The 70,501-nt window shown below is 37.2% G+C and overlaps 8 protein-coding genes and 2 long non-coding RNA genes across 18 annotated transcripts; 6 read left to right on the top strand and 4 right to left on the bottom strand.

Moving 5' to 3' along the window:
* The first annotated feature begins 1,784 nt into the window (after positions 1–1,784).
* Positions 1,785–5,655, top strand: LOC118644404 (zinc finger BED domain-containing protein 1-like). Its single transcript, XM_036282921.1, has 3 exons — positions 1,785–2,143; positions 2,377–2,425; positions 2,501–5,655. Exons 1-3 carry the CDS (start codon positions 1,823–1,825, stop codon positions 4,066–4,068), a joined length of 1,938 nt encoding a protein of 645 aa, XP_036138814.1. The 5' UTR covers positions 1,785–1,822; the 3' UTR covers positions 4,069–5,655.
* Positions 5,656–24,395: 18,740 nt separating this feature from the next.
* On the top strand, positions 24,396–27,879 carry LOC118644369. The gene is made up of 2 exons (XR_004962184.1): positions 24,396–25,073; positions 26,609–27,879. It is a non-coding gene; the product is annotated as an uncharacterized LOC118644369 (long non-coding RNA).
* A 121-nt stretch (positions 27,880–28,000) lies between these two features.
* LOC105833627 lies at positions 28,001–32,425 on the bottom strand. 4 transcript variants are annotated; one of them, XR_004962183.1, is made up of 6 exons: positions 29,558–30,519; positions 29,385–29,495; positions 29,126–29,227; positions 28,756–29,008; positions 28,483–28,642; positions 28,001–28,398 (listed from the first exon to the last, which is right to left on the bottom strand). XR_004962183.1 is itself a non-coding variant. In XM_036282797.1 (6 exons), exons 2-6 carry the CDS (start codon positions 29,622–29,624, stop codon positions 28,621–28,623), a joined length of 555 nt encoding a protein of 184 aa, XP_036138690.1. In that variant the 5' UTR covers positions 29,625–29,671; positions 31,630–32,425; the 3' UTR covers positions 28,001–28,620. The 4 variants fall into 4 exon arrangements, 3 of the variants coding, with proteins under 3 accessions (XP_036138690.1, XP_036138689.1, XP_036138688.1); XM_036282797.1 differs by adding an exon at positions 31,630–32,425 and having other exon boundaries at positions 28,001–28,642; positions 29,558–29,671; XM_036282796.1 differs by adding an exon at positions 31,266–31,584 and having other exon boundaries at positions 28,001–28,642; positions 29,558–29,953.
* An 80-nt stretch (positions 32,426–32,505) lies between these two features.
* Positions 32,506–38,871, bottom strand: LOC118644365. 4 transcript variants are annotated; one of them, XR_004962180.1, is made up of 3 exons: positions 37,802–38,871; positions 32,908–37,622; positions 32,506–32,748 (listed from the first exon to the last, which is right to left on the bottom strand). XR_004962180.1 is itself a non-coding variant. In XM_036282788.1 (3 exons), exon 3 carries the CDS (start codon positions 35,252–35,254, stop codon positions 33,731–33,733), a length of 1,524 nt encoding a protein of 507 aa, XP_036138681.1. In that variant the 5' UTR covers positions 35,255–37,064; positions 37,537–37,622; positions 37,802–38,871; the 3' UTR covers positions 32,506–33,730. The 4 variants fall into 4 exon arrangements, 3 of the variants coding, with proteins under 3 accessions (XP_036138681.1, XP_036138682.1, XP_036138680.1); XM_036282788.1 differs by having other exon boundaries at positions 32,506–37,064; positions 37,537–37,622; XM_036282789.1 differs by having other exon boundaries at positions 32,506–35,302; positions 37,537–37,622.
* Positions 38,872–39,520: 649 nt separating this feature from the next.
* Positions 39,521–57,125, top strand: LOC105828429 (putative nuclease HARBI1). Of its 3 annotated transcripts, XR_004962181.1 has the most exons (6): positions 39,526–39,722; positions 40,193–40,328; positions 40,492–40,636; positions 40,783–40,977; positions 41,177–41,396; positions 56,309–56,401. XR_004962181.1 is itself a non-coding variant. In XM_036282792.1 (5 exons), exons 1-5 carry the CDS (start codon positions 39,604–39,606, stop codon positions 56,485–56,487), a joined length of 774 nt encoding a protein of 257 aa, XP_036138685.1. In that variant the 5' UTR covers positions 39,521–39,603; the 3' UTR covers positions 56,488–57,125. The 3 variants fall into 3 exon arrangements, 2 of the variants coding, with proteins under 2 accessions (XP_036138685.1, XP_036138686.1); XM_036282792.1 differs by lacking the exon at positions 41,177–41,396 and having other exon boundaries at positions 39,521–39,722; positions 56,309–57,125; XM_036282793.1 differs by lacking the exon at positions 56,309–56,401 and having other exon boundaries at positions 41,177–42,033.
* On the bottom strand, positions 42,486–47,546 carry LOC118644366 (probable serine/threonine-protein kinase DDB_G0275165). The gene is made up of 6 exons (XM_036282790.1): positions 46,131–47,546; positions 45,932–45,982; positions 45,690–45,822; positions 45,304–45,475; positions 45,016–45,223; positions 42,486–44,903 (listed from the first exon to the last, which is right to left on the bottom strand). The coding sequence occupies exons 1-4, from the start codon at positions 47,084–47,086 to the stop codon at positions 45,305–45,307; spliced, it is 1,311 nt and encodes a 436-aa protein (XP_036138683.1). The 5' UTR covers positions 47,087–47,546; the 3' UTR covers positions 42,486–44,903; positions 45,016–45,223; position 45,304.
* LOC118644364 lies at positions 48,241–50,763 on the top strand. Its single transcript, XM_036282785.1, has 2 exons — positions 48,241–49,606; positions 49,669–50,763. Exons 1-2 carry the CDS (start codon positions 48,510–48,512, stop codon positions 50,585–50,587), a joined length of 2,016 nt encoding a protein of 671 aa, XP_036138678.1. The 5' UTR covers positions 48,241–48,509; the 3' UTR covers positions 50,588–50,763.
* Positions 51,856–55,334, top strand: LOC118644367. The gene is made up of 6 exons (XM_036282791.1): positions 51,856–52,520; positions 52,669–52,719; positions 52,829–52,961; positions 53,172–53,343; positions 53,424–53,631; positions 53,744–55,334. Exons 1-5 carry the CDS (start codon positions 52,087–52,089, stop codon positions 53,600–53,602), a joined length of 969 nt encoding a protein of 322 aa, XP_036138684.1. The 5' UTR covers positions 51,856–52,086; the 3' UTR covers positions 53,603–53,631; positions 53,744–55,334.
* Positions 57,126–57,330: 205 nt separating the features above from the next.
* LOC105840585 lies at positions 57,331–63,906 on the bottom strand. Its single transcript, XR_004962182.1, has 8 exons — positions 63,806–63,906; positions 63,589–63,719; positions 63,366–63,446; positions 62,737–63,093; positions 58,123–58,209; positions 57,744–57,788; positions 57,589–57,660; positions 57,331–57,455 (listed from the first exon to the last, which is right to left on the bottom strand). It is a non-coding gene; the product is annotated as an uncharacterized LOC105840585 (long non-coding RNA).
* Positions 63,907–64,088: 182 nt separating this feature from the next.
* Positions 64,089–65,434, top strand: LOC118644368 (52 kDa repressor of the inhibitor of the protein kinase-like). Its single transcript, XM_036282798.1, has 3 exons — positions 64,089–64,153; positions 64,736–64,951; positions 65,047–65,434. The coding sequence occupies exons 1-3, from the start codon at positions 64,089–64,091 to the stop codon at positions 65,102–65,104; spliced, it is 339 nt and encodes a 112-aa protein (XP_036138691.1). The 3' UTR covers positions 65,105–65,434.
* The last annotated feature ends 5,067 nt before the right edge of the window (positions 65,435–70,501 follow it).

Below are 70,501 nucleotides of genomic sequence, written 5' to 3'. Positions count from 1 at the left end.
ACGATACGCAAGATTATTACAACCTGGCTGGAATTCAACTCACATACTTTTCTTTAGTTTTAGGTCACGGTCGCCAGCTCTTTTAACCATCTAAGAGCAAAGAACAGGATGCCCATGTGCTGGATCGCCGCTGGAACATCCGTCGTTACGCCAAGGACCACGCCCGTGCTATGATGAGTATCCATTTTGAGGTTATGTACTCCTGCGCTGCGGTGGATTCCCCGTTGCGTGTGAATCTGCTTTAACTCACTAATTCCTTTCTTTTCCTTTTCAGGTGCTGCCCGCTTCCCACTGGAACACGTCTGGATCGCCGCAATCTCCCAGGATTATCACCAGGTAAGTACAAATTTTTCGGTTATGTATCACCCTCGTCCCAGTTCTAATGAGATGCTTTATTTTCAGGTCGCCCAGGATACGTTATCAGGAATGGACTCGCACTCACAGGAAGGTAAGTAACTTAGAGATCAATTGTAACAATAACAAAATCAATGTTTGTGTTTATTCACTATCACAATTAAATCTCTGTTCACAGGACCCGATCGCGACGCTTATTCCCAATCGCGTAAACGAATCTGTGATATACTCAATGAGCCTACTCGTATTCAGCTCGTGTGGATATGAATACATTTAACATGACGCGCACGGAACTCTCGCTCGCAATCGCACAATCGATGTACGCAATGTTATTCGCTATCGACGGTTTACGCGCGAAACTCTGCGAAGTATCTCGTGAGGTTTGTGCCTCATGACGGTTGTCGAGACGCGAAAGCTCTCGAAGTTAGTGATGGGCGATGTTTCTTCGATTAATCGGTAATCGACGTTTTTCTTTACAATTAATCGATTTTTTAATCGATGTTATGTATTTCGATTAATTGTTATATCGATGTTATGTATTTCGATTAATCGGTAATCGACGTTTTTCTTTACAATTAATCGATTTTTTAATCGATGTTATGTATTTCGATTAATTGTTATATCAATGTTATGTATTTCGATTAATTGTTTTATCGATGTCAAGAGTCACATAATCGATTTTAAAAGCCTTGTGTCCACGATCCGAGAACTTGGTCCAAGTTGGACACCATATAAAAACTACTAGAAATTACTGCAAATGTAAGGCCCGGTTCCACAACTTACGGTTAAATTAACTGGCCGATTATTCCGTTGGAATTGACCAATCGTAATTGATAAATCTCAAGTTTAACCAATCACGTTCATGGATCTGGTAGTTTATCTCCTGGATAATTTTAACTGCAAGATAACTAGACGTGAAGAAATCGGGCATAAAAAGGAACAGGCCATATGTAAACTAGATAGCCTTTAAGGTACCTTTTCACTCTGATGCTTGACGCTCATTTTCAGCGTCAAAAGACATCACGTGACTAAAAATGGCGAATGGGACCCATTCGTCATTTTTAGTCACGTGTGATCTTTTGACGCTGTAAATGAGCGTCAAGCGTCAGAGTGAAAAGGTACCTTTACGTTATACCAGAAAAGTTTCTCTCTCAAAGAAAATATACTAAGGTTATACTGTGATATTATTGTGCAGTCGGTCAACAAAGTTCGGCTTCCATTGTTAAAAAATAAAACATTATCCGTATATAACATTTTTGTTAGCGCGTTTTGAATACGGGTCTAAATTTATAACGTTACTTTTATATTTAGATCGTAATCTATTTTTTATCGAGCAAGTGTTGGATACCAAAAGTAAGTTTTTCTTTGGATATATTTACAATTTATAAAATTTTATTAAACTAAGGATTTAAATAATAAACGTACATAAATTTTAATTGTAAGTTTGATAAGCAATATTACTGCAATAATGAAGAATGCAAAGGAGAAGAGCGATGTGTGGAAACACTTCAAAAAAGAAAGCTCAACCTCTGCTCGGTGTATACTTTGTATGAAAGTATTGAAGCATGGAGGTAATACTACAAATTTACACAACCACTACAAGAAGGTACACAAAATGCATGTAGGAACAGAGCCAACGTCACCGAAACAATCAAAAATGTCTTCAGAAAACAAGGAGAACACAATAGAATTAAATGAAGAAGACGAAGAGATAGAGATCCAAAGTGAAATTCCTGCGACGACTTCACTCTCACGTCAGAGCTTAAAATTTACACCAGGTATAAACCAGGTAAAATAATTTCATATATACATATTGTCTCGAACACATATTCTTATTAGCATAGATTATATTCCTTCTTTTTTTTTAATTTTATTATAAAGTAATTTTAAAAAATTAGAAAAAATTAAAGAATTTTTGAACAATAACACAATTGTAGAGTCAACACTTCATAGCACTCTATTGTGATTTAGAATATTATTTCTTAGTACTTGTATGTGATTCAGAAGGCTATTTTTTTACAGAAAGAGACTAAAATTACGGAATCTTTTTCACGCATAAATTCTTTTATGGGTTAGTAAGGTATTATATATAAAATAAGTAAAATTTAAGTCACACATGTTATATTTTTTGTTTATGTTTTTATAGAGGGAGGTTCTTCAGCAAATAAACTCACTAATTGTATTTTGTTCATGATTACAATCGAAAATCTACCCTTATCTCTTGTGGATAGTAAAAGCTTTAGGCGTCTTATAAATACAGCGGCACCAATGTATAAGATTCCTAGCAGAAGGACCATAACTCGCCTCATAGATGCTAAGTATGATATTTTAAAAGAAAGTTTTAAAGAACATCTAAAACTCGGGTCTACATTTACGTTAACGTGCGACATTTGGACGGACGTGAGTAACCAAAGTTACATTGGTGTAACAATACACTATTTACGACACGAATTGGTTCTATCAAACGCAATGATAGGTGTTTTCCCTCTGACGCAAAATCACACTGCCAACTATATTAAAGACACAATGATATCTATATTAGAGTCATTTAATATAGATGTAACAAGTATAGCTGCCATTGTAACTGATAGCGCTGCCAATATGACGAAGGCAATCATAGATGGATTTGGTCTTTCAAAACATCTACCTTGTATTGCCCATCTTTTATCCCATTTAGTTCCAGATGCTATCAAATTGAACCCTCCAATCGATAAAATTATTACCAGAGTAAAATCTATTGTAACCGTAACAAAGCGGAGCGTTGTGGCATCTGACGAATTAAAACGTTTGCAAATACGTGATGGAAAAACTGAGAATACGGCATTAAAATTTAAACAGGATGTGCCAACGCGTTGGAATTCAACGTATCATATGATTAAACGGTTTCTAGAATTGAAAGATTATGTTTATTCCGTACTCATGACATGCCCAACAGCTTCGACAGCACTTACGCGCGATGAAATCAAGATTTTAGAAGATATCGTACAAGTTTTAGGCCCGATTGAATTTGTTACAAATGAAATAAGCGGTGATTCATATCCAACAAGCAGTTTAGTAATTCCGTTAATTCACTGCATGGAAGCCACCATAAAAAACTGTATTACTAAAACTCTTGAAGGCAATGCATTCAAAGACAGCATTTTATTTGAAATTCAACGACGTTTCAAAGAAATTGAATCGTATCAGATATTCGCAGTATCAACTATTCTAGACCCGCGATATAAAAAAATGCATTTTAAATCTATAAGAGCAGCTTCCGTTGCTATATCACATATTAATCGCAAATTAAAAACTATTTCTACTAATAATAACACAGAGTCTAATGTAATCGAACATGTAGAACCACGAACTAACAGCAAATTAAATGAATTTAACGTTTGGAATATTCACCAAAGTTTAGTAGAGTCATGTGCATCATCTGTTGATGAGCCTGGTGGCATGAATCTTGAATTGCGGCAATATTTGAATCAGCCTATAATTCCACGTGAGCAAGATGTATTTAAGTTTTGGCAAACTCTTAGACCTGCGTATCCGACACTTTTTGTAATGGCAATAAGTTACTTATCTATTGTTGCGACTTCGGTACCCTCTGAACGTATGTTTTCTAAAGCTGGTATTATTAAATCAGACTTGCGAAGCAGACTGAGCGGAAAACGACTAAATAGTCTACTTTTTCTAGGTTCACTTAGTGAAGAGATTTGGGGATTAGACTAAGAAAATATTAACTATGTCTTATCTTTTCCTGTGTTCGCATTTTGTGCAATTTCTGTTGTTTATATATTATTTATATATAATGTTTAAAAAATGTTTTTTAATAAAACTTTTATATAGCGTTTGTCATATTAAATATAATAAAAAATATATATTAAAAATTGGTCATTAATATATACCTCTCTTATGTTTTCTCCTTACTGCCATGTGTTACTAATATGCAATAATTATACTTATTTACAGTGAGCTATTTTCATTATTCATATAATTATAAGTATTTTTATTACATAATTATGATGTAGATTTTCTAATTTATATATAATTTAAATGGTTTTATATTTCAGAGATATTTCGGGCATAACAATAATGCATATCCAGAGTAAAGATTCTTCAATAATAAAGTCAACGTAATAAATTAAAATTATTTTATATAAATTAGATTTCTTTAAATGTTTACACATAGTAACTTTTAAATTAATTAGTAATAATCGATTTTTTCTTGATGTTTATGGAAAATAATCGATTGTTATTTTATACTATTGCAAATTAATCGATTGTCTACGATCGATCATTTAAAGAGTCGATTATTTAGCAATCGATTATTTTTTTTAACATCGCCCATCTCTACTCGAAGTCTTCCGCTCGTTCGTTTTATACTCGGCGTCGTCTCCCTTCCGCCAGTCCGTTCGCCAATCAGCGATGGCGTCGGTCGCCGCCGCTTGGGATCTCCAGATACCCCCACCGCTCGCGCTGCATCCACTCAGCGTGTAGCGTGATTCCGCGCTGCGTGTACTGGGCTATCCCCTCTTCATCGGTATCCGCCAATGGTCGAAGAATGCGTTTGGATGGCGAGAGATGCTCCGAGTTGTTCCTTCCGGTCCTCACGCTTTTATTTTCGCTTACAGGGAATTTTGATGTATTGCACTTAAAAGTGCAAAACGTCAGGAAAGTGTATCACTCTATGAAATAAACAATTATTGCCTGGTAAAGCTATTAAATATATTTTTGACTATGTTACTGCCACGTATAAATAAAAAGCATATGATAGTAGGAAAAAAATCTATAAACGCATTAAACAAATTAAAAACAGAAACACAGAGTAGTGCACGAGTTCCCGGCGCATGTTTGGCATTTTCTATTCATTTAACATGCAAATATAATTATAAAAGAGTAAACTTATCATGTATATTGAATGTATATTGAACTAAAAATTAAGTAATACATATATATTTAACGTCTTTTTGTATTTTTCTTAAGATTGGATATAAGTATCTCACGAATGGCGTTAAGAAAACTAACCTATAGTTTATTATAATAAAAAGCTTGCTTATTAAAAATATTTTTACAACTTATACTAATGGATATATATATATTTTTATTACATGTGAACTTAGCCTAATTACTTGGTATAGTGTAGACTGTAGACTATGCTAATGAGTATGTATATATTATTATAATTCTATGGGCTTATTACTACGCGTTTTTGTGTAGATTGTGTGCCTGTATGTAATTGATTGTGTCGCGACGTAAGCTAGCGACTTACTTTAATGAAAATAAAAATAAGAATAAAATAAAAACATAAAGAGGTTATGTAACATGTGAATGTGTTTTTGTTGTATGTTTAGGTGTCGCGGTGTTGTCGCTGTCCGCTCTTCTTGTCGAGTGAGTCCCAGATGCGCACAGTAATAAACGGACACAGCAAGCTGAGTGAAACGGACACAGTAACGAACGGACACAGACCAAACGGACACAGTAATAAACGGACACAGTAACAAACGGACACAGTGTGAAACGGACACAGTAACAAACGGACACAGACCAAATGCGCACAGAGCGAAACAGGCACAGTGCGAAACGGACACAGACCAAATGCGCACAGAGCGAAACGGACACAGACCAAATGCGCACAGAGCGAAACGGACACAGACCAAATGCGCACACTGCACATGCGCACGGACCAAATGCATACACGGAAAGTCGCAAACCCATGTGATACAGTGAATGCTTTGCACACACACACACACACACACACACACACACACACGGGGGTGCAAGGGGGCCTTTGGCCCCCCTCTCGCACCCACCCCGTCCAAGTCGCTAACCTATGTGGACTTTACTCTGCTTGCAATGTACATGGATTGCATTTGGTCCGTGCGCACGTGCAGTGTGCGCATGTGCAGTGTGCGCATTTGGTCCGTGTGCATTTTGGTCCGTGCGCATTTGGTCTGTGTTCGTTTCGCTCTGTGCGCATTTGGTCTGTGTCCGTTTCGCTCTGTGCGCATTTGGTCTGTGTCCGTTTGTTACTGTGTCCGTTTCGCTCTGTGCGCATTTGGTCTGTGTCCGTTTGTTACTGTGTCCGTTTGTTACTGTGTCCGTTTGTTACTGTGTCCGTTTATTACTGTGTCCGTTTGGTCTGTGTCCGTTTGTTACTGTGTCCGTTTCACTCAGCTTGCTGTGTCCGTTTATTACTGTGCGCATCTGGGACGCTCCCTTCTTGTTCACGGGCTCGGCTGATCTCTGGAGTGTAACGCTGATGACGCTTTTTCCTTTTATGGTCCTTCTCTCAGTCTTCGTGGCCTGGTACTTTTTTGCATCAGTTTTAGCCCTTCTTTGGATGCCCGATGTGGATGGTGTCGGCTCAAAATGCGCCCCTAGAGCCGGTCGCAAGGTCCGATACAACTCGAGGTCCGGCCTTGGTCTGCTTCGAACGACCAATGGTGACCGCAGGGCCAGAAGTAGAGGTCTGCGTTGCTCGAGTGACCGTTCCGCGTCCAGTGGTCTGCGTAGCCCTGGTGACGGGGGATGGGGAGGAGGACCTCTAGGTTGGAGATGTGGATCCTTTGGCTTCTCCAGGAAGAACGCAATTCTTATCAGTCTCCACGGAATGTCAGTCTTCTTCGTTGGTAGGTTCTCAGACCCCAAGGGCTTCTGCGGATGGCTGATGTCCGGCCGCACCGGATTGGTCCGAAGACCGCGGTGGCCGAGTAGGCGACAGTGGGGCAGGATGCTGGTTGTGTCTCCCGGAGGAGATCTTGGAAATACCCGGAGCTCATTCGTGCCGAAAATCAGGACGCCGAGGCCCGGAAGTATTTCTTACCAAAAAGGAAGCTACTTAATACAGGCTCTCTCGAGCTCACTGTACGTGTAGGAAGCTTAGCTTGATCTTTGGTCGTGGGTGGTCTCCTTATGTAAACCAGGAGCTGTGATTTTACTTCCGAGTTGAGGCGCCGCGCTTTCGCCTAGTGGCGGCCGCGCGCACTACTCGCGGTCGCCGGGGCCGCTGACCCGGCCGCGGACGCAGCGTGCGCGCGCGCGCGCGCGTCATGGTGTGGCATGCCGGCACATATTATTATTATTATTAATTATTATTAACCTTATACTTAAAATCGCATTAACCGTTGAAATTTGCATGCGATTTCTAATTTTAGATTTCACCAAGTTCACTTGCCTGAACGTTCGTTCCACATCAGCATTTGACCATGGCAAAGATAGAAGCTAGTTTTAATGCAAATTTAGCTAGTTCCAAAAGGATTATTATCACTTGCATCTCTATAAGCATTTACTTCCGTCCAAAATAATATAATATTTGATGTATTATTCCATTTGATAAAATTTATATTATGATATTCATTAATTATTTTTCCCAATATGTCAGAATTAGATTCAAACTGTTTCAAAATAGACGTTATATCTTCCTTTACGGGACATAGAATCTTATTTACAGAAAATAAATAGATTTTCTGTAATATATTATAATTATCAGCTAATCTGAAAATAATAATTAAATAATTTTTTATAAATCATTATTGTGAATATTGATATACTGATATTAATAATATTCCTTAAAAAGTACTTTAAAATAAGTAAAAATATTGGGTAAAAGAAATAAAGAAACTTGATCCGAAAAAGCAAATTCACATTTTGGCAGAAAGATAAAAGACAAAAAAGCAATCAGCCAATTAGAATTGATAACATTGAGTGCTTTCCATTTAGTGACACAAGTTGACACAAGTATCGTTCTATCTTTGTTACACATTAAACATAAAAAAAGGTAGAACGATGCTTGTGTCGACTTGTGTTACTAAATGGAAAGCACCCATTAATTATAGAAGCAAAAGAGCAGAATGTATACTGCATGGCATTGAATCGTTCCATTCCCTTAGCGAGTTCATGTAAAATGTATATGTTACATATCCTGTTGAACTTTCCAGGCAACCAGCTGATGTCGAAATGACGTAAATTTACGTGATTTTTGTCACTAATTGGTGACTATGATCTAAAACTGACGTTATTTTAAACGTCTCAACAATCACGTCAGTATATACGTATACATAATTATACATTATATATGACGTAACTATTGGTCTTTGGAGTGATGTCAGTTGGAAAAAGTAAATAAGACGTCATAATGATGTTATTTAAATGACGTTATTTAAATAACATGGTTGTTAAAAAATTGTGTATATTTATGTATTATGCGTAAATATTTCGTACATTCAGACGTCAAGTTACTACAAGTTTTATGTTTCTGACATCTATTGAACTGATCTATAACAAATATATATTCATTAGCATCAAGTGTTCATGGATCATTACGAAGTGCTAGGTTGCGTACGATCTTCGAAGTCAAGCAACGTCGACGGCGGTTCAGAGTTGGATGGGTGACCGCGAAAGTTAGGCAATCCCAGATGTGACCATGGTGTGCTGGGTAACGATGCTTGTTGAGAAACAACGTAAATTTTTTTTTACATTATTATTGTTTGAATACTGATTTATGTTTATTCAAAGTATTACACTCTTAATAAGGTAAAATAAAAACAGTTTGTCTCAAAGTAAAAGATAGCTGTATATGCGATAAGCAAGGACTCTAGTTCGGTCGGGCGTAAGCGGAAGAAGTAAAGTTGGTAACAGTGTCCGCTCGAAGCGCCTCCTCCAAGATGTCGCCATCCAGATTAAATGAAAGTTCCTAGATAAGAGTCACGAGCGCCCTTATATCCTTGACAATTATAATTATGTTATTTCGATATTTTCACAATGCAAGTATACTACATATATAGGACATATGTCCCCGAAATATTGTCTAAAATGTCAAAATAACGGCGACTTTTACTACCTGGGATAGTCATAAAAATGACATAAGTAAACTGTTGTGAGGGTTTGCTCGTTTTGGGAATTCTTTCCCGTCGGTAGTTGGGATTCGTCCTGCCTTAAGGGTTAGGACCCAAAGGGTGAAGGTTCGGCTCGGTGTATGAGAGAAAAGAAGACGCTTTTTACTTGCTTGTTCGTTGTCTTTATTTCTTTCTCTTGCGCTTACAGTCAGCTGTGTTGATGTCACATAACATTCGCGATAAGGTTTACGGTATGCGACGATGCTCGGTCGCTGTTATGATACTCTCCGCTCGGTCACGGCGTGGTCGCGTTTATATATTATGATATCTGGCGCAATTTCGGGAGCCAGTGACCGGGCGTCTGTAGCTTCCGCGAGGCTAAGCGTTTCGACATCGGAACGCGGTAGCCTTGCGATTTGATTTTGCAGCGTAGGGCTTATTTCTAGGGCGATACAAACTGCTTCCGAACGCGCTGTTGTAATCTCACGGAAGTTACTCGGGACTTCCGTGAGCGCGGCGGATTCTTGTGCATCTTTCGAAAGATGCGTGTCGCAATTATAATAGATATGGTTGTAATCGGCTTACAACAAAACGTTATTAACCTGACGTCATTTTTGACGAGACAAACTCACGTCGTCATTACGTCAATTCGACGTCATAAACTGACGTCGAACGGGTCAAAAACTGACGTTATATTCACATCATTTCGACGTCAGCTGGTCGCTGATTGGCTGCTTTTAGCTTTTATATTAAGGTATAAATTTGCCCTAACAGTTACTTTATTAGTCTCAATGGTTCAATTTTACATCTATTGTCTAATTATGTCTAACATTTTTAAAATAATTACATAAATAATAAAAACTGTATACTTTTTTAGAATAATTTTTACCTTTGTTTGAGTTGTTTAATAAGGACGACAACAAAATTCGTATATCTCATCCGAATATTTTTTTTAGTCCCTTCACTTATTATATTTTCTTTTTTATATTGTGTTATTTCATTTTCAAATCTATCACCTAAGTAACACGTTCTATCAATTGTCATCCGACTAATAGGAAGCGAGATATTTGCGAAAAACCGATTTTCGTGACATTTGACCTTAAATAACTTTCGAAGCGAACACGATATCGATAGGGACTTTTCGCACGTTATTAATAATGCTTCCATAAAGGTGTGCGCAAAAATTTAGCTCAATGGGACTTTTTCAGAGGTGAAATGCTAAAATGACTGGACTATAATGATTGTAGTTCTGATAGAATCGGTTTAAGAAATAGCAACAAAGCATAATTAATTTTATCATTGTACATTTGATATAAATGTTCAGCCGTATAACATTTTTCAGAGTTTCTAACTATATTAAAATGTGTTTTCAACTGGGCAGCGATCATGAAAATCTTTATCACTTTTCATTGGTAGGTAAATGAAAAGTGAAATGTGAAAAAGGGAAAAATGAAAAGTAGTATTTCTATTATACAAATTATTGATATAAAAATGTAACTACAATATATAAAATGTAATGAATAATATATTAATAAGTATCAAGCAACCAAAATGTATAGTTATAACGTAATATAATAATATAACACAGAGATGAACAGAAATTCTTAAAGAAGTCATTTTAATGAATATTTGGAGAAGTAGAAAAATAAATACATAAAAAATTCTTGAGGAATTAGCCACAATGAGTTCACATTGAAATATTCCTTAAAAGTTCATTGTAATAAATACCTCGCGATTTATTATTTGAAACATTTAGAGTATTCATAGAGAAGTCATTTTAAAGAATACTTGGCGAAGTAAAAAAATGAATACATAAAGAATTTTTGAGGAATTAGCCACAATAAGTTTACATTGAAGTATTTCTTAAGAGTTCATTGCAATGAATATCTCGCGATTTATTATTTGGAATACTTTGAGTATTTATCAGAAATTACTCGAGTATTTGGATAATCTCAATTACATTTTTATAATTATATATCGCTTAATAAATGCTAATTTATACTTTTATATACAAAATGCGTTATATATAATTAACAAAACAACCAATATACAACTTAAGAGCGTGCTGATCTGCAACGACAGAGTATCGCGTTCCGCATGATGCAACATTTATTCTCGTTTGTGTTAACTATACATATGTTTCATCCTTCTGACAACATCTATTGTAATAATCTATAACAAATATGTATGCATAAACAAGAAGTGTTCACGGATCATCACGGGGCGTTAGGATGCGTACGGTCTTCGAAGTCAAGCAACGTTGGCGATGGTTAACACTTGGATGGGTGACCGTTTTTTCAGGTACAGAAATTAAACATGCTTTAACAAGTACGACTATGGCTTGGCTGAAACATATAATCTACCTCTTACAAAATTAATCAAAATTTTTTATTTTTTAAATTTTTCTGAGAAACGACCCAATATTATAAAAATCGGAACATTTATCAGAAATCTTGAAAATTAATTTTTTAATTGCGTTTGAGATATCTACTTGGAGAAGTCCTAATGAATACTTTAAGAAGTTCTGAGGAATTCCATCAAGTAATTCTATATAAATACTTTAAGAAATTCTGAGGAATTTTAACAAGTAATTCTATATGAATACTTTAAGAAGTCCTGAGGAATTCGAATCATAGTGCATGTAACTTCCTACGTTATTCTTAAAGTATTCTTCTATGAATTCCTCAGGACTGTTCAAAAAGGAAGACTACTTTATAAATTCTTTAAGAAGACACTGTGTTATCTGGGTATAATACAATTAAATACAACAAATAATTGTAAAGTTAGGTTAGTTTAGGTTAACCGTCAGCATGAATTCTTCAAACGTGAAATATTTCATGTAAACTTTCGATTTGTTTGAAAATAGTGTCAATTTTCATGGAAATTTATAATTCGCACATACTTGACCGGAAGTGAACGTTTTTTTAAATAATTGCTATATGTAATCGTTTGTATTTCGTATGAAGAGGTTTGAAGTGCAATTAAAAAGGTTTGTGAGTCATTCGTTTATTTGTAATTAATTATTTTTTCACCCGACACTTAGCCAGAATATATTAATTGAATAAAGTTATTATACGGAATCGTTTGAAGTTTATACGTAGAGTTATGAGGTTTGTTCTTGGTAGCTGTACTACTGTACTAGTGCAATAAGTTAGAATGAGAAAAAATATATTTGTCCCATTCTAACTTATTGCACCAGTGCAGCAGTGTAGCGATGAAGAACAGGCCTTTGAAGTTTGATTAAAAAGGTTTGTGAGTGATTTAAACACATTTTATTTAATTCGTTAAAGTTGGCCAAAATTTGGTCAGGTTCGTCAAAATAGACAAAATTCCATACCCAAATAGCACTGGATGTTCCAAGGATGTCCATTTTAAGTCCAATTCAGGTCCGCATGTCCCTGGACATAAAATGGACATTCATAGGATGTCCATTATTGGAATTAAAACGGATGTTCTATTCAGAACATCCTATACTGGATATCTGATTTATGTCCGCATTTGGATCTTACTTTTATATAATTTATCTTTATTATTTTTATTATATAATCTAAAAGAAGTATTGTAAATTATATATATATATATATATATATATTATTTACAATATTTCTAATTGTCGCGGATCGAGCGTCGATCGCCGGCTTTTGTCTGCCCGCAAGCGATCAGCTGTTTCGCGAGCCGGAGCACCCGACTCGAGCGGAGCGGAGCACGATACGAGTGCGTGCGTGATCCGCGCAGCCCGAGTCTTTCGAAGTGCGCACCGAACCGCGGCTCCTTACAGCGTCAGGCAAGATCGGCCAATCCGGGGAGGCGAGGGTTTCACGCCGTCGTGACGTGACTGGGAGGATCGAGCGCCGGGAAAGCGCAGAATAGAGGATCAGATTTCTTTGACCTGACGTAAAACACGGTCGATCGTTTTTCGATAAGTGCGAGCGTTTTCGCGGTGTTTGATCCGCGATCACGGTTTTCGAGCGAAAGAGTGATGCATTAGAGTGTGACTAGCAATCCCGTCGCGATCGGATATCCACCGCAAGCGCGGAACCATCGTGAGGGACAGTTGGCGATGTGCGACGGATAACCCATCAAACGCATGGGATCCTCGCGCGCCAATTCTTACGCATCTCGGATTGTGAAAGCTCAAAGACAAATAAAGACAGTTGGTGACCAAAGAACAGTGACTTTCAAATATCGCTCACCCATCACGCTTCTTGAGGCTCCGATCGGAGCCGAGATCCACCTCCGCTCTCCTGTTTCCTTTCCGAACAAGGGAAAACTCACAAAGTGAAATCGCAAACAAAATGGTCGCAAATCAAAATTTATAAATTAACATTAATTTATAAATAATAATAAATTATATTATTTTTAATTTTCAAAATGTTTATTTTAATTGTTCTACTTTTAGATATAATATGAAATAATATGAAATAATACGTATTATTTTTTTATTTATTATTAATTATTGGTATTTTTTAAATGTTTGTTATAATATATTATTGTTTCTTTTTCGTTTTTTATCGTTTCGTTTTTTATTTTCGTTTCTTTTTTTTTATTATAGTTTCTTTTTCTTTTTTTTTCGTTTTTTTGTTTCTTTTTCCGAACAAAAGGACACAATAATTGGTCTGAGTCAAGCGCTGTCTCTGTCTAACCAGTAGCATAATGGGCGCTAGACAGAAAAAAAATTGACCCGGACCATGTCTCTTCTTTGTCTTTCTGCTGGACACTTTTCAAGTTTTTTGCAGAAAATGCGCAGTACATGCTCTATGTCGATGATTTTTACAAAATATGGATTAACTCACTATTGCAGCAAGCCCTTTAATTGAAAAAGGCCCAAAAGAAATAATCAAACCATAACAGGTCCAAAATTTGGTTTATTTCGGACTTTCTATGAATGTCCGAAATTGTGACAAACGTATATCCCATGGACGTCCATTAAAGGACTTTCTATGAACCCAGACAGTACACGGATATCTTAACAACATTCATAAGATGTCCTTAACGGATATTGAAGATATCCACAGGACATCCGTTTTACGTCCTTTGGACATTCTAGGGACGTCCATGAGATATTGGTTTATGAAACTGGTGAACATGCTATATTCATAAAATATGTCTGATGGACGTTCTATGGACGTCCTATGGACGTGATAAAAAGCGGCATTCAAAATTAAATTTTACATTAAATAAAAGGGTAAAAATGAAATAAAATATATAAATATAAACATTTATTTAACAAATTATATTATTCTTTCGATAGATTATGCATTAAACAATTTTAATTAAATAAGTATCATACGTATAATATTAATTAAACAATCAGCTTAAAATATTTTGTAATTATCACACACATATATATAGTATGTATCCATTGTTTAACGACTACCGTGGAACAAATATTCTTCATATTGCAGACAATGACTGCAGCATGCGAGTGATCTCGTCTAGGCAACAAATGATTGTGACTCGTCAACTATAACAGAAATTAAATTTTATGTTTATACACACACACACACACACACACACACACACACACACACACACACACACACACACACACACACACATATATATATATGGTGACACAAAATCATTAATCGCCACACCAAGTGCCTAACAGCCGCGCGACCTGGCTGACACTGTAAGAAAAAAGCTAGCGCCTAGCAACCGCGCAATCCGGCGACACTGTAAAAATTATGACAGTAAGGAAAGAGAAGTGCGCGCGGACGCCACCAGAGGCCATCTTATCTCAGGAGTAAGATGACGACTTCCAGGCATTATAAGGAGCGCGAAAAGACGGACGAGCCACTCTTTGCGTTACTCGCCTCGAGTCTGCTTTTCGTTACGAAGCCGATATACCTGTCTCTCGTATAATATTACAACGGTCACGCTGGCGACCAGGGAAACGCCGTGGAAACCCGCGACAGCGGAAATCTTACCACTCAAGCGCACCAGGCCCCCGAGGGGTGACCTCCTTTTGGACACGTAACGATTGGACACCGCTCGATTGGACACGCACGATTGGACACGCACGATTGGACACGGCTCGATTGGACACCGCACGATTGGACACCACACGATTGGACACCGCACGATTGGACACCGCACAATTGGACACCGCATTATTGGACACCGCACGATTGGACACCGCATTATTGGACACCGCACGATTGGACACCGCATTATTGGACACCGCATTATTGGACACCGCACGATTGGACACAGCACGATTGGACACCGCATTATTGGACACCACAGTCTTCTAGTGAATAACATTTATATATCATATGACAGATTATCTAAGCTTAGAAATATCTGGCAGAAAAAAGCTTCGATTTGCCAGAAAAAAAATTGAATTTTAAATATCTATATACGTATTTTTAGGAGCATCTCGTTTTGCGTGGAAAGTTTCAAACCTATGTGGTGCAGAAAATGCTCGCACGCACACACACACACACACACACACACGGGGGGGTGCAAGGGGGGCCTTCGGCCCCCCCTCCCGCACCCACCCCGTCCAAGTCGCTAACCCATGCAAACTGTATTAGAAATCTGCATGCACACACGTAAATGTGTGTGTGGGTCCAATTGTACGGTGTCCAATAATGCGGTGTCCAATAATGCGGTGTCCAATAATGCGGTGTCCAATAATGCGGTGTCCAATCGTGCGGTGTCCAATAATGCGGTGTCCAATAATGCGGTGTCCAATCGTGCGGTGTCCAATCGTGCAGTGTCCAATAATGCGGTGTCCAATCGTGCGGTGTCCAATCGTGCGGTGTCCAATCGTGCGGTGTCCAATCGTGCGTGTCCAATCGTGCGTGTCCAATCGAGCGGTGTCCAATCGTTACGTGTCCAAACGGGATACTCCCCCCCCGAGGGTGTTATTGGCTGCCGACGACCAGAGGATCTGGCGTTATACATCGCCAAGGTACTTGCTGCCGGACCTGTTGGAAAGCCTCGCCAAGGAAACCACGACGCAGGGTACACAGACCGAGGAGGAAGTTGCCTTGGAAGCGAGAGCTACACAGACAAAGCGGACCAATACCAGGGACCACGGTACCCAGTACGAAGGTAGCGCGAACGATAGTGCAGAGCAGCCGAAGGATCCTAAGGAAAGCGGCCAATCCCGCGGCAAACCAAAGGACAACTATCACGGAAAAAAACGCGCCTCCAAGAAGAAGAAGAGCAAAAAACGCTCTTCCAAAGAAGGAAAGAAAAGGAGGAAACTCAGGTTCCATAGATAACATCTACGCTGTCGTTAGATCTTAAGAACAACGAAGGCAGAGTGCGAGTAACGAAGACCTTTCCACCAATAGCGTGGAAGCCGCGCCAGGCCTAAGGCTTTACACAACGGCCCTTGTCAAGGCCAACGAATTAACACAAGCATAAAACTCTTTTGTACAGCCATATAAGTTAAAATAAATTATATATATTTAAAGGAACACCTGCATACTTTTCTCCGAGACCGACTTATTCCTCTGCGAGCGAACTACAAGACCGCCACAGCTGGTGATTAAAAGACCCCGACGTGATTAAAGGAATGTGGCGAAACCGGAGGACACAACGTTGAACCCCTTTGTAATGGACGACCGAGAGGGAAGCCAGACGGGAAGGATATCGATAAGGCTACCGTCATTTTGGCCCGAGGAACCTGAACTATGGTTCGCCCAGTTAGAGGGGCAATTCGCCCTGTGCAATATTAACAGACGAGGAAAAATACGCTTACGCACTATCCAAGATAGAGCCCAAACAAGCACGAGAAGTAAAGAATATCCTCACGCGGCCGCCGGAGAGAGACAAGTACGGGGTTTTAAAGAAAGCCCTGATACAATGGCTAACCGACTCCCACGAAAACAAGATGCGGCAACTATTGGAGCGGGAAGAAATCGGAGACAGGAAGCCATCTCAATTTCTAAGGTATCTCAGCTCCCTAGCAGAATCAACGGTATCCCAGGACTTGCTACGAACTCTATGGTTAGGTCGACTACCACCACAGATGCAGGCCATATTAGCACCGCGAACAGCAGACGAGTTGGAGGAGGTTGCAGAGCAAGCAGACAGGATCCACGAATTAGGACAGAGAGCCATGGTCTTAGCAGTTTTCACTCCGCAGGGACGCAGCACTAGCGGGGAAGCCAACCACGAGATCGAAACCCTGCGGCAGGAAATCGCCGCACTCACCACGCAAGTAACAAGAATAGCTAGGTCAATGCAAAAGTACCACCCCCACAACAGAAGCCGTTCCCGGAGCAGAACACCCAGAAAGAAGTATGCTATTACCACAGGCGCTTTGGCGACGAAGCCAAGAATGCACGCAGCCGTGCACCTACACACAAAAAACGAAGAGGGCAGTCACTAATGGCGGGAGATGGCCACAAAAACGCTGCTTGTACGTCACGGACCACACCACAAAAACGCAGTACTTGGTAGACACTGGATTGGACGTAAGCATCTACCCCGCACAAAGATACAGAGGAAGGAAGCTACCAGGAGAACTCCAACTCTACGCCGCAAACGGGACCGTCATACCAACCTACGGCACGGTCACGATGTAACCGGACTTAGGATTACGACGTTCACGTGGAGGTTTATAATAGCCGAAACTACGCAGCCAATACTCGGAGCGGATTTCTGCTCGCACTGCCACCTCCTACCGGACATGAGAAACGGAGAGCTAATCGACGGCAAGATAGGGCTTAGAGCTAAAAGATACAAGGCAAACACAGGAGCCGTATTAGTAAAAACATTAATCCAGGGCACCAAATACTACCCCATTATGGCAGAATTCCCCAGCATAACAAGACCTAGCGGACCAAACATAAGACACAACATTACATACAGACAACACCAGGGCCGCTGGAAGCAAATAAGCTCAAGAGACTGGCGCCGGACAAATTGAGGATAGCCAAGGCAGAATTCGAGTTGTTACTAATTGTAAGAGAAAGCATAATACAACAATCGAAAAGCCCTTGGGCATCACCTCTGCATATGGTACCAAAAAACGAAGGTACATGGAGACTGTGTGGAGATTACAGAAGATTGAATGCCACGTACAGACAGGTACTCCATCCCCCACCTAGAGGATTTCACGCACACACTGCGAGGAAAAGAGATCTTCTCAACATTGGATCTAGTAAAAGCGTATCATCAAATCCAGATCAACCCAGACGATGTACCCAAAACGGCAATAACAACCCCATTCGGCCTATTCGAATCTAAATATATGCTATGGTCTAAAGAATGCAGCTCAGACCTTCCAGCGTTTTATAAATGAAGTACTACTACGCGGGCTGGACTGTTGCTACGCATATATAAACAACATATTGATAGCGTCACGAACCCCGGAACACAAGAAACACCTGCGGCAAATATTCGCAAGGCTAATAGAATACGGAGTCAGAGTAAAGTCAGCCAAGTGCGTTCTCGGAGCCACGGAAATAAAGTTTCTGGGATACTTAGTTACAGCCACAGAGACCAAACCACCAGAAGAGAAAGTGCAGGCAATAAGAAACTTTCCACGTCCGACAACAATGAAGCAACTAAAAGACGATTCCTGGGAATGATCAACTTTTATAAGAGATTCATACCAGAAATATCGATGAAACAAGCAGTCCTCAGCGACATACTAAAGGGACCAAAAGCGAAAGGAAAAACTCCCGTACTGTGGAACTACGAAAGAGACCGAGCATTCGAAGCATGCAAAAAAAGTCTACGGAGTTAGCACATCTAGACACGACAGCAGAACTGCGACTAGTGACCGACGCGTCCAATACAGCAATAGGGGCAGTGTTGCAGCAGCAAATACAAAAAAACTGGCAGCCGCTAGCTTTTATGAACAAAAAGCTGAGCAACGCGCAAAAGAAATACAGCCCATACGATCGAGAACTACTAGCGATCTACACGGCAACCAAGTACTTTCGACACATGCTTGAAGGCAGGCAATTCGAAATATACACCGACCACAAACCGATCGTATACGCCTTTACACAAGACCCTTTACGCATTTCCCCAAGGCAGGCAACGCAATTGGAATACATCGGCCAGTTCACAACGGAGCTACGCTACATAAAGGAGAAGATAACACAGTAGCAGACACGCTGTCAAGGGTGGAAGAGATTCAAGGTCCATTAAACTTTGAGGAAATGGCAGCGCAGCAAGAGAGTGACGAGGAATTATTAGTCACCTTGAAAAAAACAAGTGGACTGAAACTCACAAGAATCAACATCCCCGGTTCAACGAGGACATTATACTGCGACACAAGCACACATATCCAGAGGCCGTTCGTACCAAAAAAATTCAGACGTCGGATATTCCGAACACTGCATGAACTGGCATATCCAGGAGCAAAAGCCACAACGAAAATGATAACAGAAAGATACGTGTGGCCGAACGTTAGGAAGGACACAGTGCAATGGACAAGAGCATGCGTACAATGCCAAAAGTCGAAAATATCAAGACACAACAAACCACCAATAGGGAAGTTCGACAATCCAACGGGCAGATTCGAACATATGCACACAGACATCGTGGGATTACTACCAATGTCAGAGGGACAACGATATTACCTAACGATAATAGACAGAGCAACACAATGGCCAGAAGTGATACCACTAAAAGAAATCACGGCAGAGAAAATAGCACAGATGCTATACGACCAGTGGATAACACGTTTCGGCACACCGAAAAAGATCATAACCGACCAAGGCCGGCAATTTGAGGCAAACTTATTCAAACAGTTAACTCAGATTACAGGTACCGAACATATCAGAACGACAGCATATCACCCAGCATCGAACGGTGGAGAGACTCCATAGACAACTCAAAGCCGCAATTATGAGCCACGAGACGCAGAAATGGACAAGGATCATTCCGACCATTCTAATAGGAATACGAGCCGCCTGGAAAGAGGACTTGAAAGCGACGCCAGCAGAGCTCGTATATGGAGAGCCAATAAGACTGCCAGGAGAATTCTTAGGGCAGGAGCGGCGGAAGGCACCCAGTGACTCTGAATACCTGGATTTACTCCAGAAGACAATGGAGAAAATACGCCCACAAGTAAAGAGGCATGAACAGAGAACAATATTCACCTTCAAGGACCTTGCAACAACGCCGAAAGTATTCATCAGGCAAGGAGTAGTATCAAGCAAACTCCAACCACTTTACGAGGGTTCCTACAAGGTACTACAAAGAGACAAAAAAATGTTCAAGGTAGAAATACAAGGAAAAGCAATAAACGTATCCACGGAAAGACAAAAGAGAAGGCAATCACACACAAGAGATCGATAGGACAAGAAAGGAAAAACCATCAAGACCAACGGTAAGGTTTCAAGGAAAATAGGACCATATCACAACCAGGGGGGTCCTGTGGCGACACAAAACCATTAATTGCTACACCAAGCACCTAACAGCCGCGCAATTCGGTTGACACTGTAAGGAAAAAGCTGGCGCCTAACAGCCGCGCGACCCGGCTGACACTGTAAGAAAAAAGCTAGCGCCTAGCAACCGCGCAACCCGGCGAACACTGTAAGAATTATGACAGTAAGGAAAGAGAAGTGCGCGCGGACGCTACCAGAGGCCATCTTATCTTAGGAATAAGATGACGACTTCCAGGCATTATAAGGAACGTGAAAAGACAAACGAGCCACTCTTTGCGTTACTCGCCTCGAGTCTGCTTTTCGTTACGAAGACTATACCTGTCTCTCGTATAATATTATAACGGTCACGCTGGCGGCCAGGGAAACGCCGTGGAAACCCGCGACAGCGGAAATCTTACCACTCAAGCGCACCAGGCCCCCGAGGGTGTTATTGGCTGCCGACGACCAGAGGATCTGGCGTTATACATCGCCAAGGTACTTGCTGCCGGACCTGTTGGGAAGCCTTGCCAAGGAAACCACGACGCAGGGTACACAGACCGAGGAGGAAGTTGCCATGGAAGCGAGAGCTACACAGACAGAGCGGACTAATACTAGGGACCACGGTACCCAGTACGAAGGTAGCACGAACGATAGTGCAGAGCAGCCGAAGGATCCTAAGGAATGCCATTCCTAAGGAAGGCCAATCCCGCGACAAACCAAAGGATAACTATCACGGAAAAGAACGCGCTTTTAAGAAGAAGGAAAGAAAAGGAGGAAAGCAGTCACTCAGGTTCCATAGATAACATCTATGCTGTCGTTAGACCCGAAGAACAACGAAGGCAGAGTGCGAGTAACGAAGACCTTTCCACCAATAGCGTGGAAGCCGCGCCAGGCCTTATATATATATATATTGCTTCCATTGCTTCCTTTCGATCGTCTCGACAATTATATGAAAAATATAATAGTAAAATAATCCACAATTAGAAGTATAGATAATATACGTAATATAGATGTTTAAAAGGTCTAATACTGTGACATTGTGTGGGATATTTGTCCGTATTTTTTATTAAGGCCTGGTCTACAATAGCTGGAGTAAGCATGGAGTAAGAAGTAAGAATAAGGTAATTTCCTTCTGCGCTGTGATTGACTGAGTGTTAAGAAAGACAGGAATAGGAGTAAGAGGAAATGAAAATAATTTATTTTGCTTACGCCCTTACAGCTTTCTTACACTGGATTAACTCTTTTACGCCTAGTCTTACTTCTTACTCCAGGCTTACTCCAGCTATTGTAGACCAGGCCAAACAGCTGCTTCATCATTATTTTTAAATGCATTCTTATTTTTTTAATATATCTTCAAATTCTTTATCATTGTTGAGTTGTTCGCCATTAAGAATCTACTAATATGTTGATTCATTTATTATTGTCTATTTATTTTTTTCACATGTCATACGTAATACATTTTAACATACAAAAATTAAAGCCATTGAAGATCGAATTGCCGACTGGCTTTGTCGTGGGGGCGACCACATAAAAGCAACTAGAATAGCTGAAACTAAAAGACGTCAACGACAACGAAATGTCGAACAAGAATAAAACACAATTATCTTGAAACTTTTAAGATACATGTGATATAATGATAATATGATATACTATAATACGATAAAATAATATATTATCTGACAAATATATACATTGCTATCATTTTTATAAATAGAAACATGTATTTCAATTTTTTTAATTTGTTATATTTGAAATGTAATAAATTCAGTAAATGATAAAAGTTTTGTTATCTAAAATATGGATTAGTTCATTATATTGTTAACTGCTAACAATTTTATAATTAACAATCAATTAATATATATCTTGCTCTATAATTAATTGTTTATAACAAAAATTGTTAGTAGTTAATATATAGTAATGAACTAATCCGTATTTCAGATAATAAATTTTTATCATCTGCTCTTACCTATTTTATATTAATAAAACCTATAAACCTATAATAATAACCTATAATATAATAATAAAAACCTATAATAATAAAACCTATAAATAAGATATCTTTGGATATTACTAATTGATGCCATTTAGATGCCTTTTTGTAAACTTATTGGATGACAATTATTATATTTATTTTATAACTTTAAACGGATATCTTTCAGTCATAGCAATTTGATAACTTTACGTTCACGTATTGGCAACTGATAAAAATTTACCATATGCTGGCAATTTGATAACCATTATAAGTATTCTCATAGTTAGCATTCAGACATAAATAAGTCATCATGCAAGCGGACATAAGTGATACCATTTGTAATGCAAAAAGGCATCTTTTTAGCCACTAAAAGAGTCATCCAAATCTTTTTTTGGTTACCTTTTTTATGTCTTTTTGATAACATATTGCTATCTGGGATGGAGGTAAACCTCCAATGAAGCTCCATGGAAGTTTACTGGATCTTTAATGGACGTTTATCTAACTTCCGCCATGGAGGTAAATCTTTAATGGAGCCATGGGTTTACTAGACCTCTAGTGGACGTCTATTTGACTTCCACTATGAACATAGACGTCCCATAGATCTATGGAGGTTTAATGGACGTCCATTGGACATCCACTGGATGCCAATTTCTATGTGGGTCGCGATTAGAATTTTTCGCTCAAAAGTAATTTTGGTTTAAGAAACATCGTAGTTATTAGGTTTGTTCGCGTTGCTTAAAATCCCCAAAATTTTTTACACTTTAAACGAGATAAATATATATTCGAGCACTGGAGAAAGAGAAAGCGAAGATGTCGAGTGCGAAAAGGGCAAGTAACGCGAACAAGCCCATTGTCATCGTCGTCGTCGTCGCCCGTCGCTTAGGACGAATGATAGGGATTTGTACTGCCCAGGTAGCAAGCTCACGTCATTTTGACATCCCAAAATGGTCATTTACTGACTATTCTTGACGTCACAAAATGACGCCCTTATGACGTTAAAATGAGGATCGAATGTCACAAATTCCTGACGTCATGAAATGTACCGTATTTTGACGTCATAGAATGACGTGAACAATATGTTGTCAAAAAGATCTCTAAAAGATATCCTGTTTCTGAAAATGATAACATAAAGAGACTTCTAAAAGATAACATATAATGTCAGAATGTTAACCAATGCGTCGTTTTTTGAGAACAAAAAAATATCATGAAACTAATATCTAAAAGATTTCTTAAATCGGATATCTTTAAACTGCAACTAGAGATAAAAAATAAAATAAAAATTTTATTTTTTTTTATTATTCTTATCAACAGTACATACTAAATTTGGGACATATTTTTATTAATTAATTAAATTTAAATTATATTATTTTATTTTATTCTTACTTGCCGCTTAGGTAGGTTTTGAACCCGGGACCTTAGGATTACAAACCTTGTACTCTATCTGCTACGCCAGTTTGAATCGTCGATATGGGTACTTGTTATTGTCTACATATACCTATATGTTATAAACTGTCGCAATTATATTATTTTTTATAAAAGCAATTAAATTTTGCAAAACATTAAAAATAAATAGCATTAACTTATTTACTTATTAATTTCATTGTTAAATTTAACTTTTTCCATAACCTTTATAATTTGATGGAAATTGCGATCTATTTAGCACTAAGACTTTGAAGCGTTCAAATGGTTAATTTGACCATTTTGAAATTATTTCCAAGATATCTAAATGTTTTCTTAAAAAAGTTCTCTTAAAATTGAATATAATATGCTTATATAATATATGCCTTACGCCTTAAATTTCATTGTATAGACACCGCTTTAGACCGTGTCTAAAATACGTCTTAATGACGTCTTTATGTCCCGATTTTGGATGTGTGCTGTCTGGGAAAATAATCGTCAGATCATGACTGAAATATGACTTCGAAATGACGTCATCATGACGTTAATTTTAGGTCATGTAAAAAAATGGTCATTTTGACGACATATAACCAAAAAAGACCATTTTGAAACGTCAAAATGACGTGGGCTTGCTACCTGGGTGTTGTATCCTCGTTTAAACGTTTGACAAACAAGGACGATGCACCACGCGCATGAAACGGAACGCACCCTAGCTGCGTTCGGTTTCAACGCATGATGCGCATAATGCATTGTTCATCCTTAACGTTTGACAAACAACAAGGATGAACAATGCATCATGCGTATTATCATAGATCTTATATACCTGGATACGCCTTCCTCATTAGAAGAAAAGAGAAAACGGAAGTCTATACTTCTATCCTTCAGAGAACATGTCAAAACGCATGCATAAAATGACGTATTCAATATGGCAGACAATTTGAACACCAGGGGGTCAATTCTGTAACTTTTATCGTGGTGAACATGCGAGCCAACTCACAAATCTTGATTCTGTAACTTTCATCATAGTGTAAATGCGAGCTATCTCACGGAGTTTGTTCGGCAAGAAATTTCTTGTCGAATGGTGAAATCTGAGAGAAAAAACTGAAAGATAGACCGAGAAAGAAAACAAGGAGCATCACATTCGCGACAGCAAATACACATTTTTCGACGCGTTCTGTAATTAAGGTTAGAATGGATCCATTAATCATTATTAATCAAAAATCATTAATTTATAACCTCTAGTTAGGTGTGATAACTATTCAGTGAACAAAATCACTGAATGTTTATTAACTAATATTTTTAATACCCAATTAGGGTAATAAACTTTGACATAATATTTTTCGGTTGAAACAACCCAGCTAGCCAGACCTGTTAAAATCACATATCGTGAAAGCTTTACAGCAAGGATTGTTTCAATTTTGACAACAATTTTATGACAAGTAATTGTCTGTTGCTTTGTTTTCTAAAAGTTTTGAGCAAATTTACGACAAAAGTTTTTATCACACGATGCTGCAAATAACAGAGAAAGACTTGTACATAAATATTACGTATAGAAATTACAAGATTTGTTCCGACACAATAAAATGCAAAATTTAAGCAAATAACAGAGCAAACCTTGCTACACGACATGACAATAAATTTATGGCAGAAACAGGAAATCTTGTTAAGCACAGAATAACGGCAAATTAGTAGCAAGAACAAAATAAAACTTGCCGAGCATACTTTCGCAACAAAATTGCGACAAGGTGTGTCCGTAAACAGCTTAGTTTTTGTTGGCAAGGCTTGTCGCAAATAGTATGACGCACATTTTATGTAAATAATAGGGTTGCATTATCGGGTTTTAAACTTTATTTCTGACTTTACCATCTATCTCGAGATGGCGCATTTCTCGTGAAAAAGATTTACCTACTGGATTAATAAAAGGGGCTCGTCGAGAACAGAGAACCAAGTACGATTGTACCATTCACATTTAATATTGGACTAATCAGTCTAATATTTCAGTCTAATAATCATTTTTGTTGATCTAAATTTCGAAAATATTTGTCCTGTTCTTGCCACAAATTTGCTATCATATTGTGCATAACAAGGTTTGCCTTGTTTTTGCCACAAATTTGCTATCATGCTATGTTCAGCAAGGTTTGCTCTATTCTTGCCACAAATTTGCTATCATATTGTGTACAGCAAGGTTTGCCTTGTTCTTGCTGCAAATTTGTTGTTATGCTTTACTAGTAAATTTTACCCTGTTATTTGCATAAAATATGCGTCATACTATTTACAACAAGCCTTGCCAGCAAAAGCTAAGCTTAATGCGGACACACCTTGTCGTAATTTTGTTGCAAAGGTTTGCTCGAGTTTGCGGCAAACTTCGCGCAAAGTTTGCGTCATTTTGCTAGCTGGGAATATAGTCGTATTGATTAAAACATTATAAACATTTATAAAAAGTTATTTGAAATATAAATTTATATTCTATATCAAACACACACTCATTATTGTTATTTATCTTGCGAATTCCAAGGAGAATGTCCTTGGGTCGTGATACAATTATAATTATAATTACAATTACAATTACAATTATAATTGGGTGAAAGTATTAAATTTGCGGTGCCTCATTATTGTTTTTTTTTACCATAATTTATTGAGAATATTTATAATTTAAATTTAAAAGAAAGAGATTATCACTTTAATAAACTTTTTACAGGACTTTAACTATATTTTTTTAGCACTTTCAAGTTCTTCAATAAAAAATGGCAATGTTCATGGCTGCAATTATTTTATTTGATGACGATGACGAAGAAAATGATAACCAAGTTATGAGAGTAATGCAAAGGACACTTAGAGATGTCTCAGATCCTTTCTTGGTTCCCGATGATGAATTTTGTAAGCTATACTCCAGATAGCACATGATATTCTGAGAATATCCTAAGAATATTCTAAAATTATTATGTATGATATACGTAGTACATACTCCATATATATTATGATATACTCACGATATACTCAGGATATTCCTATGTCCGCCCTTTCACTGTTCTCAGAATATCTTATACGATATTCTGAGGATATACATAAAATATTGTCAGTATATTTCCTAGTATATTCGAACAATATTTTGTGTATATTCTCAGAATATTATAAACGATATTCTGAGGATATTCTGAGAACAGTGAAAAAACGGACATAGGAATATTCTGAGTATATCATAATATATATGGATCGATCGAGTATGTCCTACGTATATCGATCGTGACACATACAAATTCCAAAATTCGCGAATAAAAATACTATAGCGAAAAATTTATCAAAAAATTAATTAAAATAGTTATTTGCAGATTTTTCAAGAAATAGATTTTGAGATATAAAGGCTGAAAGTTAATCAATCAGAGATTACGTTAAGATAGTCGTTTATCATCATGCGCGGTCATTAATACATATACTATTGCACACGAGCGATAGTATTAATAATTCACGAACATGCACAGTTTAAAAACGTAGTTTGTGATTGGTTATCTTTGTACTTTTATATCTTAAAAACTTTCTTGAAATAAAAATCTGCAAATAATTATTTTACTTAATTTTTTGAAAATTTTTTTACTGTTGTTTTGATTCGTAAATTTTGGAACACCCTATATATTCCGCATATTGGCATGTTTAGAATACACATATTGGTGTATACTGAACATATCGGTATTAAGTCCAGGATATTCATAAAATAATAAGCTTACAATGTTTTACGGGAATTTATGATAGCAAATCTCAGAATTTTTCTCTGTATACACCCTAAAAATATTCAAAGATTTAAATAATTATTAAACAATATTCATAATGTAGGCTTCATATTATATTATATCAGATTACAGTTTTTTGTACAAAATGATGTTCGTACTTGTAATAAAATATCAGGCAGAGTTTCTTATAATTAAATATCACATCATCATTGCACTTCTTTATGCGAACTTTGTATGAGTAATACGAACAAAAGTAACAAACAAAAGAAAAAAATATATAACGAATAAAAATAATACTACCGCTCAAAAGTCCGGCTATTGAAGAAATAAGTATTGAACTATTAAATTTTTACTGTAATTAATATTTTTAGTCATTAAACCTGAATTATTGAACGGTAGTATATTTAGTTTTATAACTAATCAGTCAATGTAAGAATACAAACGGTAAAATAAAAATTATAGAACGAATAGACAGTATATTATTGCTCAAAAGTTCAGCTTTTGAAAAATTAAATACTAAATTATTATAGTTAATAGTTACAGTCGCTAAACTGAACTATATTGAACGGTACGTAATATATTTCGGTACGTAATATATTAATTTTTTTATAACTAATCAGTTAAAATAATTAGAAATAGAATAGTTTAAAATATAAATTAATTATTTTGTTCGTTCTGCTTTAGCAGACTTTTAGAGGATCTCTCTTTGGCATGAGCAAGCCAAATTTTGATTGGAGCTGACATCTCATCCTCCGTGTAGTTTTCATATTGTTTTTTTAGTGCAGCTGAAATATTATTTTATTTTGATTATCTAATTAAATCATATTGACTGCAAATTTTTGCACTTAAGATTCAGAATTTAAACTTACCAAGTATCACTTTGCATATCATTAGGTCTGAAAATACGTTTTTCTTCTTGCCACCGACCCAGCTGTAATGAACGGCAAGTTCGTTCGAGAATGTCTGTCGCATTATTTTTAAGGCCAAATTCTTCATATCGCGGCCTCCTATGTTTGCCAACTCCTTAATCTATTACGTAATAAATGAAATATACTTAAATAATCCGCTTATTAATATGTTTGAATGTAACTTTAAGTTTGCCTAAAAATCATTCCGTATTTTGTAGGAAAATTTATATTTACCGTTTTTTTTTATATTTCTCATCCTCTTTTAATTTAAGTTCCAATTCTTGCAAAGTCACTTGATCTTTTAGTGGAAGGTTACACGAAATGTCGATGGTCTCGACGTCATCGAGGCTTTCAGGTTGACGAGTTTTGTGATCCAAATTCCCCTTTAATTTTTCTAATATTTTCTTTTGCCCTTGTTTTAGAGCTCCCATTTGCAAATCGAGCGAAATTAATTTACGAGCGATGAATCGGTAATACTCTGTAGGACCTATAATGTATAAAAAATATTCAATTTTAGTATGACATATATTAAATACATGATATATCTGCAAACATAATTAATTATAATTTATTGCTTTTTTTAAACAACTCTTGTTATTCTCACCTTTTGTTACAGAATTATATGACACGTCCAAGAATTTATCCGGTTGTTGAAATTTTGTTTCTGCATTTGCTAAGGATTTTACAGAACTACTGTACAATGACTCTAAGGATAAAAGTAAAATTTATCAAATTTATTAAATAAAAACTGTTCATTATATGGATGTTTACATACAAAATGGAATCATGAAACAATAATTCAAGTTATTGACCTAAAAAATCGCCCGCCTGTTTAATAACTATCATTGATACACAAAACAAACCTTTCCTTATATCGATGAAACTAGACTCCTCGTCTTCTGAAAAGGACTCACAACGATCACTCAACTCAGAATTGGGTTCCGATGTAGGAACATAATTTGCAACTTTCTTCACTGCAATTTTGACGTAATTATTTTATAATTCATCAGATCAATCATTTTTACGATGTACTTACACACGCCTGCATGTTTGGCTTTATTTGTACTAGTATAATTTAAGTTAGTACTAGAAGTTTCACGCATTGGTACTTTTCCCGAGGACTGTTTAACATGAGCAGCTACTCCATTTTCTGAAATCGTTTGTAAAAGCATTAAGTACTTCTACAACATTTACCTTCAGGGTATTTCAAATACAAGTTGTTAAGATCCTATTATATTAAAACGGCTTATGACTGGTGTGGCTAAAAAATCATTTACACTACAATTTATGTATACCTAAAGCCCTGAAGTTTCCATAACATTTCGTGTAGAAAGAGCATTTTTAAGTTATATATGTAAATTTTTACAATAAAATAATGTATAAATGAATAAATGTAATTATCCCAGATAGCCAAACCTGCCGAGAGCACGAACTGAAAAATTTTGACACATATTATGCTGGCAAAAGTTGGACAGCAAGCAATTACAGTTTGCCGTTTCAACTAACATTAACAGAAACACGACAAAAATTGAGTAGACTTTGCGTCACAATGTGCCCTCAAAAATGCAGCAAAAGTACAACAAAATTTAAAGACATTAACAAAACAAAAATCAGACATTGTGTGTTGACACAATATACCACTAAAAATTAAATAAAAAAACAGATGTCATGATGTCACATTAAATTAATAAAATGTAGCTAGAAATTTGACATATTTGTTATCACGCTGCGATACCAGAAACTTGGCGAAAATACAGCACAATGTATCACATGAAGTACTGATAGCAAAAATGCAGCAGAAATCGAGCAGAGCCTGCCGTCATGACATGACGGCGAAAACGCGGCAGGTATAGACCGCGAGTTTGCTACATCAGATGTGTGATGACTTCTGCACACAGGACGCGGCAAAGCGGCATCGCGGTGGCCAATCACCGTCTTGCTTTTCTGATAATACATATATGTATTTAATAAAAAAGCAAGACGGTGATTGGCCACCGCGATGCCACTTTGCCGCGTCCTGTGTGCAGGAGCCATGAATCCTCTATAATAGATGATTTTAGTGAGTGGGCGGTAGTAAGGTTGATCGCCCGACGTGTCTCCCGTCGAATCCCACACTTCCCGGACCTGATCCTCCCAGAAGTCTTCTCAAAGATTTCCACCTTCATATAAAAAAAAGTTCAAATTGGACGGTTCTTGCATGTGATATCATCTTGGGTTTAATTAACTCTCTGCAGTCAGTCGAAAACGCCACATTTAAATTTAAGTATATAATCATAAAATATATAATTCGTAATGTATATGTAAATTAAATATCATCAAATTTATAAAATTATATTATGTAAATTAAATGTAATAATAATATTAATAAACATATGTACATTGCATACATTAATTATTTATTTTACTAATTAAAAATTATTAATAATACGTCATATCGTGTTAAATTTTTGCTATATTTTTCCGATTACTTGTGACGACAGCTTGGTGCTCGATTTCTGCTATGTTTTTGCCGTCACAATCGATAAAGCAGATCGCGTTCTATATCTGCTGCGTTTTCGCCGGCATGTCATGACGGCAGGCTCTGTTCGATTTCTGCTGCATTTTTGCTGTCAGTACTTCATGTGACACATCGTGCTGTATCTTCGCCGCGTTTCTGGTGTCGCAACGTGATAGCATTTCATGCTTCGTTTTTGCTGTCTTTCTGCGTTTAGAGTTTAATTTGTCAGATTGTGTTCGATATTTACTATGAATTTGCTGTCATGTTATGGTAGCAGATGATATTCGATTTTTGCTGTATTTCTATCAATATTTTCTGTTGATAATCTATGCTGTTAGAAACTAAGCTTAATGAGGAAGCAGCAGATTGAAATCTGCTGCGATATCATGCTCGAGTTTGCTGGCATATTGCCGGCAAGCTGCTAGCATTTTGCTTGCTGGGATAATTCATGTTTATCTATATCAATAAAGTATATTGCCACAAATTCAGAACCGATGTTCAATGGTCAACAAACTAATCTTTGACGTATCGATAAACAGTACTTAAAAAAAGTTTATTTTCTGTACCTCAAAAAAAGTTTACTGTTTAATAACTAAAACTATTACACAAACCTTTATTTGTGTCAGTGGCATTAGATTCTTCGCAATGTAATACTCAAGCAAACACCTCGTCCTCCGAAAACGTTTCACGAAAAGTATTACCATGCTTAGTATCAGAAGCTTGACTTGCTTCTACTTTTTTCTGAGGTTTTTTCTGCGGAGCAAATCCATTGCCTAAACAAATGTTCGTGAGTATATTGTCAAAATTTTGTTTGCGATTTATGTCATCAATTGTGATCAGTGTTGTTAGACGGTCGCTTTTTTTCACGCATGCGTATTAAAGAGGCCTCAGTGGCCTCAGTAAAATATTATAATTATAAGAAATGGGTAAATTTAGAGCTTTTGTTTTAACATTTAAAATAACCAAAAAATTTTTAGAAGATTAACAAAAAATATTACCCATTTTTTACAATTATAATACTTTACTGAAGCCTCTATTCAGTAAAGTATGCATGAGAAAAAGCGACCCATCAATAGTTGTCATTATTTCATTGATTCATTACATTTTTTTTCTTAGTGTAAGTGTATACACTGAAAAAAAAATCCTTACCAATGTATGTAATAGTAGAAATAAGGGGTTACGGATAATTATAGTTAAAATTGATTTCGAAATACAATTCCATTAATAATGGAATCAAGTAACTTACGATTATATAAAATATATATGTATAGTATGTATAGTATTTATATATATTTATATGTACAATTTTAGCAATTACCATGTAGCAATACATAGTTTTAAGATATTTATGTTTGTATTATAAATGACATTACATGTACTTTGATATTATAAATGATCTATGATTTTATCTTTGGCTTTCTATTTTAACTATTACATATATTGTTAGATTTTTTTTCTAAGTGTAACAACTTATTTTTTATTATTAAAACTACCTTTCTTTTTTTCATTATTATTTGTTATATATTTTTTTTGTAAATTTTTTTTCGGAACTATAGGAAACGGAGGAACTTCTATGACATTGTCATCTTCTGATGATGCATCGTTGAATCGATCGTGCCTTTTTCTCATTTTTCTGGTTCGTTTTAACATTTCGTCCCTGTCAGAACCAGTTGGCACATCCGAGAAAATTTCGGCATCTGTTAATTTTTCCCTAGCTTTCTCGTACGATGCTGAAAGTAATAAGCATTATATAATTTATAATACTTATATAATTTAATACATTATATAATTTATTTACTCATTTTAAAACAATATAATCTATTTTTATACAAGTGAACATTTATTAATAGAACATCCTAAACTTCAATAAAATAAAAATAGTAGCTTACCCGTGCTGCCTAAAATTCTTTTAATTGGAACTTCGAGCCAAGAGTCCTGACAGTCTTCCATTAATCTGACTGCTTTATCATAGTTATCACTGTTAATCCACAAGTTTGGTATTATTTGAATACCATCGTCAAATTCGACGATAACATAGTTCTCCAAATCCGTCATTATCTAAATTGCGACATTACAGTTTTAATCATTTTAATCTAAATGTAACAGTGGCAGTACTGCAAATTTATTATCTAAATATGGCAATTTCATATATTTCTTATCAACATTTCTTAGTGGCCACGAATTCAACTCCGACAAATTATGAACCAAAAAGATACCGAGAATAGCAGAATCACAAGGTACCGAAAATAGATTCTTTTTTTTTAAAAATTCATTGCCAATGATTACTGGAATTTTTCGTTGTGAGCAATATGCAATATTTTGTATCAAAATAATAGTCCCGTCATTTAAACTGCAACAGCTATCCGCACAAGAACGAGCACGTAAACTCAATACTTGACGATTTTATCACTTTATACTGCGGATCAGTACAACCGAACAAAAGCGGTATGAACAGATTCAATGTTTAGAGAAAATTCAACAGTCTGCGGTATCAGTGGTGCAAGTAGTGATCGATTTTTTTCTTGTTCAGCACATCTTCGTACAATTTGTTGTAGAGGTTGATTAGGTTTTCTTAGTAGTTTTTTAAACGTTTGCATATGATTTTCGTAAATAAATGCACTAAAATGCTGAATGGGACCAAATTTCTTAATATATGAAATGAGATGCTCAGCCTGATGAACATTTGACGATATATTATGAGCCCCTGATATATTACAGCAACTGAAAAGATGAAATAAAATGTTCCATAAGTTCTTGTGCGTAATCTAATAAATCGTGTAATTTTTCATCGCTCATAATTCTCACTGCCACGTGCAATGTCACAAAGTGATTGTAAATGTCACGACGTAATAATCGTAATGCTACTGGCCCTGTATACAATAAAATTTGTCGGAATTCAGTAGCTTTCCACAATTTTATAAACTTTAGTGATCTCGGCTTTCTCGCAAATTCAACAGGAATGTACGGTGCAATCTCATTTAAATGAAAAGATATTCGCTCGACTTCGACATTTGGAAGCCGATATTGCAAGTCGCCGTTTATTAATAGGTAGAGCATTCTGCGCATGATACCTAAATACAATAGATGCATTGGGTCAGTTGGCACGTTTGTTACTGGATCAAAACTAGGAATTTCGACTAAACAACTGGTAATTCCGAGATTGTGGTATTCGTCGTCGACTTTGTTTCTAAAATCATCATCTGTTCTTTTAGCAGCACGGATTTGTGGAAAACACACTCTTCCATTAATATATTCGCCTTCGACAATGCAAGAAGAACAGCTTGAATATCCTGAGTGCCCTTTTGTGCACAAAACAAATGATTTTGCGGGCATGTCACAGATTAATGAATCAATAGTACATTGCAATTGGATACCTTTAATACATATTCCTTCCGTGCACAGATGTTTTGCTTCCGTCACAAAATTCTTTAAGAAATTATTGACATCCTTTGGTTTTTCTTCTCCGTAATATATGCCAATTACAAAAACATTTTTGAATGGTTTCACGGATCCCAATATAGGCCACAGCTGTTTCTGCGATGACTTTGACAATGGCAAACCGTCGATATTGATAGATATTTTGATAAGACCTTCCGGCATAGTCGACATACGAGATACAATAGATTTTATCCCCTTTGATAAGCTTACGTGGCAATATTTTTCAGGAAGGACATTTCTTATTTTTATATTTCTTGGCGTACTTAACAATGATCGCGGATCCAAAGGCAAATTTTCGTGAACAGGATATTCTTTCAATTTTTTTAGCAGTGATTTCAATGCGACGTGTGAGATATTAAACTGAACTGACCAATTTGCGAGAAATTCTTTTAAATTATCTCGTTCTCGAATATTGTCATCGCTTTCATCCTCAGTTAATGTATCTTGTGCAAGGTCTTCATTCACTTCGTTAATTCTGTGATCTTCATCAGCCGTCATTTCTTCATATTCCCATTTTTCTTCTTCAATTTCTTCCTCCTGTTTCTTCTCTTCCACCTTATCCCATTCTTCAACGTCCCGATTATTATGCTCTTCTTCCTCTTCCATAGCTCCACATCTATCTACTTCCATATCTGTCAGTACTTGTTTGCCTATTTGTTCGCAGTTTACAACAGTAGAACTATATTGCGGTTTCTCATCCGGAAGCGATTCAAAATGTGAATCTATTATCATATTCGCTTCTTGTTCCGCAAGTCTACGAATCTGTCTCTCAGAGATATTCCAAATACTTTTTCGCATTTTGTACCATTTATTTGGAATTTATTGTGTAATAATCTAATTTTAATCCTATGAAACAACAAATTGAATGCAGATATAATCTATGTTACATCATAAGTAATTGAATGGATACTTGACATTTTTATCAATAAACAAGTGGGCGTGTCGCAACCATAAAAAGTGAGTATCAAAACAATTTTTCCTGGTAACTTTAGTTTAGTAACATATATAATAAGACGATTAAAATTTTTTAAATGTTTAGTACTTTATTAACAAAATGGCTAATTAAAAATAAAATATATATCACTGCACGGGTGAATCAATGTAACAATCAATATTATGACCCGCTTTCGAATAATACGCAAAATAATTATTGAAATAGCGACATGATTTGGCAATTAGAAATATGTCAAAATTTCAAAATAAATGTTTGAAATCTCTTGTAAATAGAATTCACAAAAATTTACAAAAAATTACAAAAATTTTAAATGCTTATTTTAAAATTTTAACAGGTATTTAATCTTCCAAATCGTGTCATTATATTTCAATAATTATGTTGGGTATTATTCCAAGACAAATTGTAATTGTATTGATTCATCCGGCAGCAAACGTAAGGAAGAATATTCCTGTAAAGAAACTACTTATACTTCGTTCAACGAAAGACTGTAGCACCCTCGGACGAAAACTCGTCTCCAGAAAGCCCCCTTCCACACCGCTATATTGCTCATGCAGCTTACCAGAGTCAGTAACAAGTGGTATCGGGCCCCTCTGAGCGTCATGTCCTCCCCACTTGGCCCGCTTATGCGCGGAGGTGCTACAGTCTCTTGTTGAACGAAGTATAAAAATGTATGTTTCAAAAATTTGACGTAAAATTCCATTATTGTTTATTCCATCCCTTACACCATTTCCGAGCACTCAAGGCACCCCTTAATAATAAATCGTAGTGCAAAATTTTAATTTTAATTTTTTTATTTTCAGGATCAAAATAGAGAAACTGTGAATGAAGGTTGTATTCATAAAATATAAAAATTAAAATTAAAAATATATTTAAATTTGTATTATAATAAAATGAAATATTTAAAACTTATGAGTGCAGCAATTGAAAAACAACGGTTACAGTTTTGATTTAACACAACTATATGTATTTGTGCTTTTACATATTTCTTTAATTTTATATTACAGAATATCGTATGGCAATCCCAAAGAGAATTATAAAATGATTGTTATTCCGCATACAGCACATAATTTTTCAAAAAGCTGCAGAATGTTTCAGGATCTTTCAGAAACCTTGCTTTCAGTACTATTTCAACCTTTCTGAAAGCTTTCTGAAACCCTCTGTGCTGTATGGGTCTTGAAGATGACATACATATATAGTCATTGCAAGTTATCGTACCCAAGCTCAACAACAGTTATATACAAATGCACATATACAGTTGTAATTCCAAAATACATTTTTATAAGCATTAGCAAAGACTCGTGAAAAAAGAAAATCACGATGTTTACTTTTGCCTTTTGTGCCTGCAATGGAGACACGAGTCACGCTTGGATTCTATTCATGTTTAGAGACACGATACTTCATGCTTTTCGTGACCCAAAAAATTATTCTCTGTGGAAGCCTTTTGCTATGAAAATGTTCTTAGAGACAGGAATTTTGTTAATGCAAGCAGGTTAAAAAAACACAAATTACCTTTAGAAGATGATGATGCTGCTTATCAGGGGCCATTTGCAAATGACCGAGCAATAGAAAACTAATTACTCAATATAAAACATTTTTGTAATAACAAAATCCACAGTCTCCAAGCGTGAGTCGTGTCTCTATATTGGGAATACGCTGAAATGCGAATAGATATGAAACAATATATCAGTATAGTGCCACGTATTACCTGATACAAATCTTACAATAAAATACTACGATGCAAAAATGTCTGCTAGTGCCTTACAAGAGCAATCTGTAAGACTGCTACAAGAATTTTATATCTGCAAATATTTTTTGATATTTTTTCTGTGATGCCAAACGATACTTTAGAACCAGTGTCACATAGACAAAATAACAATTTCTCCAGTAGCTGTAAACCTGCTGATATTCTTACAAGCTTCTGCCAGTAGTCATACATGATCTTTCGCGAGATTCTGTACATAGATTTTTGCAAGAAACATGTACTACGTACCTGCACCTGTAAAATATTCTTGTAGCAGTCATGTAGATTGCTCTCATAAGGCACTGTCAAACATTTTTGTATCATAGCATTCTGTTGCAAAATTTATGTATCAAGTAATACTATTATTCGAAGAAGCGTACTTACAAGCTTCTTGTAAGAATCTGCTTGCTAAAGATCTTCCGGAAGATTCACACCAGATCAATATAAGGAAGCGCAAATCGTATATGTATCTGTTAGCAAAAAGCAGAAAATTGCAAGCTTTGTGCTATTGTTATCTTATTCTTTCTTTTTACAAGCTAAAATAAATTTACAAACGCCAACAATGAATTTCGCAAAATTTAAGGTTATGCAAATACACGCTGCTAATAAAACTACTAAAATTATCAAAATTATAACTTTTCTTCCTTACCTACAAATTGATAATGATCCCGGTTTTCACGGTTAATATATTGATGCAGCTCAAATTCTTGTTTTAATTTTTGTTCTCACAAACCCAAATCGCGAAATTACAGCGTTGCATAGACCAAAACGGCGAAAAGCGGAAAGACAATAAACAATTAGAGAAGCGCAATCGCGGCCGCGTGCGCCGCGCCGCGACGGCGCAGTAGAGATAATTTCTCTTAAATTCGGAAAGAATTAGGGCATCCGCACAGACTTTTACATAACGCACAACGTATGTACATAAGCAAATTGATTAGTCCATAGGCAAAGTGCATAAGAAATTCAATCAATCAAATTTCTTGTGCATTTATATTATGCGTTATGCGAAAGTCTGTGCGGGGGCCCTAAAAGTCCGTGAGTATACGTAAATCCACGATCATCAATTCTTTCCGGAGTGTAAAATATATACGTACGATATTAACAGTATATCATCAGAATGTTATGTATATATATTGGAGATTCCGTATTAATTCAGAATATACTGAGAATCTACGAAACATTCTAAAAACATTATATACTACGTACAATATTAACAGTATATTATTAGAATGTTATGTATATATATTGGAGATTCCGTATTAATTTAGAATATACTGAGAATCTACGAAACATTCTAAAAACATTATATACTGCGTACGATATTATCAGTATATTATCAGAATGTTATGTATATACATGGGAGATTTCGTATTAATTTAGAATATACTGAGAATATCATGTGCTATCTGGGACAGGTAAGTTTCTATATTTAGGCTATGTTCTAAAACTTTTTTTTCAAGGAAAATTTTACTCAAAACACTATAGTCACATATATTCAAGATTTTCACAAACATTCCTCGGTTTTTGAATGTGCCCTTAAAGCTTTTAATAATAACAAAGGTTTATTGCAGCACATTATTACATGCTTTTTATATGTTTTAGACTGACGAAGGATACAACTCGTACACTAATTGCAGAATTGATTCTGTTGTAAGCCGATTACAACTATATCTATTAAAATTGCGACACGCATCTTTTGAAAGACGTTGCAAGAAGCACCTCTTTCGAAAGACGCACAAGAATCCGCCGCGCTCACGGAAGTCCCAATTAACTTCCGTGAGATTACAACAGCGCACTCGGAAGCAGTTTGTATCGCCCTAGAAATAGGCCCTACGCTGCAAAATCAAACCGCAAGGCTACCGCGTTCCGATGTCGAAACGCTTAGCCTCGCGGAAGTTACCGACGCCCGGTCACTGGCCCCCGAAATTGCGCCAGATATCATAATATATAAACGCGACCACGCCGTGACCGAGCGGAGAGTATCATAACAGCGACCGAGCATCGTCGCATACCGTAAACCTTATCGCGAGTGTTACGTGACATCAACACAGCTGATTGTAAGCGCAAGAAGGAAATAAAAGACAACGAACAAGAAAGTAAGAAGCGTCTTCTTTTCTCTCATACACCGAGCCGAACCTTCACCCTTTGGGTCCTAACTCTTCAGGCAGAACGATCCCAACTACTAACGGGAAAGAATTCCCAAAACGAGCAAACGCTCACAACAATTCCATTTATGCCTGAGAAATCGCGAATAACTGCAATATCTTATGAATTGCAGGTAAAATATATTTAAAATTTTTTATTTATTTAGCAGCATTAATTTCTTAATATTTCTTAATAATTTTTTAAATTTTGATTTAATATGTTATTTTATTTTAGATATTGGGATCGTTAAGCTTCTTTGCAACAGGATCCTATCAAAGAAAAGTTGGCCAAAATTTTCTTACTTGCATGTCCCAAACTTCATTAAGTCGTTCTCTTCATGCAACTGTCAATGCATTGAATAATGTAATGAACAACTGGATTCGTTTTCCAGTAACTGCAGACAGAATTGAAGAAATCAAACAAGGGTAATTAATAGTTCTATATATAGGGTAAACAAGGATATACAGGGATTCTATGTATATATATATATATATCCCGAAAATCGAAGGTAAGAAGATAGCAGCACGAAAATTTATGAAGAATTAAGTAATAAAAATGCCATTTTTTTCTTATGAAAAAAATGGCATACTTTTTAAAGTATAAAGATTTAAAGTATGACCACTTATAAGTATTTGTTAAAGTCATTTATCTGTGTGTCATGTATGTGTGTCTGTGTCATGCGTGTAATAATATTAAATTTGGAACACTACGATGGATGACATATGGACATAATGACTTTAATGAACGCTTATGATTTTTATCTTTATACCTTTATAAACTTTTACTTAAAATTCTATTTAAAAAAACATGCACTTTTACTATTCAATTTATTATGAACTTTTATACTGTAATTTACTTGATTTTGGAAAATATTTTATAAAATCACTTTTTTCAGATTGTTTAGAAACGGTGGTTTTCCAGGAGTAATCGGAGCAATCGATGGAACACATGTTGCCATTTTTCCACCCGAAGCTGAGAGAGAACATTTATTCATTAATAGAAAGTTATATCATTCGCTAAATGTGTTAATGGTAAGTATATAAGTATTTATATAAAAATATAGAGGAAGTATAGAGGACGTTAAAAAGAAACATTCAGCATTTATATTTATGATTAATGTATGCAACATAAAAAGAGATAATTTTTTATATACAATAATAACAAATAATTACTAAATAGTAAATGTAATTTCAGATTTGTAATTCTGAGTGCGAAATTCTTGCCGTGAATAGTGCCCATGGTGGCCGAACACACGATGCTCGTGTGTTACGGTCCTCAAGAATATTTGCTTATTTAGAAAGGAGGCACAGAGAAGGTGAAACAAATTCCTGGCTTCTAGGTAAATAACTACATCATGCAATAAAAATATTAATACACAAACATAATCGTATCCATAACTTCACTGAACTTTTTTAATGGTTTAATTTTTTATTTTTATTTTGAAACAAGTAATATTAAAAGGCTAACATTGTATGCACATTCTAGGTGATTCTGCGTACCCTCTTCTACCTTTTCTGCTAACGCCCAAATTAAATGAAGTAGAAGGAACTCCAGGTGCAAGATACACAGATCACCATGTTCGAACTCGTTCAGCTATAGAGCGCTGTTTTGGTATTTTAAAAGGTCGTTGGCGTTGCTTACGAAAAGAACGAGCTGTACATTATAGTCCACAATTTGCTGGTAATATCACTTTTTCATTTTTTAAATTATTTTATAGATTTTATTTTTATAGATTTCTGTAAACTATAATTTTTTATAGATATTTTTTGATATATTTTATTTTATAAATTTCTTTATGATAAAGTAATTATATTATTTAACTTTCTTTTTACAGTTAGATTAGATTACCATATTATTTACTATGTTATTTTGAATGTAGGTACCCAGATAGCCAAACCTGAAAAACCAGATTACGCGTAGAGTCTGCTATAAATTTCTGATACCAAAAAGGCAACAGACTTCACACAGACTCTGTAATATCTGATGGTGTCGACAAACTGCTGCTAGAGATATGACAAAATCTATTGACATTCCATGTCAACAAATTGGCGGCAGAAATGAAACAGAATCTGCTGACAGATCCTGGCGACAGACTGGCGGTAGAAACCGAACAGAATCTGCGCAAAGCAACCTTTGACGGCAAACTGTCTGCAGAAATTGAGCAGAATCTGCGCAATGCAACCTGATGGCAAACTGTCAACAGAAATCGAGCAGACTCTGCTCTTTTGTATATTTTAAATTGTGACGTCTTTACTCCTTGGCGAAAATAAAAATCGGAGCGTAAAGCTGGGTATACACTTAGCGAACGAACACCGAACGAACAGCAAAAGCGAACCTTCGTTATTGTTATTTGGCAAATGTATACGCCAAAGCGAATGCGAATAGAATGTTCGATTCGCGTTCAGCTCGATTCATTCATGAGGCGGTACATCAAAGAGAATTCATGCGCGAATGACAATAACAAAAGTTCGCATTCGCTGTTCGTTCGGTGTTCGTTCGCTAAGTGTATACCCAGCTTAAGTCGAACGTAAAGGGAAAATGACAGAAATGTAAACGAAATTTCTAGGAGGCGATCTCTCTTTGCCAATTAACGCTTCCTAAAAGTTTCGTTTACGTTTCACTCATTCTGCTCTTATATTCAATCTTAGTTTCAATTTTTTTCGTCAGAAAACTGAAAATCTTTAAAAATGACACTTATATTTTTTTTATCAAAATAATTTCAAACAATTTTATTAATACATTTTATATATTAAACAGTAGGTATATATACACAAATAAATACATAAATTATTAAATACACAAATAAATAAATTATATTTTCTAATAAAAAAATACATACAAATAAATTACAAAGTAAGTATACAAATAAATATTGTCACGACTTTTCCTGACCGGGAAAGCCGCGAGCAAAAAGCAGCGAGACCGATAGGGTAACCGGCACCCCCGATGCCGTGTTTGTCGCGCTCGAATCTCGGCCACGCGTTATCACGAAAATTGTTGGGCGCCAGACGCGCTCGACGACGCGTCAGTTCGCGAAAATCGTTACGCCAAGGTGTCCTCGATCCTCGCGCGACAATCTCGACCAGCTCTGCCTAACGGTAGAGGGGCGGGGTGAATCGTAAGGGAGCAGGCGAATGCGGTGACACGAAGTGGCGGACGACACACCAGAAAATTAGGCTCTGAATTCAACAGATAACGAGCTTTATTAAAAATTAATAATCAGACGAAAACAATAATATCGCGGGACGCGGCATGCGGCGTTCCGACAAGGCGGCGCCCCGGCGCGAATCAAACCAAACAGAGACGCTAACGATACGCGGGAAGCTCCCGCTGTAGGCGCGCGGCCGACAAGGACAGACGATGGAATCTTCCGCGCACATGAATTCCGGACGTTCGAACGTGCCGACACTCCCGGCAACTAGAGAACGCGACCACGTGTCTCGCGGGGGTCACACAATAATCGCCGGCCGCTACCGCACTACACACCGTCGCGAAACCGGAAGCCCCGTCCCCCCGCTACTCGCGACGCGATACTCGCTCGCGCGAGGGCTTTGCGGCGCGCCCGGTCGAGGGGAATCTCCGACGGAACCCACGCGTCTTCACGATCGTCCTCCCCGTGGCTCGGCGCTTCGGCGTTCCGCCCGCTTGCATCCGATATATTCCCAATTAATGACACGAACGTATGACCGCCCTGCGTTCCACGCGAGTCACGCGCCAACACAAAAGCGGATGCAGAACGGGCCCGGGAACACCTCGCCGGCCGGCAACCGCTCACAGTAACTTATCTGGACAGGCCACCTCACCGATAATGTCCTGGCGACGTCCTCCCTCGTCTCCAGGCTCGTTCCTTTTTCCTGATTGAGGCCTCGCACAAGCCACACCGATAATTTTGTTAAGGGACACGACACGCAACTTCCCGGCTGGGCCGCTCGCACGCAAAAGAGGGGTGGATCGCGGTCGATCCCGGATCGACGCCGCGACCCCCCGTCCAGTCATGCGCATGGTTTCCGCGCCGCGACCCAATTGCTGCAAGGCACGCAGTCCTGCGTACGCAGGGACGTGCGCGCCGTAATCCTTCCGGGGGCCTCGCAGGCCCCCGCGAAATTTTCTTTCTCCCGCTGGGCCACTTCCCGAGCCGGGGCAGCGCATGCGGAGACCTCCGTTCCTCGTGAGAGGACTCGACGCCTCCCTCGACGCGTTTGGTCCCATCCGGGCTCCTCCACAGCCCTCCGGGACGTCCCGTTGTGGTGTCGGCGGGCACCGCCGCCTTAGGCTCCGGCCGTGGCTCTCCCAGGGCCACGCCGAATCCCCGTGCGGGCCGCGTGCTCGTCTCTCCCGGGCACCGGTGGCGTCCTTCCTCCTTCCCCGCATCGTCGTCGCTCTCTCTCCTCCTCTCTCGCTCTCTCTCGTCGCATTCCATCGGAAGACGGCCGCCGCGCAAAGAAATCAAAAATATAAGAAATTAATGCTACGCTCGCTAGGTCTGTCGCGGTTCCCCATGGAGATCCCCTCTCGCCTCTCGCCTATTTTCCCCGTACGGCGCGAATTCGCAGCCTGTGACGGGGGAGGAACGCTGCTACTCGTGGCAGCTGAGCTACCACGTCACAATATATATGTATCATTTACAAAATATAACATATATCAAATAAAAGAAAAATCCAAATGTAAAATAAAATTTAGTAATTTAACTTAAAAGTATTTTATATTACAGATTAATCCTCCTCTGGTCTTTCGAGTGAAAAAATGCACCTCTGTCACAAAGTCCTAAATCTTTCTCTCTTTGGCAAATCTAAACAGAACAAAACACAAAATTTTAAATTTAACTTTTGTTAGAACAGAGAGTAATGTCTATTTGTATCAATACTTCTTTTATCGCACATTATACAGCTTTTGAATATATTGGTACAAAAAGACATCACATAAAGGAAAAATAATATTTAAAAAAACGTGTTGTAGCACTTTTTTGAAATATTAACTATCCAAGAAGCTTCGATAGTTACTATTACAAAAGTGTTACAAATATTAATGTCGTAAACAACAAAAGATATTGAAAAGTGTCAATTGCGATAACCGAGATGATTCCCGTAGAATCAATATAAATGGCACTGAAAAGTGCCGATTGATTGATCTCCACTAGAGCTGTGCGAGGAAGGTTTAATCCCAAAATAGATACGTAAAATCGAGCCAAGTAAACGTTATACCGCAACACCTAATTTTGAAATCAGTTTCGGTGTATGCAGTGCTAAAAAGAACCCGCGGTTCACTCATAAAACAGACGTAAAGATACACACACTAAAAAGTCACGTCCATGTACGGTTGGTGCTTTACATGTATGTGATTCTCGATAATGTGCGTAATCTTTTCATCTGTTTTATTGGTAAACCGGCGTCATTGGACATAACGATTGCTTGGATCAATGTTACATTCCGAGTTGAGACAAAATACTTTCTCACACAGCTTAGCATCTACCGAGACCGGTTGGCATTAAAAAATGCCGATTGTATCTTCTTTCGTTCCGTGGACGTCGTCGCGATGACCTAGTCATCCTTCCCTCTATGTTGGTGAGCAGGGTCTGAGTAGCAACGTCTCCAGTGGAGTATCTGTAACTATACATAAATAATTACCATATCATCATGTATATCTGTGTCTGTATATGCGCGTGGTGTTCGTTATTCTTATAGTATTATATATTACTCATCATTATTGACATATAATTACCATTATTAATTGTTATTTACTTCCTCTTCTTGTTCTCGTTCGGGCTCGTCGTTCCAAAAATTACGATTCCTTGGAACCGGCATGCGTGCACGTGGACCTTGCAACTTGGTTCTTGCCCTTTCCTTTGCAGCCCGGAGAGCTTCCTTCGCCTGGGTTTGAAACTCCGTACGAGTGGGCTTTGGGAAGTGCCGGTTTTTACATACAGCGTCTGCAAAAAATGTTATATACACTATTAATTAATAAGACCTGGTAATAATATTAATGCTTATTTAAAAAAAAGGCTCGTACCCTAAATAGCAATAATTAACCGAGCGTTATATAATGGCCGTTGCGCTCCTTCACGCTTTTCGCGGCCCCACCATGTGAACGACGGTGTTACAGTGTCTTTCAAAGTCTCTTTTAGACACAGATTTACTGCCTCTTTTAAATTAAAGCCGCCTATATAACGAAGATAATTCACCTAAACAAAGTACATACAGATTACATAATGTTGACACATATTAAGTTCACACTCATTTCTAAAGTACAATAAGTTAATGAGTGAGTGAGCGAGTGAGTAAGTAAGTGATTGAGAGTGAGTGAGAGAGAGAGAGAGAGAGAGAGAGAGAGAGAGAGAGAGAGAGGGAGAGAGAGAACATATAAGATAAAATAATTCCGATTTCCTTTTCACTTACGACATCATTATAATCATCTTCATTCATATTTTCGGCTATAGATGATATTGGGAGAACTGCAGGCTTTCGTGGTACACCTTGATTATTCGGTTGTACGCACTTCAAAATATTTTGAAGTAAAGTATTCGTCCTTCTGTAAGTAAGAGAAAAATGCAAAGAGAAATTATAGTATTGCGAAGGTGTATATACATATATGTGTGTTGCATATATTAACAAATACAAATTACATCTCAATTACATACTTGAATTCTGCCTCCATCCGATCCATGCGTTCGTGCAACATGTTAATTGACCTGTAAAAATTAATTGACAATTATTCATGCACCTGTGATTATAAAAATGAATGTAAAGAATTCACCCCTAACACGTTGTTTCATGGTGTTATTACTATTACTATTGTATTATTTTTACAATTGTAACTATATATATGTATGAATTTACCAATTATTTATATCACTTGTCCGTGCTGATGTTTCATAATTTACATGTTGATTATTATGCATTGTACAGCTTCTCGTATTTGCCTGAAATGGAATTTCGTGTGCATTATTATTAAAAATGACTCCATCTGTACGTGTATCTGTCAAAATGGGTGCAGAAGAATCTGAAAAATTATTGTTATCGTAGGTGTCTAATGTGTGTGAAGTGGAAAGCGTTGTGTATGTAGTTGATGTAGGTGGAACATATGTGTATGATGGTGCGTTTTTGTTAATTGTGTGTGAAGTTGAAAGTGCTGTGTATGTATTTGTTAATGTAGGTGGAGTATATGATGTGTGTGATGATGTGTTTTTGTTAATTGTGTGTGAAGTTGAAAGTGCTGTGTATGTATTAGTTAATGTAGGTGGAATATATGATGTGTGTGATGTGTTTTTGTTAATTGTGTGTGAAGTTGAAAGTGCTGTGTATGTATTTGTTAATGTAGATGGAATATATGATGTATGTGATGTGTTTTTGTTAATTGTGTGTGAAGTGGGAAGTGTTGTGTATGAATTTGTTAATGTAGATGGAATATATGATGTATATGATGTGTTTTTGTTAATTGTGTGTGAAGTGGGAAGTGTTGTGTATGAATTAGTTAATGTAGGTGGAATATATGGTGATGATGTGTTTGTGGACATCTGTGGATTTAAATTTTGTTGTAATCGCTGTTGGGATTTTTGTGAATAATTAATATAATTTGTCTTATTCGTAGAAGTATCCTCCAGAATGCTTCGTAGGTTGTCGATGTAATTGTCGATCTCCGCATCCGTGATTGTCGATGGATTGCAGGGCTTCTTCGATGAATGTGTCACACGTTCGTCTTCTGAAGAGGTCGTCTGGTAGCGAGATGGCTTCGAAACATAACGCTTCGGTCGGTCCATCGGCATCTGTAAGTAAAAATGTATGTTCGTTAGCATAATAGAATGTATGTATTACATATAGAGTGCTTTTCAGAGAGAGATGTAAATGACGCTGTGTAACAGTGATTTTATCTTTGTTTAACATTGGCAAACAAGACTGTAACGATTCACTTTATTTGTTACTTGTTTTACTGGAAAGCACTCATATTTTACGTTGTAGCTATGATATAAATTGACTTTTCTTTAAATTTTTTAATTTATGTACCTATAATATTAATAATTCACATTGCAATAATAAAACAATGTATAAGAGCCGAACTCGAAAAGGAGATTGTATTTGAGGCGCAGTATTTTAATAAATTAATTTTTAAAAAATCATGAAACATATACTAAAATGTCAATAAACAAGACTGTAAAGTAATAATTTAACTAGTCAAGTTTCTTAAGAAAAAAAACTGGAAATTTCCTTATTTTTAACCGTTGCAAGAGCAAATGTAGATATATTAAATTCTATGTAATTTACTTGCCTTAATAGTGTAGTACTATAAACGATATAACCACGTCTCGTCGTCTCGATCCTCTTTAATATTATATTCTTCGTTAATTTATTGCCGTGAGTCTCGATCTCTCACTGTCGGTCACTATTTGCCAACTATTTGCCTCTACGACGGTTCAACTCAGAATGATGAAGGCTGCTGTGCATGCAGGCTGCCGGTAAAGGTACGACCAATTGCAGGCTTTGACGATATGATTTAGTCTATCAAATAAGAGCTCTATTTTAGCGCCAGATTAATCTTCATTTGGCTGTTTATTTCACCTAACGACAATGGCTGCATTTTGATATACACGTCAACATTAAACATATACGGTTTATATCTGCCCATTATATACTATATATTTTCATTATTGGCCGTGTATATCGGGACGCAGCCATTGTCGTAAGTCAAATAAATAGCCTAATGAAGATCAATCTATTGGTTATCTCACGTGGAATGAGCCGTGTTCAACATGTGGCTTGTTCTTTTTAGCTACACTACCGCACTGGTGCAATAAGTTAAAGTAAGACAAGTATACGTTCTCTCATTTTAACTTATTGCATCAGTGCAGCAGTGCAGCTAAAAAGAACAGACCTATGGTGCGAGACAGAAAGGTAGTGGGGCACTATCGCCCGCATGCGCCGGCCGGTATCGTCACTCAAGTCCGTGATCGTTACTCTTGCTTTCTCTTGACAACGATTTCTGGCGCCAAAATAGAGCTCTTGGATATATATATGCTGAATGTATCATGAAAGCCTGCGATTAGTTGCACCTTTATCGGCATTTTATTCGCGCCGCAGCCTTCATCAATCTGAGTTGAACCGTCGCAAGTGAGAACCATAACAGTGAGAGACTTATACAGCAGCGGATCAACGAGAAATCTAGCAAAACCGAGGAGGAAACGGTTATATCACTTGCAGCAGCACATCGTTAAGGAAAGTAACATGGAATTTAATAATTTAAAACCTTCAATATCGCGAAAATCATTGTACAGTTTGTCTAGAAGACAACGTAATAAAATTCTGAAAGAGGTTAGAAAAAATGTACATTTACAGTATCGTAGAAAATGTAACACTGCTATCAGAGAGCCGAATAACTTTGATATCCAAGAAATTCCTGGCCCGTCAGTTACCTTCTTCACAGATAATGTAAATATTAATGATTATAGACATGATATAGATGATGACATTTCTTCTTCTTCTTCTTCTTCGTTCAATGCCTCATTCTCTGAAACTACCCGAATTGAACCACCTTTTCACGAACGTTTGGCATCTTGCTTCGTAGATAATAATTTGACACACGTGCAAGGCAATAATATATTACGTCTTCTTCGTACACATCCATGTTTTCATAAATTACCAAAAGATATTAGAACGCTTTTAGGTACACCACGTAAACGTGTTATTACGTTTGATGTAGAACCAGGAGAATACGTCCACTTTGATCTCGAAGCAGCGATAATTGAAAGTCTTCCTAATGTTTCGATTATTAATGAATTAGAATTAGATTTTAATATAGATGGCTGTAGTTTAGATAAATCAGGTAGTATTCAGATATGGCCTATTCAATGTAGAATTGTAAATTTGCAGCATATATATACAAAGCCAATAATTGTAGGAATTTATAAAGGTGCACAAAAACCATATGATCCTAATATTTTTCTTGAAAAATTTATTGCAGATATCAATAGAATCATGTCTAGCGGAGGTATTAATTGTCATGGTAATAAAGTGCCGATACGACTGAGATGCTTTATAGCAGATGCGCCTGCTCGAGCATTCATTTTAAATCATCGTAATCATGTATCTTATCATCCTTGTTCCAAATGTAAAGTTTCAAGTAAACGTTACGAAGGGTGTTATGTCTTCATTGGTATTAATCATTCTTCTCGAACGAATGAGGAATATATTAGATGCTTAGACGAGGATCATCATAAAGGTAACAGTCCATTAGCAACGTTACCAATAGACATGGTTTCTCAAGTTCCTTTTGAGTATATGCACCTTGTATGCTTGGGCGTTGTGAAAAAACTGTTATCTGCGTGGGTATATGCAAAATATTCACGTCTGTCAAAATTGTCAGGAAGATCCATTTCTGTTATAGATTGAATGTTCTTAAAAGATATTGTCCGTCGGAGTCTGCTAGACGTCCTCGATCTCTCAACATGTGTTCGAAGTTTAAAGCAACAGAATTTCGCCAGTTTCTGCTTTATACAGGGCCAGTTGTAATATTTGGTATATTGGACGAACGATTGTATAAGCATTTTTTATTCTTGCATGCAGCGATAAGAATTTTGATGTTTAATTCATTGTCGGAACGATATTATAGCTTTGCAAAGCTTGCGTTGCAAAAATTTGTTCTTCGAAGTCCGAATTTGTACGGTCCAATGTTTAATTCTTATAATGTACATGGTCTTCTTCACCTTACCGACGATGTGAGACGTTTTGGTACTTTAGATTCATTTTCTGCCTTTCCTTATGAAAACAATATGTCATATTTCAGAAAATATTGTCGAAAACCGAGTTTACCTCTTCAGCAATTCTTCAATAGGATGACAGAGATAGACATTCACGGAACAAGCGATAACCATAATATGGATTTATCTATTCACGTAATTGCATTGCGTGATAATGATATTAATTGTCGTCAGTATCGTAAAATTCAATTTAATGGAATATTGTTAAGTATACAGACACGTGATAATTGTTGTATTTTACATGATGGATCCATTTGTATTATTTTCAATATTGTCATGAATAATTCGTATCGTTTAGGAGTCAAAAGATTTTTACAGATTCAAGATTTTTATGATATCGGCATATTATCTTCGGCTCTCCAAATATATAAATGTTCCACATTGAGTAACGAAATTTTTTATATTAATCTAGACGAAGTTCTTGCAAAGTGTTATAGGCTGCCTCTTTGGAATTCGACATCGACGGAAGATAGTGACAGTAATGAAGATGATTTGGAAAGATCTGAATATGTTGTCGCTGCTCTCATACATAAAGAGAAATCGTAAGAAATATCTTTTAACAAAGAGTATAGCTTAAGTTGTTTGTAGTTTAAATATATTCTTATGATATTTTTAACTAACACATTTTTATAAATTTTTCTATTTTTGTCACGTTTTAGTTAATTATTAGGAAAAAGAACGTGTTACACTTTCATTTTTAAGAGGCAAAATTGGTGTAAAAAGAAACAGAAGGAGGAGAGAAATAGATAACAATAATAGAATAGAACAAAGACAGTTAAACTAAAAAGTATTTCTAGAATGTCTTGTTCACTTATGACATCAATATATATTGCAGCATATACAGGAATTGGACAAAATAATATATACACTTAGGAAATATACTGATTGTTTTATTAATAAAAAGATTGCCTCTTATTTGTCTTTAATACTGATTCTATCCTTGGAATAGAGTCATATAATGCTTGAATAGTTACCAATAAAATGTACTATTTTTTTAAACAGAACATTATTCAATAGCTTATATAAGTATTGAAAGAGAAAATTTGCTTCTTATCCTATTTTCCAAAATTATTCTGTGTTCTCCAAAATTTAAACATTTTTCCTGGCCGATGCAATCGCATGATTAAAATATCATTGAATTATTGTGAGCAGTTTAGAAGCCCAGAGTGAGGAACAGATTTCTTCTTTTAATATCTCTTAAACAATTGGAACATATTTTCCTAGAACAACAGTATAACATTGTATTTGTTAATATTGAAACATTGACGGCATTACAACAAGGATAAAATCTATATTAAAAACAAATGGTAGGCTAACTTCTTATTAATAAAACAAGCAGTGTATTTTTCAGGTGTTGATATTATTTTATCCCCTGCATAAATAAATAGTAATATCTAAGAATATAATTAAAGCGCATTTTTAAATATATGCACACAAACATACATATCCTAAAATAAAATGCGCTCTAATTATATTCTTACAGATAACAAATAACTTTACATCTATTTTAAAAGATTCAAGTTATTAAGTTGATTAAATGTTATATTACTTAAAGATTTTGGTTAAAATTTTTTAAAGGAAAGTCAATTCATTACGTATCTACAACTTGAAATATGAATGCTTTCCAGCGACACAAGTAACATAGTGAATCATTACAGTCTTGTTTGCCAATGTTAAACAAAGATGAAATTACTATGTTACACAGCGTCATTTATATCTCTCTGGAAAGCACTCTATATGTAATATATACGTTCTATTATGCTAAGAGACATAAATTTTTACTTACATATAGATAGACCAAAGCGATCAATAGACCGAAGCGTGTTTCGAAGCCATCTCTCTACCAAACGACTTCATCAGAAGACAAAGCTGTGACACGTCCATCGAAGAGGCTCCTTCAATCCATCGACAATCGCGGATGCGGAGATCGACAATGACACCGGCGACCTACGAAGCATTCTGGAGGAACTTCTACAAATAAGACAGATTATATTAATTATTCACAAGAATCTCAACAGCGATTACAACAAAATTTAAATCCACAAATGTCCACAAACACATCATCACCATATATTCCACCTACATTAACTAATACATACACAGCACTTTCAACTTCACACACAATTAACAAAAACACATCATCACACACATCATATATTCCACCTACATTAACAAATACATACACAGCACTTTCAACTTCACACACAATTAACAAAAACGCACCATCATACACATATGTTCCACCTACATCAACTACATACACAACGCTTTCCACTTCACACACATTAGACACCTACGATAACAATAATTTTTCAGATTCTTCTGCACCCATTTTGACAGATACACGTACAGATGGAGTCATTTTTAATAATAATGCACACGAAATTCCATTTCAGGCAAATACGAGAAGCTGTACAATGCATAATAATCAACATGTAAATTATGAAACATCAGCACGGACAAGTGATATAAATAATTGGTAAATTCATATATATATATAGTTACAATTGTAAAAATAATACAATAGTAATAGTAATAACACCATGAAACAACGTGTTAGGGGTGAATTCTTTACATTCATTTTTATAATCACAGGTGCATGAATAATTGTCAATTAATTTTTACAGGTCAATTAACATGTTGCACGAACGCATGGATCGGATGGAGACAGAATTCAAGTATGTAATTGAGATGTAATTTGTATTTGTTAATATATGCAACACACATATATGTATATACACCTTCGCAATACTATAATTCCTCTTTGCATTTTTCTCTTACTTACAGAAGGACGAATACTTTACTTCAAAATATTTTGAAGTGCGTACAACCGAATAATCAAGGTGTACCACGAAAGCCTGCAGTTCTCCCAATATCATCTATAGCCGAAAATATGAATGAAGATGATTATAATGATGTCGTAAGTGAAAAGGAAATCGGAATTATTTTATCTTATATGTTCTCTCTCTCCCTCTCTCTCTCTCTCTCTCTCTCTCTCTCTCTCTCTCTCACTCACTCTCAATCACTTACTTACTCACTCGCTCACTCACTCATTAACTTATTGTACTTTAGAAATGAGTGTGAACTTAATATGTGTCAACATTATGTAATCTGTATGTACTCTGTTTAGGTGAATTATCTTTGTTATATAGGCGGCCTTAATTTAAAAGGGACAGTAAATCTGTGTCTAAAAGAGACTTTGAAGGATACTGTAACAGCGTCGTTCACATGGTGGGGCCGCGAAAAGCGTGAAGGAGTGCAACGGCCATTATATAACGCTCGGTTAATTATTGCTATTTATGGTACGAGCCTTTTTTTTAAATATGCATTAATATTATTACCAGGTCTTATTAATTAATAGTATATATAACATTTTTTGCAGACGCTGTATATAAAAACCGGTACTTCCCAAAGCCGACTCGTACGGAGTTTCAAACCCAGGCGAAGGAAGCTCTCCGGGCTGCAAAGGAAAGGGCAAGAACTAAGTTGCAAGGTCCACGTGCACGCATGCCGGTTCCAAGGAATCGTAATTTTTGGAACGACGAGCCCGAACGAGAATAAGAAGAGGAAGCAAATAACAATTAATAATGGTAATTATATGTCAATAATGATGAGTAATATATAATACTATAAGAATAGCGAACACCACGCGCATATACAGACACAGATATACATGATGATATGGTAATTATTTATGTATAGTTACAGATACTTCCCTGGGGACGTTGCTACTCACCCTGCTCACCAACATAGAGGGAAGGATGACTAGGTCATCGCGACGACTCGGGTTGAACGCACTTTTTATGACTCAACAATATAGGTCAACGTGCCGATAGGCCCGCTATAACCCGTTTCAAGTCCTGCGTCCCGGTTCAAGTTTTGAGTCAACGAATTGAATCGCTTTAACTCGGGATCGGACCAAATGCTATCTCTGTTCGGGAGGGGCGAGGTCGTTGAAACTTAAATGAATGATGAAATTAAAATTAACAAAAATATTTATTCTAATAACAAATAAAAATAAAAATAAAAAGAAAATACAAATAAGCGCTGAAGTCGTGGTTTGACATTTTTGTAATTTTAATTGTAATTGTAATTTTAATTTTTTTAACTCCGTGGTAGTATAATACACGGCCAACTTGGTGATCAACTTAGCCTTTGCAAAATTGCAATTCAATGATTTTTTAAAGTTGCAAATAGTAGCAAGAACTGTTTAATTCTACTGTTTATGTAAAGCTTGAAGAACATTTTGCAAGTTGACTCAGCATGTTAGCTTGTGTTAGTCTTTTGTAATACATTGATTTATATTATGCAACTTAACCTATTCTCTTGAAGTTATAGCGAGTCAAACATTTTTAAACTTTTACGTAGACAATAAAGTAAAATTTTTTATGCCACTTTTGACAACTCTAAAAAATAATTAAATTTTACATTTGTGATTGGAATCTCGTAATAAGGACATTAGAAAATATAGAAAAAATTATACTCAAAAATGTTTGCGAGAAAAAACTAATGAAACATTTTCAAGAGACTTCTACTTTCTTCCGATCCATATATCTCATAATTAACAGTTGCTAATATTAAAACAAAAAATAATTTATTAAATGATGTAAAACAATTTTTGATTTTGGAACATGAGTATAACTAATTTTATTAAGGTATATAATATAAATATAATGTAATTTTGACAAACTTTCATTAATTTTATGCGCGCCATATTAAAGTCGCCATTTGTTTTTTAACAATTATCATATTCTTAAACAGTGACCTTAAAAATCATTAAATACAAAATTGCAATCATTTTTATTCAATACGTAAGAAGCTATTAACTTTTGACCGCTTATTTGGCGATCCAGCCCGCTGTGCGACGTCCACGGAACGAAAGAAGATACAATCGGCATTTTTTAATGCCAACCGGTCTCGGTAGATGCTAAGCTGTGTGAGAAAGTATTTTGTCTCAACTCGGAATGTAACATTGATCCAAGCAATCGTTATGTCCAATGACGCCGATTTACCAATAAAACAGATGAAAAGATTACGCACATTATCGAGAATCACATACATGTAAAACACCAACCGTACATGGACGTGACTTTTTAGTGTGTGTATCTTTACGTCTGTTTTATGAGTGAACCGCGGGTTCTTTTTAGCACTGCATACACCGAAACTGATTTCAAAATTAGGTGTTGCGGTATAACGTTTACTTGGCTCGATTTTACGTATCTATTTTGGGATTAAACCTTCCTCGCACAGCTCTAGTGGAGATCAATCAATCGGCACTTTTCAGTGCCATTTATATTGATTCTACGGGAATCATCTCGGTTATCGCAATTGACACTTTTCAATATCTTTTGTTGTTTACGACATTAATATTTGTAACACTTTTGTAATAGTAACTATCGAAGCTTCTTGGATAGTTAATATTTCAAAAAAGTGCTACAACACGTTTTTTTAAATATTATTTTTCCTTTATGTGATGTCTTTTTGTACCAATATATTCAAAAGCTGTATAATGTGCGATAAAAGAAGTATTGATACAAACAGACATTACTCTCTGTTCTTACAAAAGTTAAATTTAAAATTTTGTGTTTTGTTCTGTTTAGATTTGCCAAAGAGAGAAAGATTTAGGACTTTGTGACAGAGGTGCATCTTTTCACTCGAAAGACCAGAAGAGGATTAACCTGTAATATAAAATACTTTTAAGTTAAATTACTAAATTTTATTTTACATTTGGATTTTTCTTTTATTTGATATATGTTATATTTTGTAAATGATAATATTTATTTGTATACTTACTTTGTAATTTGTAATTTATTTGTGTACTTATATATATAAAACTTATTAATAATAAATGATTTAGAGTTATTTTTTGAAATAAAATTATAAAAAATTTAAAGATTTATGAAGCAATGACGTCACAATTTAAATACCTACAAAACAGCAGCGTTTGTTCGATTTCTGCTGCTAGTCTGCCGTCAGATTATTGTGCAAGTTCTGCATGCTTTTTGCCGCCAATCTGACGTCAGGTCTTGTTAGCAGGGCCTGCTCGATTTCTGTTGCCAGTCTGCTGGCATTGAATGTCAACAGGTTTTGTCAACAGAACGTAAGCAGAATGCGACCTCAGATGAGGCCAGTCTGCTAACATGTTCTGATCAAATCTGTTGCCAATCTGCCGACATTCTGCTAACATTTTGCTGACTGGGTAGTTACTATTTTATAATTCTATTATTTGTTTCAATGTATATACGTTTGTGAAATACTTTCTTACAGCTCTCGTTGTCAATGCATGTTGCGTCCTGCACAATATGGCAATTAGATGGAGGGTTTCTAATGAGGAAATACATTTAGATGAACTAGATGTTATACCACCAATACCATATAATGATGTTGATGAAGAACATGGAGAACAAGTCCGAAATAGAGTAATCCAGTGGTATTTTACCAATTAATAATTCATTGGTATTTTAGTGATATTTTATTGTAAGGACATTTGATTATTTTAATGTACGTTGATTAATCTTGAAAATTTAAGTTAAAAATACTCAGCAAATGTAAATACATCATAGTATATACAGGATATTCTACTTTGGCGAAATCAATCATTAACAGAATATTTTAAAGAAAAATAAAATAGAATATTTCATCCGTCGAGTTTTTAGATTACAATAAAAATTATACCATGTACATTATAAATAGTCTTGTTTCAAGTACACATTTAAATTTTATACATGTACATTTTATTTGACGGAGAGAAGGTTATTTATGTACATAACATTAAACAATACATGAAAGGAATATTAAACTAATATATTATGACTTTCATTTTTTACATAATATTCTGAAAATGTGTTTTACAATTTAATTGCAAAACATATAGACCTATGGATAACTAGGTTTACAAGAACGTTTTCTATGACACTCTTTGGCTTTTGCATTATTAAAATAAAGCAACAAATTCTTTTCGACTTACTTTCTACTTAGTGTTTTCGCAATATATTCCACTCCATTTTACAAACATATTTCATACAAACGTAAGTATAACAAACGCATACGACTCTTATCAATGTATCTTACATAAACAGTAAAATAAAAATATATTAAAATTTAAAAAATCCCATTATATAAGTATTGCAGTTCAAAACAATTTAAAAAGTGAATAATCGTAAACAAGTGCACTTATTCCAAGTATTGTGGAATGATAGCTTTAGTAACATTTAATAATTCATCCACTTTTTCAGTTAATAACGTAAGTAATTTTGTATTCTCTTGGCTTTTTTTTTAAATTCTAAGTCTTCTTTGGCTATGGCTAATTTTTCTTGTTTTATTTGCAACATTTGCTCGTTAGTATTAGAGTTATCACAGGCATATTGCTCTAACAAGTGTTTTACATCTTGCTTTATTTTCTTGTTACTAGTATCTGAAAATTAATTTAATAATTTTATGTTATTAATATCGCTTTTCTTCAATAAAAGAATGTTAAAGAGTCGAATAAAGTAAAGTAAAATATTATTAATATCATCTTAAAAAAGAAAGAATTTACTTTAACTTACTTTCATCGTTAGAACATTTCCTGTTTTTTTTTGTGTGTCTCTTACATTTCCTTTGAGTTCATTAGAAGATATCTGAAATAAAAAAAAATATCTTTATTACATACTGCCATATTTATTACTTTATAAGGAATAAATCTATATATGAAACAACATACAAAATCTGCATCGACATTTATTATATCGCTGTGGCAGGGATCTTCCTAAAATTTAATAATATTAATACATAAATTATTATTCATACTATATATATTCGTGATTTAATCTCGACGTTTCGTAAACATTTCAGCTTACTTTAAAAAAGAACAATCTTAATACATGTTTCAGTATCTAGTTATTTATATCTGAAGAAGTAAATTGAAGTTTACATCGGAATCTAATCACGAATGCACGTGGGTTAAATTTGGAAACAAAATCAAATAATCATGTACACTGCGAAAACTTTCAATTTTGTATATATAAATAATCTATAATATGTAAAAATTATATACATATATTTAATATTAATTAATTTTAGAACTAGTAAAATAATTTTACCTCAACATTAATCTGCCGAAAAGAAGTCGCATCTTGTAGTTTCTTTGAATATTTGGTACTCTGGAATGTCTGCAAATTCTGCAAAGTCTACAAGGATTCAGTCTTAAATATGAAGTAATAATATAATATAAACATTATAATTTTCTATTTAATAATATAACAACAAGGACCCATGCTTACGTCGACGCCGCGGACCCTCTGACGAGGGTGATTGTCGAGGAGGGGTACCCGGATGCTGCGATGACTGCTGAGCAGCTGTCGCAGCTGAGGGGTGCGGTCTTCAAGGAGATCCAGGGGATCCGAGAGGGTACCCTGCCCAGATTTGACAGCACCACTCTGAGAGGGGGGGCTGCGGTGGTGAGGTGCGCGGATGCGGAGTCCCTGAAATGGCTCGAAAGCCGGATCGGGGGCATCGTGCCGTGGGAGGGCGCCAAGCTTGGGGTGGCGGGACTGGAGGTGCTGCAAAAGCAGTACAGGGCTGCGGTGTGGGTCCCGGGACCTCCCGTGGGCGCGGCTGCGGTCCTGGGGTTGCTGGAGCGGCAGAATCCGGGGATCGTTACCTCAGGCTGGCGCGTCTATGCTGAGAATGTGGGGGCTACCTGCGAGGGTGGAAACCTCATTCTTGGCATCCCCCAGTCCAACGTCAATAAGCTTAAGGCGCTGGACTTTAGGCCCCATCTTGGGATGGACCGGGTCACTTTTAAAGTGACCGGTCCATCCCAGGAGGGGGCGGGAAAGGGTAGGGAGGGGCCCGATCCAAAGGTCTCGTCTTCGTAGTGGGCCTGACCGGGGTGGGCTTCACCCAAATCAACTTGCACCACAGCAAAGGAGCCTCGGCTGTTCTTGCCAGGCGCCAAGCTGGGGTGCACACAGCCATATCACTAATACAAGAACCTTGGCTGGTCCGAGGCTGTATTAGGGGTCTGGCGGGGTGCGGTAGGCTGTTTAGGTCACCGCACGAGGACCGGCCTAGGGCCTGTGTGGCCGTTAAAGGGCTGGAGAGCCAGCTATTGCCAGATTTCTGTTCCAGGGACTTGGTAGCAGTCGTGATAGAGGACGCCAGCGGGACCGGGATCAAGACAAGGATGGTAGTGGCGTCGGGCTACTTCTCACACGAAGAGGACGATTCGCTGCCATCAGACCGGGTTGTACTGGTGGAGTTCTGCCAAAAGGAGCAACTCCCCCTTATATTGGGGTGCGATGCGAACGCGCACCACACGGTGTGGGGGAGCACGGACACCAACAGGAGAGGCGAAAAGCTGTTGGAATTTCTGGTGTCCACAGACCTAGAGATTCTCAACAGAGGCAGAGAGCCTACCTTTGTCACGGCAGTGAGAAGGGAGGTTCTAGACCTAACTATCTGTTCAAGACAGATAGCGCGGGAGGTGACCGGCTGGAGGGTCTTTGACGAGCCCTCATTGTCGGATCACAGACAGATCACCTTCAGGTTGGCTAAAGTGCAAGCGAAGGTAAGAACAATGAGGGACCCGAGGAAGACGGACTGGGACTCGTTTCGAGAGGACCTGGCTGTCGGTCTTAGGGAGTTTCCCAAAAGACATGGGACCCCTCAAGAGATCGAGTTATGCGTCGAGCATCTGCAAAGGGCTCTCGTCGGCAGCTTTGAGAACAACTGCCCAGAAAGGACAGTGAGGAATACTAAGGAAGTCGCCTGGTGGAACCCCAAGCTACAGGAGCTCAGGAGTGCTGCACGTCGTGCCTGGAACAGGGCCAGGAACACGGGCCGCCAGGCTGACTGGGACCTTCACCGAAGGGCTCAGAAGGCCTATAGAGACTCTGTGGTAAGGGCTAAAAAGGAGAGCTGGAGGAGATTCTGCAAGTCGGTGGAGGGGATACCTGAAGCCGCTAGGCTCGGCAGAGTCTTAGCCAGGGATCGGGACGCGGCTCTGGAGGCCATTCGGCTCGACGATGGGACGATGGCGTCTGGAGAGCGATGCCTGAATCACCTGCTGGAGTCGAACTTTCCGGGCTTCCGCGGAGGCCCAGAGGAAGACGTCCACCAGGGAAACTTAAATCTCCGTAGGGTACGAGGAGAGGACTGGTCTCTTGCGGCAAAAATCGTTGGGCCGGACAAGGTCAAATGGGCCGTAGGAGGTTTCAAGCCCTTTAAATCGGCTGGGCCGGACCGGGTATTTCCGGCCCTTCTCCAGGAAGGGCTGGAGCAGATCACAGGGCCGCTCACGCGGACGCTAAGGGCTTGTTTGGCACTGGGCTATACACCTAGGGCTTGGAGGCAGGCGAAAGTTGTGTTCATTCCCAAAGCGGGAAGAACGGGCCACAGCTCCGCCAAGGATTTTTGTCCAATCAGCCTAACGTCTTTTCTTCTTAAGACGCTGGAAAGGCTGGTGGATGTCTACATACGCGACGTGGTTCTACTGCAGCACCCGCTGCACGTGAATCAGCACGCGTATCGCACGGAATACTCCACAGAATCGGCGCTTCACTCCGCTGTATCGTTTATCGAGAAGCAATTGGAGAGGAAGGGCTTCGTGGTTGGCACCTTTCTAGATATAGAAGGAGCTTTTAACAACAACTCACCGCACGAGGTGGTGTGTGAGGAAGCTACTCGCAAAAGTGTGCCGGAAAGGATCGTGGATTGGATCAGAGGCATGCTCGGGCGACAGGTAACGGCCTCATTGGGAACAGTGAAGGTCAGTGGATGGGTGAAGAGAGGCTGCCCGCAAGGGGGAGTTCTCTCTCCACTATTGTGGTGTCTGGTGGCGGATAGACTGCTCAGGACGCTGAACGAAAGGAGCTTCTTTACATTAGGATATGCGGATGATCTGGCTATCCTGATACGAGGACCCTTTTTGGAGACGCTTCTGGAGCTCACGCAGAAAGCCTTAGAGGTGATTGAGGAGTGGTGTGGCGAGACTGGTCTGGCGGTGAATCCACTGAAGACCGGGCTCGTAATCTTCACTCGCAGGTACAAGGTAGGCCCGGTGGAGGGGCCGGTCCTTGGGGGAACGAGATTAGTTCCAACTGTATCGACTAAATATCTGGGAGTGATCCTAGATAGGAAGCTGACATGGAAGGAACATCTCGAGAACCGTTGTAGGAGTGTGTGCTCCTACTTCTGGATATGCAGAAAGACATTCCTGGGCATCCCAAGGGCAGACCTGGGGTCTCAAACCGAAAATGGTCCATTGGATATACACGGCGATACTCAAACCTAGGCTGCTTTACGCGTCTGTTGTATGGTGGCCAAGGGTTTTGGGAAAGACCGCTAAGTTAGCGCTGGAGCACGTCAGAGCTCTAGTTTTAAGAGGGGCTCTGGGGGCCATGCGGACCACGCCGGTGGTGGCGATGGGAATGCTGCTTGGCGTCGAGCCCCTCGATCGGGTGGTAGTGGCGGCCGCGGCGGCGGCGGCCTATCGCCTAAGGTGTGAATCAAGGTGGAAGGTAGGAGCCCTCCACACAAGATTTCCCGAAGGAATCCTATCGGGCACCATTTTTGCAATTGGACAGGATAGGAGGCCGGTGATTCGTACCTTCGAAAGAGGGTACAGGATAAGCTTCCCCGGGCGCTGGGAGTGGAACGGCTCTAAGAGACCGGTTCCTCGGGACGGGGATGTCTGGTTCACGGATGGCTCCAGAACGAGTGCGGGCTCTGGAGCTGGTCCTTTACTGTCAGCGCGACCGGGCAAGAATCGTCGTTCCGCTTGGCGAGCACGCTACGGTTTTCCAGCCGGAGGTGTTAGCCATCATGAGATGTGCCAAGAACCTATTAGAGTCTGATAGGGTGGGAAGGCGCATCCGGATTTGCTCGGACAGTCAGGCGGCGCTTAAGGCGCTTGAGGGTCCAAGAATTAACTCGCGACTGGTCTGGGACTGCAAGTGCGTACTAGATGAGTTGGCGGAGAAGAATGATGTCGGCCTAGTATGGGTCCCTGGGCACGCAGGGATCAAGGGCAACGAAATGGCGGACCTGCTTGCTAAGGAGGCGGCCAAAACAAGACTGTTGGGACCTGAACCGGCTGTTGCGATCTCTTTCTGCCTAGGCAGGGGGAGAATTAGGAGCTGGCTCCGGGACCAGCATCTTGAATACTGGAAGAAAGAAACAGAGCAAATGCAGACAGGCTAGGGCCATGTTGGGGGAATGCCCTAGCGAGGACCTGGCCAAGAGCATAAGATCTCTAGGTAGGAGGGACGCCAGGCTCGCGACACAACTGCTCACGGGCCATGGGGATCTCAATTATCACCTGCACAAATTGGGCCGTAGCGATACGCCCAGCTGTAGGTTGTGCGGTAAAGAGGAGGAAACTAGCCTCCACATTCTTGGGAATTGCACTGGTCGGATCAAGAACACGCCTGCTGGGCTCAGGTTTTCTAGAACCGAACCAAGTGAGGCAGCTGCCTGTGGGGGATCTGCTCCGCTTTTGGAAGGAAGCGGGGCCCCGCTAGGGCAGTTGATAACGGGGAGGCACAATGGACTCGGTCTAAGTGCCAAAGTGGGCTTCGCAGGAGGACCGCCCCCGTCACTACTATTATTATTATTATTAATATAACAACAATACAACTGTTATAATTAACATGTTATATTGCAGTAACATTGTTAAATAGAAAATTATAATATTAATGTTATATTGCTGTTACTTTTCGTTGACTGAGTAATTCCTTAGTGATTTGCCTGTTCTGTTGATCTTGCGGCATCAAAGGCTTTCTAATCGTTAGATTAGAAGTGAAGTTCGGACTTTGAGAGACAAAATTTTCTTTCATTTGCAAAGTCAAAGAATCTGATAATGAATCATTGTCAGGACAGAATGAATTGCTAATAGCTCCTGCTTCAGGAATATCATCCATTCCACTGGCTTCAGGGGTGAGGAACTCTAACAAGTCATCTTCAGAAGGACTTGTATCTAAAGTTTTTGCTGGTCCTCCTCCAGTACCTGTTGCATAACATTTATACATGGCTACCCTTTTCAATAAATTGGCCTTCCAATCACGCCATGTCTGTAACAAAGAAAGCATGACCATTAATAAGATAATTATGTATATTAAAGTCCTAAGCACAATAAAAAAATATTAAGCATAGAAATACATACCGAAAAAGAGAAAGATCTTTCTCTTTTTCTTAATGCGACATGTGCGGATCTGCTATTGCCCGCCCGTACGGGTGGACACACTTGCCTTCGGCTCGTGTGTCCATATCCCATACTTAACAGGCAATTAACCAATTTACCACACTAGTTGCATAAATATCTATTGTGTGTGTATGTGTGTACCTTTGCCCAGTCTTTTGGCAACTTTTTAGGGCCACAGCTTGCGCTGTTGAGAGCTGTTGTTACCTCGTCCCATAATTCATCCTGTAAAAAACATATTCTTATTAATTGTGTAATTTTTATTTACAATTTATTATTTCCATCATTTAGCGTTTGTAAAAATATTTTATTTCATACATATATATATATATATATATATATATATAAAACTTATAAAATCACATACTAGTTTCCTTTTATTTTCGCGATTATATCGTAATCGTCCTCTTCCAAAGTCGGGATGAGAACGCATAAAATTTATAAGTATTTGTTTCTGCTTCTCCGTCACATTCATTTTCTTTGATTATAAAAAAATTACTATAAAAAGAATCATAAGTATAAACTGTTATAAAACAGTTATATGAATTGTTTTTGATACTTAACAATAAAGACAACATATTTACCTGATGAAAGAGTTTTCACGTTCACGTGCGTTCACGAGAATCACGAGAATCATAAATAAATTTTTTAATGGTTATGATTTTTCAGAGCTTGACAAAACGTTTTCCCCCACGGTGACACACTAGTGATTTCGTCTTTTCACTTTGACGTTACAGAATCGTGCGAACAAACTCATGTGAAATGAAAGTGCGAAAAGTGAGTGAACTCACTTGAAATACAGAATCGACCCCCTGCATACATCACATCGCAGTCACAATTCATTTAACCTATAATTTTATAACAACAATGAGCAGGAGATGCCATATGTGTAAAATTTATTGGAAAAAAGATGGCAATATTTCTTTTCATTCGTAAGTATGATTAATTAACAGTTGATTAAAAATGTAATAAAACTAATTGATATTCAGATAACACAAGAAATATAAATTTGATTTGTGCTAAATTCGAATATAAAACTTTTATTTGTCCCTTGTTTCATTTTAATTTTTTTACATGTAACGAAATTTTTTTTAATTCTACATTTTTAATATATTAATTATAGCTCGCCACTTATTCTCATGTTCTTAATTATTTATCACACTTCCATCTGTAGGACCACGATTTTGTCGTCTTGTAATTTTTATTCTAAACGTCAATTATTTCAACTCCTTGATAAAGTTACCTATTAAATATCTTTATTATTTATTTAGAAGCAAAATAAAAATAGTCATATGCTTACCTAATAGATAATTTTACCAAGAAATTGGAACAACTGCCTACAATTAATATTCTTAAGCTTGTAATGAATTGAATAATCCAAGCTAAGGTTAATAATAGTAAATTTTAATTGGATTTATTTAAATATTAAATATTCTCACACACATACAATTTATATTTATATAGATAGGTATATATAAGTTTATGTGTATATGATGAGTATGTCTGTTTTTCAGAATCCCAAAAGATCCTATTTTTCGAAAACAATGGATAGAAGCATGTAAATTACATGAAATTGCAGAAAACTATCCTGATAAGTTATCTTTAATAAAAATATGCTCTATGCATTTTGGTGCTAACTCCTTTATACCGCACAACAATAACAGTAATAGGACATATCTTAAATCTAATGCTGTACCAAGATTGAATATAGAAAACAACAATATGGTTCTGTAAGCATTCCGTATTTATTGGTTTTTTAATTCTTGAGTTTTTACTATATTTATAAAATAGTAAGTTAAACATCAAACATATTTCTTTTTTAAAGAGAAATTGAAGCTGCACATAAAAATCCAAACAAGGAATTGAACAGCAATCTTCATTAAATCCTCTAAGTTATAAAATAATAGATCCGAATATGTGTGTTATAAATGAAATTTCTGCAGTTGTAAAAACAGAAAAATCAAGTATATTTAATGAAAATGATGAGAACAAATAATATGTACACCAGTAAAACAAACAGTTAATGATAATAGCGTTACAGTCGATAATAATGTCACGGATACTTTCTTCATAAACAAGAAACCAAATTCGCATTATGAGAATGCAGCATATGTAAGTCAATTAACTGAAGAACACTTAGCTATACAGAAAAGGAGGAAGGTTAATTTATCTTTTATAAAAAGTAAATTAAAGGAGAAGGAAGAAACGATACATAAATTTAGGAGAAAAAACAGGAAATTATTTAAAAAAATTGAAACTATTTCTAAATTACTCGCCAAATATAAGAACAAAAAGTTAAATACAGATGCAAGAACAGTATTGGTATGTGAAAGAATTGCTAAATTATCCCAGACAACACAATGTCCAAAATTGATACATAAGATGTGTTGTCTAGGATGTTATTAATATCTAAGTACATCTCCATAATAACTTATTTTTTAACAGTTGTTACGTCCTGGGAAGGGGGTGTGCGAGGGCCGAGCGGGAGCCGTAGCTTCCCCCAGGAGCGTAACTAGTCGAGGGCGAGCCTCTTCGGGAGGGAGATGATATAAAGAGGAGAGTATGATTGTATGACTATATACATATATATATGTGTGTGTGTGTGTGTGTGTGTGTGTGTGTGTGTGTGTGTGTGTGTGTGTGTGTGTGTGTGTGTGTGTATTTTTGCAAGATATCGTGTACATTATGTATATAGATTTCTTTTATTTTTTATTTACTCCGCCCCTTTTCTCGCCTTCGGCGGGAGGTGGTCTCTGGAGGGGCTTAACGAGCCTGTTATAGGCCTCAGTTGACCGGATAGGACCAGTCTCGGTAGCGAACCGATAATTATTTCGTCGCTCGTAATGTGGGGCTTCTGCCGCGGGGGTGGACGGACCTGGCAATCTACCCTTATGGGTCGTGTGGAAGCCCTGGTAGGGGTAATATTCGGGGGTAGCCGAGACGGCGGGCGCTTGAGAGGAGCGGGGATCGGTGGTGATGTGACGCGGCAGGGCTGCGCCGGAGGCACTGGCTGGGGGTTGGATGGCGGCCGTGGAGGACCCCGGATATCCGTGCCGCCTTCGGGGGACGGCGGTCGATCGAAGATCCGCGGATTGAAAATCCCCGCCTCAATCAGACGCTACTTAAGCCTCTTTATCTGCCGCTTTCTTCCCCCTCGCCGAGATCGCGGCATGATGCACTATAGTTAAATCAAACGTATGGGTTATTAGGGTCCCCATGGTTGTGATAGAGAACGCGTGCGAGGCAGGTTTCAAGGAAAAACGTGAGCGTAGCTAGAAAAGCTTGATTTGTAGAATCTAATTTTAATATATATTATATTGGAATGTTTTTTCTTTCTTTTTTTCTTAAGGGCTTCCCGTTCGAATCTCTCCTTCTCTGTCGTATTTTTCGGCTAATTACGAGAACCGGAGGTTGTGTAGCCTTTTTCTAAGCATCTTTATTAATATATTTTTACCGATTTGGTTCAGATGAGAAATCGAGTGGATCTATATAGATTATTGTTGAAGGAGTCCGCGGGGGAAAAACGCCCTAATAGGCGAGCCCATTGCCCACGAGGGAGGCGGAAGGGTGAAGCGCCCTAACAGGCGGCCCGCTGCCCACGGAGTGAAAGGGTTAGCGTGGGGGGTAAGCGCCCTAATAGGCAGCCCGAACTATCCCACGGGGCGGAAGTAAATAAAAAGTATAAGCGAGAGATCGACTCGAGCTCTCTTTCTGTCAATCTTAACAGTGCGCCGGTTTATTATAGTACGCGAACCAAGAGTACATGAACTGAGAGAAAGAGAGAGAGAGAGAGAGAGAGAGAGAGAGAGAGAGAGAGAGAGAGAGAAAGAGAGGAAAGAGAAGATTTATGCCTATTGCCACTATTTTGGTGCTCACTGCCTGGTACGCGATTTTAAATGGACGACGCGGCTCTTAATGGTGCTTTTGGGAGAGGGAGAGAGATAGACAAAGGGGGAGAAGCACCTCTTTCTTTTGTGGGTGACTTCTCAGGTGCGCGGATAAGCGTGAGTGAGAGGAAGAGCGACTAGCGGCGACAGAGTGTCAAGAGCGTGAGAAGGAGCGCCCAGGGAAGGCGCAACATATCCCACGCGGGGAGAGATGGGTGAACGTGACTGAGAGCGCCCTGGTTGGCTGCCCTGTGATACACTATTGGAAGGAGAGACAATGTAGTGGGTGAAAGCGCCTTAATAGGCAGCCCGTTGCTCACTGGACACCTTCTGACTCAAGCGCCCTGGTAGGCGCCCCTGGCCCGAAGTTCACGGAAGAGGTAGGCGCCTAAGTCGTAGCGTCCAGCCTCCAGGACGAGGAGTCAGGAAAGTCGCCTTCTTAGCGCTGGAAAATTAGGAGCACCGGGGATAGTTTACCCCGTGTCCCGTCCCTTATAATTAACTTAGAATTAGCACTCGTGTACGCAAAGGTAGAACACAAAAGGCAAAGAAAAATTATTAATGTGTGTAGAATTTTTATTGTAATGATTTGTAATTGTATCGAAGAGTTAGGAGAACTCTTTGATTACAACAATTTAATGAGAAGAAAGAAAAAAAAAATTATATTAGTGTAATAATTTTATTGTAATAGAATTTGTTACGGCGAGACAATGGAAGAGGTGTTACTTACGAATCTTAGTGTCGATTTCTGTATCGATAATGTGCGTGTATGGTTGTACGCAGGGCGGTACGTCCGACTGTGTTTTGAGGATACGTATGGTGTTGTACGTAGCGCAACTTATATCAAAAGATCTTATGAAGAGTACGATGGTTATAACGCTTTATTAGTGATATTGAGAATGCTTTCGAGCAGCGTAACGGCTTACTAGAGCGAAAATGCTGCTTTCCGCGGCTTTTGCGCTCCTTATATACTCCAAAACTAGGGGGTCCTAGAGGTACGCGGGCGTGGGGAAGCTCAAATTCCTGGAATTTTCCGCGACAAATAACTATTATTTTTGAAATTCCATAATTTCTAATTTTTATTCGGATTGTTATAAATTTCGGTCAAGAGGTAGCCAGGGGGGTTAGCGTTCAAATGCTTCTTTCGTTTCCCTTCTATCACCTCTGTGAGCGGAGTAATAAATCCGCATACTTTCGTAATTGCTTTACTCTTGTTACCTCACTCACACCTCTCGGTTAGAGTAATGCTCAAGCTATCACTATCCCACTTAGGTAACACGCGTCCCGCGGCTGAACTGATTCTTCGACAGCGCGAGAATGTCACGCGCGAACCGCGTGGTTAAAAAATATTCGCATTATTCCAAGTTGTTAATAATAGTGAGAGAGCGAGAGCGTGATTGCGATGGATTACAATTCATAATAATTAATGAGGGAGCACAAGAGGTGGCGATTGCACCCTGGCGTCATTAATAGCAAAAAATAAGTGATGAAAGAATATTATTCTTTTAACAAAATTGTTAACTGGACGCGGCATGATCCAATGAATTTGAACTTTGACAAAAGGAGTAATAATTACGTACGCAATAATATAAAGTTAATAAGAACCGTACGCTTAGGGCGTACACGACGGTACCTCGTGTGCGCGAGTTTGTGAGGAGGGAAGTGCTCGATGAGACGGGCGCTGCGATGGAGCATGCGAGAGCGCGACGCGAGAAAGTGAGACGGAAAAGGAGGAAAATTTTTCGTCGAACGTAACACAGTATAACTTTTTTTATTTTCTCTTTATTTCTTTTTTACTCTACATTTAAATTTTGCTTATAATTTGTATCATAATTAATCAAAAGTGTTTTTTATGACTTAAAGTTTGGAGATTCAAAAACTTGTTTAATTAGAGTTTTTTTTAAGATATTCTGGAGTTTTACTGAAATTAAAGTTAAAATATAATTACATATTCAGATATAATGCTATAGCAGTTGAGTGATGTTTGATTGTTTCCATTATTATCCACGTCGTTTATTTAATATTAAATTTGTTAATTAGTGGATTTAACAGAAAAATTCTAAGTATCGTTAATTGGGACGTGATCAAATAATATGCTCCCGAGAAAAAGATTAGCAGATAAGCTTTGATTAGATTTTAACTGTAGATCCATGGCAACTTGTAATTATATTATCAATCTGTGTTCTGCCACCAATCAAATCATATGAACAATTGTATTATATTTTTTATTAAATACCTTAAACGTACATTTAGCTTACATATTTTTTATATATAAATGCATATAAATAATGCTTATGATAATGTTAGCCCAGTAAGCACAAAAACATTACTGCAACGATATTATAACCTTACCTACTAAATGTAACGTTTCCAAGAATGTAGTTTTTAACGTTGCATACGTCATTATGAATAAACTTTGACTTTAATTTTGAAGTTTCGGTAATGTTGAAATAAAATGTTAAAACAACATTGTAAAAGTGTTGAAATAACGTAATTATAATGTAAAAAAAATTACATTTACGTTGTTTCTCAACAAAGCACGGTTATCCCCCACCACAGTCGCATTGACGTTGCTTAATATCTGCGGTCACTCATCCAACTCTGAACCGCCGTCGACGTTGCTTGACTTTGAAGATCCTACGCAACCTAACACTTCGTGATGATCCAAACACCTAATGCTCATGAATACATATTTATGTTATAGATTAGTTTAATAGATGTCAGAGAGATAAAACAGTTAAATAATATTTTTATAAATAAATATAAATTTAGTTTTTTTACTGATTTTTATATATGTAAAATAACACGTAAAATAACTTAATAAAAATATATGTTTTTGCTCTGTTCTTTATAAAACTAAAATTATGTTATTATAAAATATTAATAAAAAATAGTAACTTAAGTGATTTTTTTTTAAATTTTTACAAAAAATATTTATATTAAACAATAAATAAATTAATGTAATTTTAGTATATTAAATACAATTATTTATAAATAATTTTAGTATTATATAAGTAAATAAATATTTTAACTAATAAAATTTTAAATCTTAAAAATTTTCTAACTTTTAATTGTTTGTACTAGTTCTTTAGGATTCGTACTATAAACACATAAAAAATATTTTAATTTATGTCTGTAAAATTATTAAATGTTTAGATTTTATGTATTAAATAACTATAAATATTTTAAGAATATTTATGAAGTTATAATGTTTAATAACATTTAAAACACGTGTGTAACTCATATTTTTAAAATATTAGTCAGTATATTATTCAGTAATATTTTAAAAATTATCAAAAAAAAATTTTGTCATAATGTTTAAAAACATTTAAATAACGTCTAATAAATGTTTTTAAAATATTTTAATAATATTAAGACAGCAATATTATTAAA

This window comes from Monomorium pharaonis, chromosome 2, assembly GCF_013373865.1.
Source record: "Monomorium pharaonis isolate MP-MQ-018 chromosome 2, ASM1337386v2, whole genome shotgun sequence".
In the NCBI taxonomy this organism is placed as follows: domain Eukaryota; kingdom Metazoa; phylum Arthropoda; class Insecta; order Hymenoptera; family Formicidae; genus Monomorium; species Monomorium pharaonis.
The sequence above is the reverse complement of the archived record's forward strand: the minus strand, read 5'-3'. Positions and strand labels throughout refer to the sequence as shown.

Coding starts and splice junctions, on each gene's coding strand:
- LOC105828429 (XM_036282792.1), top strand. CDS start 39,604: ATGTCCCAAACTTCATTAAGTCGTTCTCTTCATGCAACTGTCAATGCA. Junction 40,329..40,491: donor ATTCGCTAAATGTGTTAATG/GTAAGTATATAA, acceptor ATGTAATTTCAG/ATTTGTAATTCTGAGTGCGA. Junction 40,637..40,782: donor AACAAATTCCTGGCTTCTAG/GTAAATAACTAC, acceptor TGCACATTCTAG/GTGATTCTGCGTACCCTCTT.
- LOC118644364 (XM_036282785.1), top strand. CDS start 48,510: ATGGAATTTAATAATTTAAAACCTTCAATATCGCGAAAATCATTGTAC. Junction 49,607..49,668: donor GTGAAAAAACTGTTATCTGC/GTGGGTATATGC, acceptor TTTCTGTTATAG/ATTGAATGTTCTTAAAAGAT.
- LOC118644366 (XM_036282790.1), bottom strand. CDS start 47,086: ATGCTAACGAACATACATTTTTACTTACAGATGCCGATGGACCGACCG. Junction 45,823..45,931: donor CGGATGGAGGCAGAATTCAA/GTATGTAATTGA, acceptor TCTTACTTACAG/AAGGACGAATACTTTACTTC. Junction 45,476..45,689: donor AAGATGATTATAATGATGTC/GTAAGTGAAAAG, acceptor TACTTTGTTTAG/GTGAATTATCTTCGTTATAT.
- LOC118644367 (XM_036282791.1), top strand. CDS start 52,087: ATGTCCACAAACACATCATCACCATATATTCCACCTACATTAACTAAT. Junction 52,521..52,668: donor ACAAGTGATATAAATAATTG/GTAAATTCATAT, acceptor TAATTTTTACAG/GTCAATTAACATGTTGCACG. Junction 52,720..52,828: donor CGGATGGAGACAGAATTCAA/GTATGTAATTGA, acceptor TCTTACTTACAG/AAGGACGAATACTTTACTTC.
- LOC105833627 (XM_036282796.1), bottom strand. CDS start 29,693: ATGCTTTTACAAACGATTTCAGAAAATGGAGTAGCTGCTCATGTTAAA. Junction 29,009..29,125: donor ATATAATTCTGTAACAAAAG/GTGAGAATAACA, acceptor TATACATTATAG/GTCCTACAGAGTATTACCGA. Junction 28,643..28,755: donor GAGAAATATAAAAAAAAACG/GTAAATATAAAT, acceptor ATTACGTAATAG/ATTAAGGAGTTGGCAAACAT.
- LOC118644365 (XM_036282787.1), bottom strand. CDS start 35,254: ATGCGAAAAAGTATTTGGAATATCTCTGAGAGACAGATTCGTAGACTT.
- LOC118644368 (XM_036282798.1), top strand. CDS start 64,089: ATGAGCAGGAGATGCCATATGTGTAAAATTTATTGGAAAAAAGATGGC. Junction 64,154..64,735: donor GGCAATATTTCTTTTCATTC/GTAAGTATGATT, acceptor TCTGTTTTTCAG/AATCCCAAAAGATCCTATTT. Junction 64,952..65,046: donor GAAAACAACAATATGGTTCT/GTAAGCATTCCG, acceptor TCTTTTTTAAAG/AGAAATTGAAGCTGCACATA.
- LOC118644404 (XM_036282921.1), top strand. CDS start 1,823: ATGAAGAATGCAAAGGAGAAGAGCGATGTGTGGAAACACTTCAAAAAA. Junction 2,144..2,376: donor TTACACCAGGTATAAACCAG/GTAAAATAATTT, acceptor ATTTTTTTACAG/AAAGAGACTAAAATTACGGA. Junction 2,426..2,500: donor ACGCATAAATTCTTTTATGG/GTTAGTAAGGTA, acceptor ATGTTTTTATAG/AGGGAGGTTCTTCAGCAAAT.